This window comes from Artemia sp. Qi Xiang Cuo, chromosome 4, assembly GCF_049724085.1.
Source record: "Artemia sp. Qi Xiang Cuo chromosome 4, ASM4972408v1, whole genome shotgun sequence".
Taxonomy (NCBI): Eukaryota; Metazoa; Arthropoda; class Branchiopoda; order Anostraca; family Artemiidae; genus Artemia; species Artemia sp. Qi Xiang Cuo.
Window position 1 is genome coordinate 47,968,777 of NC_142797.1, and position 72,089 is coordinate 48,040,865.

Consider the following 72,089-nt stretch of genomic DNA (forward strand, 5'->3'; position numbering starts at 1 on the left):
AAACTACGGAATCTGGGCCTGCGCCTTCCGGTGGCTCCCCATTCACTGGCTAGAGGCCGCAGTTTTTTCCGCAAACTGTGCTCTAAAAACTTTCTTAGGGTTGGTTTATAGGTGTTGCAGCTAAACAATATTTTGCTTTTTGTCCTATTTCACCAAAGCGGACAAATGTTGGAGGTTTTTCATATTCTGATTGTCTCTTTGGACCCTCGCAAATTCACCATTTAATGCGAGTGTTTCTTCTTTCACTAAAATTATTCCTGGAATAACCTCTAGTTGGTCTTGACATCTCTATTTTAAAACGGCCAGACTCTCAACAGTTAAAAGATTTCTTTGGGGTGTGATTATAATTTCCTATGTTTTTAAATTCTACTCTGGAGTTAGATCTTTGTTCTCCCGGGGAAGTCTTGTCTCGTAAGTCAACCACCGCTGCTCCCAAAGACATGTCTTAAAAGTCTCTATATATTAAATCAATCGATTCAAATCTTTTTGCCAGCGCTAATAATTCATCATTATCATCTGTTGGTTTATCTTGTTCTAATACACTCCTTCCGATTGAAGGAAGCATACCACTTTTAAAAAAAACTAATGGTTATGTCGTCTGCTCCTATACCAGGAGAAATTTTTGAACAATCTAGTACCTTTCCTTTAATTCGGGAGTAGAATCGATGTACTAACTCAAAAGGCCCTTGTCTCTCGGATAAGAGTTCTTGTAGTTTTTGTGCAGCCGGTTTTTAATGACATTTCTTTCTGTATAAACTCTTAGGATGGGAAATGTTTTTAACCTTTAAAAGGTCTTGAGTCCCTTGAGCGAATTTGTTTATAAATTGCGTAAAAATTAGTTCAATATCTCAGTCCAAATTAACCCTAAAGGCTAGTAGTATGATCCAACACTCTTAAAGAGGATTAACCTATGGCACTAGTATTAAAAAGGACTCAAGCAAGCTACAGATGATACGGACATTGAAACTTGTAACAAAGAGAAAGAGAAAGAAGAAGAGAGGAAAAATTTCTAGAATGGTAAAAGCTGTCAGAATTTCTTTTCAAGTCAAACTATTTAAAAATTTTACTCAAATGAACACTGTTTCATACATTCCTGTCACTGCTTTTACAGCAAACAACCACCAAACAAACCAAACACACACCTTCTTGGAAGAGGAAGAGGACTAAATTAGACCAAATTGTATAAATCTATTTATTCTTCCTACTTAAACGAGAGTTGTAACGAACTTGAGTGCCACTGGCACCCGTTGTACCGAATTTTAGTACCGGTGACACTAGGTGTGCCGAACTTGAGTACCGCTGACACCAGATTTAAGATTGCCCAATGTTTGGGAATAGAAAAAGAGTCTGACTGTTGCTTTAAGCAGGCTCTGGGTAATCCAATCCCTGCAAACGTTCCTTCTGAACGTTTTAATTTCTATTTATACATCCTTTGCCCAGAGTTCATAAATGAATAATCAATTAATTGGTAGCAGGATAAACTGAGACGATTTAGGTTTGAACTCAAAATTCGGTGACAACTAGACTTTATTTTTAAATTCAATGAAAGAAGAGAAACGTTGTAATTATAATTATACTAAATCCTTGCAATGGCTCTCTTCAGAGTTGAATAGTCTTATATTTTCTGTGTGTCCATCGGTCCTGGAGGTTTCCTCTACTGTCCACGGGTTGTTCACCTAGAAAAGGATTATTTTTAAGTTTAGGGCTACTGACATTCTAATTGAATAAATTACACTTGGATATTTAGCTAAGGGTTGGATCTGTTGTGTTAGAATCTTAGGGCTTAACTATCAAATTAGATAAATTCTGCTAATTTGGTTAGAAATGAAAGCACGAAAATTGCGAGTTTTATTTGATTAGATAAGGTATTTCAAGAAGGTAAATTAAAAGCTTTTAAGGTTGGCAAAAACTCGGAATAACCACACTTGATTAGTCACAAATATATCAGTTTAACACGAAACAAGGTATTTTCTAAGTATTTATTGTAGAAGGGAGTTAGTGTTCCTTCAATCTCGACAGTGGCGGTGGTAGCTTATCGTAATTACAAAGTAAAACACTTGCTCTTTGTTTGATCCAAAAAAAGATTACCCTGTTTTCGTTCCTGAATCCCTATTTTAAGTTCTCTATTATTTTGTTCTTCTTTGCTCTCATTGGCCAGAGACCAGTTTAATGTAATCCTCATAATAGTTCTTTGTTCAAAAGATTAGTTTCCGCTTTTACTATATAAATCCTTTTCTTGTCATATGATACAAGTCGCGTAATGCTTCTTGCCATTGACCCCTTGAGTTTGAAACGGAGGTTCGGTATTTGCATTTTATGGCCCTTGATGGATCAAAGGTATTCTTATTCAAATGTAATGTTGTTTCCTTACTCAAAGAAAATTAATGCTTCGTTTCATTTATAATTACTCAAAAGTCATACTTTGCTATTTTTACAATTTAGTCAGGTTATGATGGCTTTCCCACATTCTCACACAGGTCAAAGTTTACATTAATGAAGTCTGTGCTACTAGTATCACGGATGTATGGGGAAATTGGATTAAGCCTCAACACTGATAAATGCGAATATTTAGTGTTTAATTCAAAATCTTCAGCAACGCCACTTGATTGCGGCGTATTTTCTGTAAAAAGTGTTGAATCTTTCCGATGGCTTGGGATCAATATTTGCAAATCGCTTACCTTATTTCGTTTCCGGGCATTGAGTGATATTAAAGAGAAGCTGAAACTGGGGTACGCCAAAATTGTCCCCAACAGGGGAAAACATAACAGAAAAGCATTGGCTAAATTGTACTCGAGCTTTGGTGACCATGCGGTTTTGTTCCCAGCTGGCCTTCACATCCTGTTTTGGCCAGGGGATATTAGCGATATTAGAATTATGTATTTCAGATATTGCAAGTTTTTATTGTATCTGCCTCGCAGATACAGTAATAGAAAGATGATGCGGATTTTTGGCGCTTCGGATATTGTAAATTGTTTTGTCAGAGAAACTAGCCGTCTTCAAGAGAACATTTATGCTACTTTGGGTGTTAACCACCCACTTACCCGGGTAGCCACAGCGCATTGAGTGTAATATTTATTTATTATGTTGTTGTTAAATGTATCTTTGTGGTTTTTTTTTTCTCTTTTCTTGTGTTACTCCACTTCATTTTCTGTATAGTTGTTCAAAAATAAATTATTATTAAATGGAACAAAAATCTAACAAGAATCTTGAGTTATTCACAAGGGTGATCCCTACCCTTTTTTATAATCTAATCAATTATAATTAGATCACGCATCTCTTAATTAAGCAGAATAGATCCAAGGGGCTACCTTGAACCATCCGCAAGGTTCAAACCTTTAATAAATCACCTGGGCAACCTTTCAAGGTATGAAATGTCACTCTAAATAAAGTTAGGGCCAAAGGGTCTCAGAGATTCAATTGATAACTTAGTTCAACACCGACATAGGACATTCTGAGTTTGAGAAAAAGTGACAAGAAAGTTTCACAAATTTACGATTTTATATGAATATTACATTCAAAGAAATTTAGACAGGCTAGTGGTTGCTATAATACTATTAAAGGGAAGTATACTTACTCATTTTTTAGCTCCATAGAAAAGACAACCCTGACTTGTCTCTGATCCGTATATTTTATTCAATTTGGTACTTAATTTAGATTCGCTTAGTGACTTTCCGTTCCGCTCTTTTAGCCAATTCCCAACTTTCTGTTATGAAGTAGTTTTTTTTTCAGTATTTCGGGCCTATATTCTAAAGTTTGAAGTGTCGTAACAACAAAACTGGTCTGGATCGGGTCTTCAACTATTTATGATGGGTTCAAAATGTCGTTTAATACTTAAACAAAAAAATTTCACCTCAAGATTTACAACTAGGTATACAAAGCGAAGGTATTTTAAAATTTAGCTAATTTGAAATAGTCGGTTTATCTCTGATCTATTGGAGCAAAGAGGATTCCAACTTTTACTGAAATTGAGTTACTAAATTTACACAAAAATAGCGCCTCCTTACAACCTCCCCCACTTAAGTTCTTAGTGTAATTTTTTTAAAGGGATAAAAGAAAAGAAATAAAAATTTATTAAACATCATATTAACTCAAATTCTCTTTGTGCTACATCTATATAGACGTAGCACATAAGACTTTTGGTCTCGATAATCTGTCCATACTTTTCTTATTTTTTGAATATCGATCCTACTAAAAGGAGTCCTATTATAGATATAAAGAGAGTAAAAACATTGAAAGTCAATGTTGAATATGTTGTTACATGTTTGTTTTTTACGTCTTGAAGGGAACACATATTTACCTCAGTTCATCCAGGCCAATGGTTGAACTAGACCTATTCTGAAAGTAAACAGAAAGTAAATATTCAATTTCATCTTCCTAATGTAGTAGAACTTGTTCGAAATTCGCAGCCAGACTCCTTATGATTTTATTTGGATATTTTTTAACCTAGGGTTTATTTCCCTGTCTTTTTAACGGTATCCGAAATCAAACCCCTACTCCTGTGTTGCCAAGCAGAGATCAATCGATTCTGCGATTACTTTAAGGTTATAATTGAGCATGGCTTTAGTAAAAAGAATATGTATTAATTGACCTTTACAAACAGCTGAATTTTATTTTTCTTATTTGTGCTAGCTCAACTTTTATTCGTAATTTTGGTTATTGACTATTCAAAGTGAATGTTTAAGGCAGATATTTTTTTTTTAATTAGAAGAGATGGAAGCTTAGGGGTTTTAGTCCTGTATGCTGAATCTGTCAAAAGTTAAAAAAAAAACTTCAGTATAACTTGGTCTTAGTATAAGCTTTTCAAACTACCCTTCAGAAGTTTTTTGCTTCTGTAATTCAAGCGTGGCGTTAAATCAAGGAAGATGGTTGCACAGTCATAAATCTTGCGTTATTGACAGTCATGACTGTACTATGGTGAGGATTTTAGAGACATCTTATGGGCAGTGCGTTTTAGTCTTATCAATGTTCCTTAGATGGTGCTATTACTATATTTTTACTAATGTAATATATTTTTAGTAATTGGTCGCCATTCGCACTAATTTGCAATTTTCCTGTGGTACCAATTGACCGAATATGTTAGGGATCACTAGGGAAAATATTTTATCTAAGAGTGTGGTAAAAAGCACTAATTTTATCTCTTCTCAAAAAGAGATCCGAACTTTTAACTGCATCCTCAACTTTGCAGTACATATTTTGAAAAACACAACATTTTTTTAACTCATTTAAGGTTTTGACAACTCCCATCTGGGCCCAAACAAAAAAAGACCCGAATGCGGGAAACGGATGACTCAATTAACTAGTTTTTTGGGAAAAGATCTTAAATTGACGTCTCTTTTCTCGTCAGAATAATCCATTGTATACAATAAGCCATTCAAGGGAAGTAAATGGAGATCTCCTAAGCTTTTCCTAAAAAAAAAAGATGTCCTTTCTTTCCCAAATTCAAAATTTCTTGTTCTGAGCCTTACCCAAAATGTCAAATCTCGGAAATTTTTCGGTGTCATGCGATTCATATTTTAAGAAGCCATTTCAGTAATGTCCTTGCTTCTTTTGTCTGAATTTTTGGTCTAGGAGACTCCAATACAGGTTCATGATCATGAATACTCTGTCAGCATATGCATATGCAACCTATACGCGCCGGAAACCAGCCCTTTTTCGCATCCCTATCTACACAACCCTGTTTTGCATCCTTCAGAAGTGGACGCAACCCTTTTTTACATCCTTAAGAGGGGCCCGATTAACTTCCCTCGAAAGTACGTGACTCCCTCTCATGACATGTTCGTGACTCCCATTCACACTAGGTCCACTCCTAGCGGTTAACCTAGTTCTACAAACTACGGAATCTGGGCCTGCGCCTTCCGGTGGCTCCCCATTCACTGGCTAGAGGCCGCAGTTTTTTCTGCAAACTGTGCTCTAAAAACTTTCTTAGGGTTGGTTTATAGGTGTTGCAGCTAAACAATATTTTGCTTTGTGTCCTGTTTCACCAAAGCGGACAAATGTTGGAGGTTTTTCATATTCTGATTGTCTCTTTGGACCCTCGCAAATTCACCATTTAATGCGAGTGTTTCTTCTTTCACTAAAATTATTCCTGGAATAACCTCTAGTTGGTCTTGACATCTCTATTTTAAAACGACCAGACTCTCAACAGTTAAAAGATTTCTTTGGGGTGTGATTATAATTTCCTCTGTTTTTAAATTCTACTCTGGAGTTAGATCTTTGTTCTCCCGGGGAAGTCTTGTCTCTTAAGTCAACCACCGCTGCTCCCAAAGACATGTCTTAAAAGTCTCTATATATTAAATCAATCGATTCAAATCGTTTTGCCAGCGCTAATAATTTATCATTATCATCTGTTGGTTTATCTTGTTCTAATACACTCCTTCCGATTGAAGGAAGCATACCACTTTAAAAAAAACTAACGGTTATGTCGTCTGCTCCTATACCAGGAGAAATTTTTGCACAATCTAGTACCTTTCCTTTAATTCGGGAGTAGAATCGATGTACTAACTCAAAAGGCCCTTGTCTCTCGGATAAGAGTTCTTGTAGTTTTTGTGCAGCCGGTTTTTAATGATAGTTCTTTCTGTATAAACTCTTAGGATGGGAAATGTTTTTAACCTTTAAAGGGTCTTGAGTCCCTTGAGCGAATTTGTTTATAAATTGCGTAAAAATTAGTTCAATATCTCAGTCTAAATTAACCCTAAAGGCTAGTAGTATGATCCAACACTCTTAAAGAGGATTAACCTATGGCACTAGTATTAAAAAGGACTCATGCAAGCTACAGATGATACGGACATTGAAACTTGTAAGAAAGAGAAAGAGAAAGAAGAAGAGAGGAAAAAGTTCTAGAATGGTAAAAGCTGTCAGAATTTCTTTTCAAGTCAAACTATTTAAAAAATTTTACTCAAATGAACACTGTTTCATACATTCCTGTCACTGCTTGTCCAGCAAACAACCACCAAACAAACCAAACACACACCTTCTTGGAAGAGGAAGAGGACTAAATTAGACCACATTGTATAAATCTATTTATTCTTCCCACTTAAACGAGATTTGTAACGAACTTGAGTGCCACTGGCACCCGTTGTACCGAATTTTAGTACCGGTGACACTAGGTGTGCCGAACTTGAGTACCGCTGACACCAGATTTAAGATTGCCCAATGTTTAGGAATAGAAACAGAGTCTGACTGTTGCTTTAAGCAGGCTTTGGGTAATCCAATCCCTGTAAACGTTCCTTCTGAACGTTTTAATTCCTATTTATACATCCTTTGCCCAGAGTTCATAAATGAATAATCAATTAATTGGTAGCGGGATAAACTGAGACGATTTAGTTTTGAACTCAAAATTCGGTGACAACTAGACTTTATTTTTAAATTCAATGAAAGAGGAGAAACGTTGTAATTATAATTATTGTAAATCCTTGCAATGGTTCTCTTCAGAGTTGAATAGTCTTATATTTTCTGTGTGTCCATCGTTCCTGGAGGTTTCCTCTATTGTCCACGCGTTGTTCACCAAGAAAAAGGATTATTTTTAAGTTTAGGGCTACTGAAATTCTAATTGAATAAATTACACTTGGATATTTAGCTAAGGGTTGGATCTGTTGTGTTAGAATCTTAGGGCTTAACTATCAAATTAGATAAATTCTGCTAATTTGGTTAGAAATGAAAGCACGAAAATTGCGAGTTTTATTTGATTAGATAAGGTATTTCAAGAAGGTAAATTAAAAGCTTTTAAGGTTGGCAAAAACTCGGAATAACCACACTTGATTAGACACAAATATATCAGTTTAACACGAAACAAGGTATTTTCTAAGTATTCCTTGTAGAAGGGAATTAGTGTTCCTTCAATCTCGAGTAAATCTTATACTTCAATAAGAAAGATCTTTGATTGTACTTCCCTCCACAAATTTTATGTTTCTGGGAAGAAACTCACTAGAGTTGTTAAATTTAATTAATCTTAAATTATTTATCCGTCAATAATGTTGGTTTTTAGACAGACATTAACTACAAAGGGAAATATAAAGACGAAACTATGAGACCCACAACCAAATGGAATAACAATCTAACAAGAATTTTGAGTTATTTACAAGGATGATCTTTGTCCTTTGTTATAATCTAATCAATTTTAATTAGATCCCGTATCATTTAATCAATCAGTTTGAAATGTGGCTCGAAATGTGGTAACAACATGTGACCCCGAAATGGGGTCTGGATTGGGTCTTCAACTATTTGTTATAGTTTTGAAATGTGATTCAATAGTTAAACAAAGAAATGTGACTTCAAGATTTACGACTAGGTATACAAAGCAGAGGTATTTCCAGATTTAACTAATTTGAAATAGTCGGTTTATTTTTTGTATATTGGAGCAAAGGGGATTCCAACTTTTACTTAAATTGAGTTACTAAATTTACACAAAAATAAGGCCTCCTTACACCTTCTCTTTGTTAAAATTTTTATATGGAGATGTTCCGGGGGCTTTTTTCCACGCATTTCGTTTTCTGGGAAACAATTTCAGAAGAAGGGGACATTTTTGGAGTGATCGAGAAACCGATTAGAGATTAAAGTCTTATTCCAATAAAAAAAATGCTAAGGAGAATTTTTCAGCGTGAATCGTCCACAAGCAATTTCAAAGAGAGGGGGGATTCTTAGCGAGGAAGGAACTCTCTGGAGGAAATTTGACGGGGGGGGGAATGCACTTTACGTTGAATAAAATTTCCACGAAGGATTTTTCCGTGAGAAGGAGGGGAACATTTCATAGAGGATGGGCCGGATTCACCGGCCTTATTTGAAAAACGAACAGAAATTATGCCATATATGAAGGGTTGCCCCCTCCTCAATACCTTATCTTTTACACTAAAGTTTTACTGTTTACTAAAATTGAAATGCAGGGACTGTTTAATTAGAATAGAAAGCTTTTTCAAAAGTGCTAACAGCTTTAGCGTAAAGAGCAAGGTATTGAGGAGGGAGACCTTTCGTATCTGGAATAAATCTGCCAAAAGTAATATGCAAATTGTGTTTTAATTTTTCATGCACGGTGAGCCAAAATCGAACCTGCATTAGTTAAAAAACGTTCAGAAATTAAATAAAAAACAAGTTTTTTTTTACTGAAATTAATTGGCGACATTAAAGCTTAAAACGAACAGCAATTATTTTGTATATGAAAGGGGATGTCCCCTCCCCAACGTCCCGCTCTTTATGCTAAAGTTTGAGTCTTTTTCACCGCTCTACTTTTTAAATCAATAAAGAGTTTAGCGTAGAGAGCGAGGCCTTGAGAAGCGTGTAGCCCTTTTCATATATGGAATAATTGCTTTTCGTTTTAAGTTTTAATGTCGCTCCTTACTTTCAGTTAAAACAAACTTGTTTTTATTTAATTTCTTAAAGACGATACTTTTGTCAACAATTGAAGAACCCTGTATGTTTCAATTGCATCTGTCTGGTTTATATGCAAAGTAACACAAGAGACGACAATTAACGAACAAGACAGTAGTGAAGAATTATGGTATACAAAGTAATTTTGGCAGGGATAGTCACTAGTGATAAATCACTATGAGTGACACCGTGATTGGTTGATTTTTGAGGATTTGGGAAACAATATATTTTTTGGGGTGACACATAGATTTTCGGAGAAATCCCCGTAAATTCGGGGATAGTAAAAGCCCTGCTTGATCTCTAATGAGGAAAATCGAAATACTTAACCACGCAAAAAAAAGAAAAGCTCCGACTTTGCGGTTGACGCAATAAAGAACTACCGCAAAATTAATTCAAAGTCAGCCGAACGCCACCACCTCTGCCAGCGGCGGCATGAAACTTCAGTGGTGGTCAACCGGGCCTCTCGTTGGTGGCATTCTGTCGATGCACCAGCGTGGTGCCGGGGTCTAGTCCTATTCCTTGTTTTCGAGGTGTTTTTTCGCAAGGTAACCTACTAGATAAAATAAAGAAAAAGAATGTTGTGTAATCAACTATGACTGCATGGGATCGCCTGGGACGCATTGGACTTGTTATTTCAATGATCCCAAGTAATCATTTTTAGAATTTTATGATTCTTTTCGAATCCAACCCCAGAAATGAAATTGTCAACTACTTAAAAACTTCAAATAAACAAAATGTCTATCATTAAAGTTTATTTTCGAACATAGATGGAAGAAGAACTAGAAAAAAGACTAGTCATTTATCGTAGAAGTTACATAATATACATAATAATACCCATTATGACAATGATAATGAAAAAGCTAACCTATATGCAACTCTTTTTGTTAATAAGCTAACATCAAATAATCAAAGCAAACTGTCCCCAATTCCTATGAACCCAAGTTACCAACCACGCCCAGGATCCGAGTACATAACTAATCCATTTTAAATCCAGGAATTGAATAATGCAATACATCATATTAGGACCAAAACTAGCGGCAGCTACGACAATATACACCCTACATGGATAAAGAATCTCACACCTTCATAACAACAAGAACTGCTAAATTGTTATAATGACGATTGGGCATCTTCTAGGTTCCCCAATATATGGAAATGTTCGTCCCTCATACCAATCCTAAAGAAAAATAAACCCAAAGATAACCCTGAGTCTTATAGCCCCATAATGATTACTCCTGTGATGGGAAAAATAATGGAAAAAATGATCTATCACAGACTCCTCTGGTTTGTTGAAAAAAATAATATGATCCCTCACACTCAAACTGGATTCAGGAAACACCACTCCTCAACAGATGCTTCCATTTTACTAACAAATGCAATAAATGAATCTTTCTCAAAAAATAATGTCCTAGTTGCGGCTTTCCTAGATTTTGAAGGGGCATATGACAATGTGAACCACCAAATCCTTTTAAAAAAACTCTGAAACCTTGGAGTACCCCCTAAGCTAGTATCTTTTATTAAATCCTTCGTAGAAGTGTGAAGTTTCATCGTTTGTGTTGGTTCAGCCTCTTCATCCCAAAAGACAATAACCAAAGGCCTACCTCAGGAAGCAGTCCTCAGTTGCCTCCTATTTGCCCTATATCTCTGGGACATGAGCCTACCCCACACGAATCTACAATATGCTGATGATCTGGTGCTATGGTCATCTGGCAACACCTTTCAGATAGCACAGTCAAATCTGCAAAAGTCACTTTTCCAGTTTGAAAAATTCTCGCAACATTCAGATTTCCCCATTGCACCCACCAAGTCAAAAATAATTCAATTTCACCGGAAGCGAAACCATGTTAATGCAAAACTAACTCTAAATAAAACAACTATTCCAGAAGATAGTCATATTAATTACCTAGGTCTCATGCTTGACCAAAAACTTAATTTCCGCCTCCAGATTTCAAACACAATAAAAAAATGCTATAGAAAAACAAATATACTAAAAAGACTTCTTTCCACACCCTGGGGCTGTAAGGAAAAAACCTTACTCCAGTTTTATAAATCACATATAAGACCCCATATTGACTATGGGCTCATCGTCTATGGTGCATGTGCAAAGACCCAGATGCAAAAAATTGAAACAACACAAAATGATATAATACGTCTCATATTTGGTCTTAGGAAACCCACAAGCACCAAGTTTCTGCTTATGGAGAGTGGATTAACAACAATAAGGGAGAGACGTAGGTTTCTCTTGACAAAACATCTTACAAAAATTGAATCAAATAGCTCACACACATTAGATAATTGGTTAAGAAATCTAGCCATGTATAGAGGCATTGCAGATGAGTATGCCAATATTCAGAAGAAGTTCCCCATACCAGCAAAGTCTATTGCACCCACTTTCCCGATCCCCCCCCCCATGGAATTGGTCAGGTCCCATATTAAATAATGAATTCTCAAAGTGGAATAAAGATTTAACCCCCAGTGCTTTTGTCCAGAAAAAATTTGCAGAACTTAATACATTTACCTATAAAAATCACTTCCTAATATTTGTTGATGGGTCAAAAATGAATGAGAAGGTTGCAAGTGGTGTTTTCCTTCCTCACCTGAAAATTGCAATGGGCGAGAGATTATATAATAATTTATCTATAATGTCTGTTTAGTTAAATGCCATAATCATGGCATTAGAACACATTAAGGAAAACCAACCTTTGATTGTAAATTCAAATAATATTATCATATATTCCGACTCTCTATTAAGCCTTGAGTTGCTAGCGTTGGTTCCTCAGCATAAGTTGGACATCGAAACTTATCATTGTCTTAGCATTATTGATAATTTTGCATCAAGTGGCATAAAAACTTACTTTCAGTACATTCCTAGCCACTTTGGCATAAGTGGTAATCATCAGCTTGATGATATAGCAAAAAATGCTATAAATATTGACCAGCCAAGTGAGAGACCAATCCCAATTAGAGATATTTACCGATGGAGTCTATCAGATATTAATTTTAATAAGCTTAATCCTATCCTTTCCCCCTTTCCCAATAAGTATCTTTCTAATATTTATCATAGAATTCGTTCTGGAACAAATGGACTAAATTTCCTTGCATTCTCATATAAGTTTTCTAATTCAAGTGGTTCAATTCCCCTGTCCCCTCTTTGCAGGTATTGTAATATGAATAATGAAACAATTGATCATTGCCTATTTGAATGTAATATGCTGACGTCTGCACAACATACCTTGCTTTGTAAACTGTTAAAATGCTTCAAACACCACAAAATCTCACTATCAGCCAAGAGCCTAGCCAACTATACCTGCACACAGAGCACATAAATCGATATCTATCATCTAATATTTGAACTCCTTGAGTTAAAAGATCTACTGAAAGATATCTGAGAATATCTTATAAATAAGAGACAACCAAGACAGTAGCTCTGTAGCCCACAGAGTGAAGCAAAAAGAAGAGGGCTAAATAGTACCAACTGAATAGCCCGCCTGTTGTGAATTAGAAGAAGAAGAAGAAGAAGTTTTAAATATTATGGAAAAGTTAGTAATGCTTTCTTAGTGTTTAAATTTAGTGCCTCAGAATTATCTTCCTTTGCTATATTAACCCTTGCTTCTTTAAGTCTTGGCACAGTTCTGGCTGAAATACATAAAAAATATCTAAGACAGCAGAAAGAAAGGCTGAGTATAAAACTGCTTATTCTTTCTATTTAGAATTTTCGGGTATGAATAAATCGGGTGAATTGACCAAGGATGAAATAATTAAAAGAGAAAATGAATTACGGAAAATATTGCTGCATTTTCCTCGTGATAAAAATTTAAAACAAGTGAAATTAAATGGTTATAAATAATGCACAAATCCTGTAAGTGTGTAACAATAAATAGAGAACCTTCTTACTTTCCACGCAATATTCTCCAAAACTTAAAAATACGAACTATCTTTTTCCTATAGCTATACATGCGATGCCATCTAACCAAATAACGCGTCATTATTTAAAGGTTTGATTTTAACAGCTTAAAATTCTTTTCAAATGAGTAATTAAGAAACCTGAGCTCTATTAAATAAGACAGACATAATTGCGTACAGTCTTATGACGCTTGTTTGGCTTTCTTCCCGGATATCTTTCATTAGATGAAAGAAATGAGGCAAGAAAGCCAAATGTTGTTTTATGCAATTTTCCGTTTGTTATGGGTTGTTTTTCTGTACTCCTTTTAGTTTTATAATTTTTCCTTTGATTACTGAATATTTTATTTTCTGTTATCTGTCTCGCAACATTCTTAAAAAATTTACCGGCCACTGCGCTTGAACCCTTTTTTTTCAACGCAACACCTTCAAGTAGGTGTTGTTTTCTTACACCACACTGCCGATCTATGAAAAAAAAACTTTCAACTGGGGATAGATCCATTTATTTAGACAGTGAAACAACAGATACAAAAGTCCAGATATTTAGATTTTCAATCACATATACAGCGACCGTCTTCAATAGAAATACTAAAATAAGAAAATTGAAACTAGCATCTTCTAATTGCCATAAAATTGAATGACCCATGTCTTCTAATTTCAAACCAAATCTAGAGTCCATAGTTGTTTACTGGGTTGTTCTCATTTCCCCATATATACGACGTATTTTCAATGCGACACCTTTCATTAGATGTTGTTTTTATAGACCTCTCTGACGTTCTATGATGAAAAAATAAACTTTCAAATGGGGATAAATCCATTTATTTAAACAGTGAAAAAACAGGTACAAAAGTCCAGATATTTCAATCACATATACAGCGACCGTCTTCAGTAGAAATACTAAAATAATAAAGTTGAAACTAGCATATTTATATACAACAAAATAAATAAATTTCTGGTCATTCACAAAATAGTGAACTTCTGGATTAGTCGCTAGATTATTTTCAGAGAAAGTTTGAAAGTTTATTGTTTCATCATAGAACGGCAGTGTGGTCTAAGAAAAAAACACCTTATTAAAGGTGTTGCGTCGAAAATACGTCGTATATATGGGGAAATGAGACCCACCCAGTAAACAACTATAGACTCAACATTTGGTTTGCAATTAAAAGACACGGAAGGCTTTGCCACTTTCATTGGAAATTTGTTTTACATTTGGGCAAGATTAAAGAAGAAAATTTACACCAAGAACTTTGAATGAACTTTTAAATGAACTCTCTCTCTCTCTTACACCATTTGGTTTGCACTTAGAAGACACGGAAGGCTTTTCCACCTTCATTGGAAATTTGTTTTACATTTGGGCAAGATTAATGAAGAAAATTTACATCAAGAACTTTGAATGAACTTTGTCAATGAACTCTCTCGAAAATAATCTAGTGAATAATCCAGAAGTTCATTATTTTGTGAATGACCCGAAAATTTATTTATTTTGTTGTATATAAACATGCTAGTTTCAATTTGATTATTTTAGTATTTCTACTGAAGACGGTCGCTGTATGTGTTATCAAAATATCTGGATTTGTTTACTTGTTTTTTCACTGTCTTATTAATCCCCATTTGAAAGTTTATTTTTTCATCATAGAGCGGCAGTGTGGTCTAAGAAAACAACACCCAATTAAAGATGTTGTGTTGAAAATACGTCGTATATATGGGGAAATGAGACCAACCCAGTTAACAACTATAGACTCAACATTTGGTTTGCAATCAGAAGACACGGAAGGCCTTGCCACCTTCATTGGAAATTTGTTTTACATTTGGGCAAGATTAAAGAAGAAATTTACAACAAGAACTTTGAATGAACTTTGTCAATGAATTCTCTCTGAAAATAATATATTGAATAATCCGAAAATTAATTATTTTGTGAATCATTTTTTCAATTTTATTATTTTATTATTTCTACTGAAGACGGTCGCTGTATATTTGATCAAAGTATATGGACTTTTGCACCTGGTTCTTCACTGTCTAAGTAAATGTATTTATCCCAATTTGACAGTTTTTTGCACTTGAACCCGGTCAGCGCGTTAACCAGTTGTGCCACGGAGGCATGTCTAGAGTTGTAAACTAATGGGATATTAATATATAAATTATTTTCGAATTGGAAATCTGTTCAATCAAATTGTTTACTAATAAATGGAGAAACTTTTAAGCGAAATGAAAATGGAAAATAAATATAATCGAACTATTAAGAAAGAAGATTTAGATATTGGAATGCAATACTTGATTAAAGGAATGATATGTTTTACAACTAAATATGGAAATAAACTCGTTATTATTATTGATTGTAATGGTAAAATGGTTCATTTATTTGCACCTAAGCATTTTTATTCTAAAGCAGCTGATCTTGAAAAGAAATTTAAAAAAATTACATAAAGGTTTGATTTTAAAGGCTATTGAAAGAAAAAATAAAGATAATATCAATTATTTAGATATTCATATTGAACTATCCACTAAATGTTAAATTATATTAAATTATTACATTTTATCAGTAATATAGTAACTAATTCTTATTTCATAAGAGCTGTTCTGATGTTAAAGCTCATGATGGGAAACTGTAAAAATATGGGGAATTTTCATTTAATATGGTGTGAATTCAATTGAAAAGAGGGTAAATTAATGGGGTGATCTAGGTGGTCCAGATTTGACAATTACTATACTACTTCTGTCGGTTACTATTTTAACAAATGTATCAGCTTCTTTCTTGATAATCTGTTTGGCTCCATCATTCGTGGTCCTGGGTTGTACTTGGGTTTCCTGGAATAATCTGCCCTTCAAGATAGCTCTATCCAACGTTAGGCTCCCACATTCAACATGTTTCGTTTTTCAACCCCAAAAAAGCTGATCTCTCAACATTTTAACCTGCTGATCACAACCACAGTTCTATGCAATTAGCTTAAGATTAGTAACATACTCTTCAATGGTTTAAACTCTTTCTGATTCCACTTTTATAGATGGTAGTGTTTGAAGACCAAATTTGAAGAAGGCTAGACACGTTGTTTGAATAGTTTCAGGTACTTAGTAGTACTGTTTTCACCTCCTTTTTGAATGGCACAGGTGAAAATGATGCCTCTGCCTTTTCTCCTACCTACATGAGGAGGTAGGAACACTTCACTGTATTAAATTTCTTATCAAAAGGGTCGATGAAAATGAGCTCCACATCCTTAGAAAACAGCGTCCATGTAAATTCCAATTTGGGCTCATTTCAGAAAATGAGTTTACAGTCTAAAAATGGTCTATTGTTCTCCTGACACCATGACCAGTTTTTTGTTTTTATTCTTCAATTAGGAAACCCAATTGCTATAAAAATAAATCAACAAGCAAAAGCAAGAGCAAAGAAATATATTTAACTTTATCCAATAATCAAGCAAGTAGCTAGCAGGAGTGGATATTTAACTAAGTTCCAACATTGCAGACACCATTAAAATTTCAGGACCTAAGAAGCCTCAATTGAGACAAGAAAAAAATTAAGGAAACAAACATGGCTCTATCGTTTCACAAAGTCCTTTTTATGATAACCAAACAAAGCCCTTTTTAAAGAATAAAGCATGAACGCAAATGGCGTTCTGGCTTTTAAAAGCTATGGGACAGTAACACTTTTCCTTTTTGTGGCAGTTTCTGTTCGTTTTAAAATTCACTTAATAGTTCTTTTCAATTCATTTTCGTTTTAGGTCTTATTAATTCACTGACAATAATTTTTCTTTTTTTCAAGTTTAAATTATTATATCACTTTTTTTTGTTTGTATTAAGTTTCAATATGGCTTTTTATTTATTTTTATTGTTTTAGTTTCCCAAATGTTTTTTTTCAAATTTGTAAACATAAGACTCTTAAAAGAATGACTTGAATTATTTATAGGATGATTTTCTGACATGACAGCTTGAATATAATCTGGCCTTTTCAGTTTGGCAGGACTGCATTTTGAACATACAAACCGTAATTTTTATTTATCTAATAAGCATAATATAAGCTGTGAACTAAAAATAGAAATATAAGTTGAAACTACCAAAGTTTTGTATCAATAACATTGATAATAGTAATTTATTTATAACCCCCTATACAGGAAGAAAGCACTGAAGTAAAAAAAAGAAAAACGAAAAGCACACAAGTTTAACAGTAACACACTAAATATGTAAGCGGACGAGGCGATGGTAAGGGCCTAGCACAAAAGGAGCATTTTTACTAAAATTGTGACTCAAACGATTGAAGACGGGAATAAAATCTGTTGCATGTACTTTCTAACAAGATTTTGTTTCGGGTAAGACCTAGGTATAAAAAGAAGAAATTTGTAATATCGGAAACAATCAATTCGCAAACGTTTAAAACCTTCACTATTGAGGATTGGGTGAAGACCAGTGTAAAACAAAATAGAATGGTCACAGAAACTCGAGAAAAGCTTTGCCAAGGCTTTCTGGCTGTAAAGGTCAAGATTCGCACCGACTTTAGAATAGCCAATCATTAATTTTATTTTAATATCCATAAAAGTCTGATGCCAAATAGAATTAATGGTACTACAAGCAGTTAAGACTAACCAACGAACATGAATCACACAGGGGATAAAAAAACTAGGCCAATTGTTTGTGCAAGAAAGATTTCTTATGCATGTAAAAATATGACAGAGACAAAATGGTACTAATATATTAATATTCTCAAACAGCAATGCTGGGTAAAATGTAAGTTTTCTGAATTGCTATAAAAGCAGAAAGAAAGAAGACTTCACTTAGTCTAATAATTAAGACAGTCAAACCTTACTTAAAACCTACAAGTCAAGCATTAATTGTTAATATCAAAATGTAGAATGGCGGGTCTTACAAATCGGAATAAAACTTAATAAGCAAACTGAAATTATAATTTTTAATTCTGATATTAAAAACAAACTGAAATTATAATACCAAATTCTAAATATTGACTTACCCCCTCCCCCTCCAAAAAAGAATTCATTTCAATATTTTTGAAATAAGACTTTTACTACCATAGCTTCTTTGCATATAAAAAACCCAAAAAGCCTTCAGTGAACCCCTAAGAAAAGTGCTAAAATGAGCCCTAGCCTAAACAGTATGGGAAACTATATAGTTTCCCATACTCTTTGCCCTAGCCTATAGTGTAACCTACGGCAATCGTTGATTTTACCATCTTTCAGTTTCCAACGCTACCTATAATGTCTTCGTTTAAGTATTTTGGAAGAAATTAGCACACAGAATTCAAAATATTTGACATAATGAAAAGATCCTCAAATAAACAATTGACCCAAGATAATTTTGATGAACCAGATAGTGAAGATGAGGTTTCAGTCTCAACACCCAATTTTGCCTCAGAAGAAACTTTGAAAAATAGAGTAATCAGATCAGGAAAAAGGCGATTGGTACAATCATCTATCGGAGGGGAAAGCCCAAGTTTGCCTTCATCTGATAAGGTAAAGCTCCCCATCTGTAGTTGGATAATAACTAATGCCAGAAAAGTATTTGATAAACTCCTAAACATTGGACTCCAGATTTCTAAATTTGATATAATTTATCAGAGACATTGCTGTAGGCCTAGTGTTGTCTATAGGCTAATAAAGTTTCATGAGGCTTCAATGCATTATTTATTTATCTATTTCCCAGAGCTGATTCATATGGAAGGGAAATTTTGGAGAGGGTCCCTTTGATTGGAAATTGGAAGTTCTAGTGTGCACTTTTCAAGAGGGAAAAGTACTTGGAGAGAAACCAGCCCCTTTTCTGCACTTTTGCTGCTGGCAAATTACTAGGTGGTACTATAATTTAGCTAAGATGAAAGTGAAAATGTCATTTGGTGCCTTTTTGGTCAATATATACAAAATCATATTATTGAGTTAGGACTAAAGTGAATACACCATTCAATGCCTTTTTTTATTCTGATTACAAATATAATAAGCATTTCTATCGGAAATGAATTTCAGCCCCCCCCTATATAGGCCAATTCAGGGTTAGGTTAGGTATAGCCTATATATGGGGGCATAAAAAAAGGCATCAAATAGTGTATTCACTTTAGTCCTATCTCAATAATATGATTTTGAATATATTGACCGCCTTTTCTTATGCTCTGTCATAATTCATTAGCCTAATTGGTTCTAGGGTTAATTGCATCTTGATCCCTTAAAGGGACTTCAAATGTATTTCATATTAATTATCAAAGAGCATGAAAAAAGTATCAAATCATGTCTTCACTTTCATCTTAGCTAAATCAGCCTAGCCTATATGGCCCAATGCAAAGTTACCATGAAATTTACCACCCCCCCCCCGAATGTGCAAATATATACATGAATTGTTGACAGCAAACTTTTGAATGACAAAATGTAGTGCTATTTTTGTTGATAGCATTTGAAAAACTTGAAATCATAGGAAAACAGTTTATATTTGAGTTGCCTAATAAATGAGGTTTAAATTGTTATAAATAAGTATTTTTGTAATATATTACTCTTGAACGACTTATTCGTAAACCAGTGATATGTTTTTAGCCAATTTTCAATAACTTAACTAGTGTTGATAACTTCTTTGTGTGGTTACAAAAATGAAATACCTTTGGGGCCCTTTTAAGGGCTCAAGATACAACTACCCCCAGAAGCAATTATTGTATTATGAAAGAGCCTGGCTCCCGTGTTTAGCCTATTCCTTTCTTTTTTCTTATGGACATTAATTCCATTCATATCTTACGGTGCTAATAAAAAGAGGCATCAAATGAGATTTTCACTTTCATCTTGGATAGTGCCACCTAGAAATTTACCTGGCTGCCCCCCTAAAAAGATCCAGTCAAAATTTTGAGATAGCCTTTTTGTTCAAAGGTCTAAAGGTCAGATAACTGTGCTTCCAGGGATGCTATGAACCCTGTAAATCAGTTGGACAAGGATTGTAGCCTCAGTTTTGCAAGTTGCCCAATGCTTATATGTCTATATATGGTTTTTTTCTCTGGAAGTATAGGAGTGTTTGATCCTGGGTTTCAAAAAAGGTTGAGGGTATTCAGGTGAAACCTCCAGGAAATGCTAAGGGAGTTGGTGAACAAAATCAAAATAATCTACCTAATGTTCATGCTGGTTATCAAAAGGGTATATCAGCAAGATCTCAGGAAGCACTAAGGGTATCAATTTTTAACTTTCTGGCCTTATTGAGGGTAATGTTGAAAACTCATTGAAGGGTAACCAGCCCCCCTCTTCTCTACCCTTCATATATGTTCCCTCTACCTTGATCAAAAATACAAAATATATATTTTGCTCAAAGTAGTCAAAACATACAATAACTTTGTCATTAGGGATGACAGCCCCTTGCTTAGGGAAGGTGAACATTCAGGAAATGTTGGGGATGGGATTTTGAATTAAATCAGGAAACACAATACACACTTTGTAGAATTCTTTGATTCAATAGTTTAATTTAGACCCAAGCACCTATGATAAAATAAGCACAAGCAAGCAATATAAGCAAAAGCATACACAAGCAATATATAAGCAAGCACAAGCAAATGTAATAGATAATGCTAAATCTCCCTTCTTCACACTTAACAAGGTCTATATATCAAGCCGTGTTATTGGCCTAATCACTCTGCCACTGTGGGTCCAAGGCAAGTTCACTGATGCAGAAGGGAGTGGTGTAACCTCTGCACATACACAGGGGTCTGCATGGCACTGGGAGGGAGGTCTGATGTTTGGTGATGAGTTTGGCAACAGTGGCGCCTCTTCTTTGTGTGACTCCTGATCAATTTCATGGGCTTCTTCTGTTGGATAAGAATCAATATGCAGATTTGCTACATGGGAGATGTCCAGATAGGCTGTATCATTGTTTTTGTTTTGAGTTGTTGGGTTGCCTGGTGATGTGGGGGTATGGAAACAGTGTTGAGAGATTGGGGATCTGTTTCTTTGCAGCCTAGATCCATCAGTGGTTTCAACTATGTAGCATCTAGGATTTTCATGTTGGGAAATGATTTTGGCTTTTGTCCAAGAGCTATTTGCCATTTTCTGGATAAATACTTTGTCACCCGTCTGGAGTTCCAGGAGTTTCTTTGCTGATTTGTCATAGTAAGATTTCTGCCTATTCTTTTCAATTAACCTGTGCTGCATGAAATCTTTTGTTGGGATGATTCTGGGTTTTAGCTGTTGGTATGTTGATGGTAGGATTGACCAGAGCTGGGGACTCATTAGAAGCTGGGCTGAAGAAGCATAACTGTCATTTGGCCTATTCCTATATTCCAAAAGAGCAATATGAGGGTTGGCTCCAGCTTCTTTTGCATAGTGAGTATATTGTTGCAGATTTGGACAGACTTTTCTACAAGCCCATTGGATCTTGGGTATATGGGGCTAGATGTTTTCAGGCTTATTCCCCAGGACTGAGCAAAATCTTTGAATTCCTGGGAGAACAGTTGTGGACCATTGTCAGAGGATATGAGCTGGTGAATCCCAAAACATGGAAAAATGGTTTTCATTTTTTCTGTAATGGTGGACAAAGTTTGGCTTGGCAATTTTTCAACTTAAAAAAACCTGCTATAATGATCACTGATTATGAGGTAGCATGCTCTGTTCCTCTTGAATAGGTCAATACCAAGGTGTTGCCATGGGATTAATGGTATCTGCCTGCTTCATAGTGGTTCCTTCTGGTTGTTGGCAGCAAACTTCAAACATATTTTGCAATTCTGGACAAACCTCTCTATATCTGCATTCATCTTTGGCCAGTATATGATCATTCTTGTACGCATTTTAGTTTTGTATATTCCCAGGTGAGCATGGTGAAGTTGGTGTAGAATGTTAGTTCTCAGCATGTGAGGTATGATGATCTGCTGGCATTTCAATAGCAGACCGTCATGGATGCTCAGTTTGTGCTGGATATTCCAGAAGGCCAAAACTTCCATTGGGCAAGACTGATGTTTTGAAGACCAGCTATCATGTACAAGCAGGGGCAAATCTCCAGCAATTTTATTGGGGGGGGGGCAAGAGGGATCTATATCTGGATAGTCAAAGGGCATGGGATGTATAATATTTTTTTTCTCCACATTATTGGGGGGGGGCAACTGCCCCCCCCCCGTGTCACCCCCCAACAACACCCCTGCAAACAAGGGATGCAGGTGTTGCTAGTTGGGTTTCTTGGCGTGTCTCATGCCACAGTTCCTCAAGTTTAGAGTCACTCACTGGCAAGGATTTCATCACTGTATGAACATAAACTTTGATGTCATTCTGTAATTGAGTGTCCATGTCAGGTAAGTGAAGAGGTGATAGTGCATCTGGTATTGGTATTTCTGCTCCAGGGCTGTATTGGACGTCTAAGTCATAGGGCTGAATCTGTATCATCATTTGCTGGAGCTGGGTGGGTGCATCATGGAGTGGGCATGTCAGGATAGTCTTTAGTGGGTAATGGTCAGTTGTAACAAAGACTTTGCAACCATAGATCTAGTGGTGGAAATATTTGCATTCAAAAACAATGGCATACAGCTCTTTCTCCATCTGTGAATAGTTCTGCTGTGTCTTGCTTAGTGCCCATGAAGCAAAACCAAAGATTTTACCTTTCAAGGATAGTTCAGCTCCCAGCCCATGTTTTGATGCATCTACCTTAAGGTCCAGTGTTTTGCAATCATGTTAAAAAAAAAGATAAGCTGTCCAATATAGACCTTTTTATTTCTTCCATTGATGATTTGTGGACATCTTCCCACTTGAATTCTGTGGCTTTTGTCAGGTCTCTCAATGGCTTGTTCTTTGAAGATAGATCAGGTATGTATTTTGATAGAAAATTCAACATTCTGAGTAATATCTGAAGCTCCTCTTTTGACTTGGGATTTGGCATATCCTTTATTGCTTTTATTTTTTCAGGATCAGGCTTTATTCCTTCTTTGCTGATGATATGTCTAAACTATCTGACCTGATCTTTTGCAAATTTGCATTTGTCTTTGTTGAATTGAATTCCGGTTTCTTTAGCTCTGTTGAGATCTGCTGCAACCCTTTTGTAATGCACTGTATGGGATCTTCTGTATACTAAGATGTCATCCACAAGTATTGTGATGCCTTTAAGACCTTCAAATGCTTCTTCCATTTTCCTCTGGAACTCATCTTGTGCCAACATAAGGCCAAAGGGATATCTCTTCCACCTTAGCGTCCAAATATTGTGATGAAAGTTATTAGGTATGAAGATCGACTAAAGAGTGGTAGTATCCAATAACCTGAGCAAGTGTGTAATTTTCTGAACACAACTGCTCCATCTATCTTGGCAACAGCATCCTCGAAGGTTGGGATAGGGTAGTGTGGACGTTTTATGGCCTTATTAAGGTCCACGGGGTTAATAGATAATCTGATAGTTCCATCCTTTTTCTAAACCATTACCTTGGCATTTACCCAATCTATTGGTTCACTAACCTTTTCAATGATGTCAAGGGATTTCAACCTATCTAGTTCGTTTTTAAGCTTCTCTTTCACTGCTAGTGGTACTTTTCTAGCTGGGTGTACAGTTGGGGTTGCATTGTCCTTTAAATGTATCTTGCATTCTGTTTCAACTTTCCCTATGCCCTTAAACACGTTAACTTTTTCAGCTTCTGGGGACTGTTCAATGTTCAGAACAAGCTTGATCAGGTTCAGGCCTTTGCTTGTCTTGAGGCCAATTATGGGTGTGGTATTTGATTTGACTATGTAGAATACATGTATAGATCCATTTTTGTAGCTGCATGACAGGCTGCATACCCCAAGCTAGGGTATGGCTGACCCACAGTAGCTGGTGAGTTGTTGAGTGACTTTGGTTAGCTTTGGCTTTTCTGACAGTTTACTTAAGTATTGAGATGGGAATAAGTTGACCTGAGCACCAGTGTCAACCTTGAATTTCATCTTCAGCTCCCTACTGACAGATATTTCTGCACAAACTTCATCACTGCTGGAGTCTTTTCCAATTGCATATAGAAATATCTCGGTTTCTTCCTGGTTTTGCAATTCACTAGTGAAACTAGGGCTCTCTGTTGAACCATTGCCAACAGCATTCACTGCCTTGCTTTTGCAGACTTTGGCAAAGTGGTTACTTTTTTTGCACTTTGAGCATGTTTTTCCTTTAGCAGGGCATATGCGTTGGAGAGAGTATGTGCCACCACAGAAGTAGCACTCTGCTTTCTTATGAGGCAGATAGTATTTGCCTTTTGAAATGGCATCCACTTCTTGCTTGATTTCTTTCTGTTCAAATATTTTGAGTTGCGCTTGGGTCAATTCATGTGCACGACAAATTGTGACAGCTTGGGTAAGTGTGAGACTGTCACCAATTCCCAAGTATTTCTCATGCAGTCTAGGATTTGTCACTCCGCATACTATTTTGTCTCTCACCATCTCACTTTCATCAGTATATCCACATGGTTTGACTAGAATTTTTAGTTCTGTTATGTATTCTCAACATTTTCAGTGTCTCGCTTTTGGAAAGATGTAGCATGAGAACATTTGGTTTTTCTTCAGAAAGGGGACCTTTGCATATCAGTGTTGCATGACTCTCAAACTTGGTCCATTTAGAAGCAAGATCATTGGTGTTCCAATTGATTGATGGTTCACTTATATCCATGACTTCTGACACCATGTAGAATTCTTTGATTCAATAGTTTAATTTAGATCCAAGCACCTATAATAAAATAAGCACATAATAAGCACAAGCAAGCAATATAAGCAAAAGCATACTCAAGCAATATATAAGCAAGCACAAGCAAGTATAATAGATAATGCTACACACTTCTTACTTATAGTGTTACTCAACTAATTTACACCTTGCATCAAGAGGGAACATTTTCAAACAAATGTATAAGAAATTCAAAATGATCAAAGTGTCAGTTTAAAAGCTTATAAATATATAATATTGTTTTGTTAAAAAAAAAACTGTGCTAAATTAAAAAATTCAGAATCTTATTCTGAATAGATCATTTCTCTTAGGGGAAAAGATAGAAGGAATTAGAAAAGTCAATTTTTAGCCTACTATTTTCCAACTATTACAAAAGTTAAAAAAGAAAGAAAAATACAGTGTCTAACATATTTTAATAGCTTTTTATTGCTCAGTTCTCAATTTTATTCAATTTCTTTTGCTGATGACATCAGTCTTTTCACTTAGTGCTTATCTGATCTTGATCTTTTCAATGAAGTTTTACTACTAATACTTCTACTAACAACTCACCACAGTAGTAAGTAACCTGAAGCCTACACAGCTACACATGCTCCTCCTCCATCTTAATCTATTCAATGCTTCCCTCTTTACACCCTCCCAGGAAGTTCCCTCTTCCCATAAATCTGTCTTTACAACATCCTCCTACCCAAACTTTGGATGAACTGCTTTCTATTTAGCCCTAGATAAGTGGTCAAAAAGGACAATCTTTGGCAATTTGTTGTCCTTCATCTGTAGAACTTGTCCTAGCCATCTCAATCTTTCTCTCATTATAGCCCTAGAAAGTAGGATTGAACCATACTTTTTATACAGCCTACTGTTTGAAATACAGTCAGTCAGCCAGATACCTAAAACAATCCATAGTCAATTTTTCCGGGAAACAACTAGCAAATCTTTGTCTGTATTTTGGAGCACCCATGTGTCAACCATATTTGACCACAGTCATCACGGTAGCTTCCAATCTTCTATTCTTGGTTCATCGACTTATCTTCCTATTCTTCCAAACTTTTTTCAACTGTGAAAAAAACGCTTAGAGTCTGGGCTATTCTACTTTTAACATTTTCACTGCTCCCACTATTTTTATTGATAATACTACCAAGGCAGGTGAAGTTGTCCACTTGATTGGTCTTTTCATTATTCAGCATCACCTTGTTATCTTCACTTATTCCTAGCCTTAGTGACTCACTCTCCTTAACATTAATTTTCAAACCTATTCTAGCACCCTGAATTGCCAAAACCTCTATAAGTTCATTCATTTTGTTCACACTTCCATCTAGGTTGCTTAAATCATCAGCATAATCCAACTCTAATCGGGATTGGTCTCCCACTTGGGTGGTCAATATTTATAGCATTTTTGCTATTTCATCAACCTGATGATTACCACTTATGCCAGAGTGGCTAGGAATATACTGAAAATAAGTTTTATGCCACTTGAAGCAAGATTATTTATAATACTAAGACAATGATAAGTGTCAATGTCCAACTTATACTGAGGAGCTGAGGCCAGCAACTCAAGGCTGGATAAAGAGTCGGAATATACAATAATGTTATTTGAATTTGCAAACGAAGGTTGGTTTTCCTTAAGGTGTTCTAATGCCATGAAATAGGCTTTTAACTCAGCAAACATTATAGAAACATTATTATATAATCTCGCTCCCATTACAATTTTTAGGTGAGGAAGGAAAGCACCACTTGCGACGTCCTCATTCATTTTGGGCTCATCAACAAATATTTGGAAATGGTTTTTATAAGTAATTGTATTCAGTTCAGCCAATTTTTTCTGGACAAAAGCAATGGGGGTTAAATGTTTAGTCCACTTTGAGAAATCAGTATTTATTATGGGACTTGACCAATTCCATGGAGGGGATTGAGGGAAAGTAGGTGCAATAGACTTTGCTGGTACAGGGAACTTCTTCTGAATGCTGGCATACTAATGTGCAATGCCTCTATACATGGCTGGATTTTTTTACCAATTATGTAGGGTGTGTTAGCTCTTGGATTCAACTTTTGTAAGATGTTTTGTCAAGAGAAAGCTACGTCTCTCCCTTATTGTTGTTAATCCACTCTCCATAAGCAGAAACTTGGTGCTTGTGGGTTTCCTAAGACCAAATCTGAGATGTATTATATCATTTTGTGTTGTTTCAATTTTTTGCATCTGGGTCTTTGCACATGTACCATTTACGATGAGCCCATAGTCAATATGGGGTCTTATATGTGATTTATAAAACTGGAGTAAGGTTTTCTCCTTACAGCCCCAGGGTGTGGAAAGAAGTCTTTTAGTATACTTGTTTTTCTATAGCATTTTTTTATTGTGTTTGAAATGTGGAGGTGGAAGTTAAGTTTTTGGTCAAGCATGAGACCTAGGTAATTAATATGATTATCTTCTGGAATAGTTGTTTTATTTAGAGTTAGTTTTGCATTAACATGGTTTCGATTATTGGATTATTTTTGACTTGGTAGGTGCAATGGGTAAATCTGAATGTTGAGAGAATTTTTCAAATTGGAAAAGTGACTTTTGCAGATTTGACTGTGCTATCTCAAAGGTGCTGCCAGATGACCATAGCACCAGATCGTCAGCATATTGTAGATTCGTGTGGGGTAGGTTCATGTCCCAGAGATATAGGGAAAACAGGAGGCAACTGAGGACTGCTCCCTGAGGTAGGCCTTTGGTTGTTCTCTTTTGGGGATGAAGAGGCTGAACCTACACAAACAATGACAATTCGCACTTCTATGAAAGATTTAATAAAAGATGCTAGCTTGGGGGGTAGTCCAAGGTTTGCAAGTTTGGTAAAAAGGATTTGGTGGTTCACATTGTCATATGCCCCTTCAGAATCTAGGAAAGCTGCAACTAGGACATTATTTTTTGAGAAAGATTCATTTATTGCATTTGTTAGCAAAATGAAAGCATCTGTTGAGGAGCAGTGTTTCCTGAATCCAGTTTGAGTGTGAGGGATCATATTGTTTTTTTCAGCAAACCAGAGGAGTCTGTGATAGATCATTTTCTGCATTATTTTCCCCATCACAGGAGTAATCATTTTGGGCCTATAGGACTCAGGGTTATCTTTGGGTTTATTTTTCTTTAGGATTGGTAGGAGGGACAAACATTTCTATATATTGGAGAACATAGAAGATGCCCAAGCGTGATTATAACAATTTAGCAGTTCTTGTTTGTATGAAGGGGTGAGATTCTTTATCCATGTAGGGTGTATATTGTCATACCTGCCGCTAGTTTTGGTCCTAATATGATGTATTGCATTATTCATTTCCTGTATTGAAAATGGACTACGTATGTACTCGGATCCTGGGCGTGGCTGGTAACTTGGGTTCATAGGAATTGGGGACATTTTGCTTCGAATATTTGATGTTAGCTTATTAACAAAAAGGGTTGCAAATAGCTTAGCTTTTTCATTATCATTGTCATAATGGGTATTATTATGTATAAGTTCATACAGGAGTGGGTTGGGGGAAATCTTTTTCCCACAGATGTGGCTTATGACTTTATGTATAATTGGCTCATGTGTTTCTCTGGAGAGATTATTTGCAAAATTACTCCAGTAATTATATTTAGCATCTTTTATGGTCCTTTTTAGATTAAATTCTGCTTGTAATTTTTTTAAATATGTAGTAGGTGATGTTTTTTTATGAATTTTGTCCTAGCTGCCTTTTTTATTCTCCATTTATTTTGGCACTCACTTGTCCACCATGCTCTAGGAATTTATTTAGGGAAGGTTTTCTTGGGTTTTGTCCTGGGGATAGCATGATTAGCTGTATTTACTAGTAAAGATGTCAATACTTCAGCAAGTGTGTCAACTTTTGTGTTTGAAATGTATGAATTTTGGGTGAAACTTGTGATTTCATCATTTAGCTTATTTTGGAACATAGACCAATTTGCTTTAGTGTTGATATATTTTGAGGTATGTGGTAGAGTTTCAGCAGGTTCATTTAGGGAGCACACTATAACAAAGTGTTCAGTACATAGACTATCAATTTTATTTATATAAATTTTATTCAAAATATTTAATGACACAATTTGTAGGTCAATTGTGGAGAATCTGCCCCTTTTGGGGTTGAAATAAGTATTCAGGTTTGGAGGGGTAGCATCAGCTAATTCATTATTATTTGAAGTCATATGCTCAATCAATTTACCAGCTTTATTTGCTGGTTTATTCCCCCACAAAGGGCTGTGGGCATTGAAACCTCCACAAATAATGATATTTTTTAACATATCAGAATTATTTATATAATTAAAGAAATCCATGGCATCTGTAGTTTGGCCACTAGGGTTATAAAAGCTTATTATGTAGGTTTTTATATTATTCAGCCAAACACTGATACTAATTGCATCTACATCATTAGTAAAATCTGGAAAATTGATGCCACAGAATTTTATATTATTTTTAACTAATAGAGCTACTCCACCTCCTTTTCTCTCTGATGATCTATCCTTTCTCAGGATAGTATATCCCAGAGACTTAATTTGTTGATATTGGGTTAAATGAGTTTCCTGGAGGCAAGCAATATTAATGGAATTATTATTCATAAAAGATATTTGTTCATTTAGCTTATTTTCTGTGAGTGATCTAATGTTCCACTGGAGTATTGATATGTGTTGTGTTGTTGATTTATTTTTCATATGACTGTGTATCAATGTTCAGCTTTGTTAACAGTAAAGCAAGATCTTTTTTTGCTTGAATGAGCATATCATCAGGGATGTAGATTTTTGCCAATTCTGCAATGATTTTTGTTTTCTGTAGTTGATGTATTTTCATGGCCTGAACTGCATTGCAGTTTAGAATTGATAAGCATATATTTGGGGATTGCATTTTTGGTTGTGCATCCTGTTTGTCAGTTAAGGGATTAATTTGTGGTAGTGTTTCTGGGTTTTTTTCTTTTTGGGCGGGGGGGGGCCAGGCTGACCTCATCTCACCGGACAAGGAGGCTTGTTGACTTGGTGATTCCTTCTGATAGGGATATGAGCTAGGGGGCTTAGAAGATGGTGTTTTATATGGGGTACTTGATGCATTGAAGGCGTTTGACTTGGGGGTTTGGGTTGGTTTTATTACGGGCTTTATTTGGTATTGTTGGGCAGCATTTGCTTCCATTGCTGCAAAGGGGTATGGGATGGCCTTCTCTGTTGCTATTTGGAGTGTTAGAGCTCTTTTCTTATATGCAGGGCATAGTGATTTATTTGTAGATTCATGTGGGTCTTTGCAATTGATACATGTAGGCTGAGTGTTGTTGCAAGTTGTCAACTCTTTAGGATGGTATGCTTTACAATTACTGCACTCTAGGAGAATTTCATTGCATTTGTTTGTTGTGTGTCCCAGTTTGAGACACTTCTGACACTGGATAGGCTTAGGTTTGTATTCCTTGTGTGGTTTGATTTGCCCAAATAGGAATAACTTTTCTGGGACATTAATTTTTTCCTTCAGTGTAAATAAGAAGGATCTACTTATTTTTAGGCCATTAGAGTTAGGTTTACAGATTTGGGTAACCGGGATTGTGTTGCCAGCCCTATCTGAGAGCCCTTCTTTTAACTCCTGAATGGATATTTATGGGGGAACATTATAAACTACTATTTTTGTTGAGGATTGTTTTGGGGTCCATTTAGTTGCATTAATTGGAGTATTCAGAAGGGATTTTAGGTTGATTATTGTGTTTGCTGATTTCTGATCTTGGACAGCTATTAGCAGATATCCATCACTGTGAATACTAAGGGAGAACATTGATTTTAGCAATTTGAAAATTGCAACTCTTATTGCAGTAATCTTTTTTATTTCAAAGGGGGTAGTAGGAGAAATTTTAAGGTAAATTCCTAAGTTTTGGGAGGGAGGATCTTGGGCAGGGAGGGGGGAAATGCTTTTGATTGGGTAGATTTTTTTCCTTTTTTTAGAGCTTCTAGAAAGGACCTCTTGAAACCCATTATCATCATTTATAGTGACATTAGCCCCTACACTGATCATTGTCCTATTCTCAGAATTGGAGCTATCATTTGAACTTTGAGATAGTGAGCTTGACCAGCCAAAATGGGTATCAGTTTCACTGGTATTTGGGGTGGGATCTGGGGGGACTTTTTTGGAGTACTTCTAATCATTGCCTATTGGAAAAAGCTTTAAACTAAAACAAGAAGGGATAATACAATGATATCAAACCGTCCGCAGTATACTACGGGGAGGAGAAACACCACAGTATAGCCCTGAGGATGATTTGAGCAGGATTGGTTCGGTACAGCTGCTGATTAATTGAGATAATATTTCCCAAGAAAATTTATTTTAAATTTCTGAAAATGTTGCTGCTGTTATTGTTTTTTTTTATCCTTTTAGTACTGCTGCTAATTCTTCCTCACAAACAGATCTTCCTTCACATCCAAGGTATCACAAACTTTTTCATTTTCCTTTGTATCTTTTCCTGCAACTCTATCCTGGTTTAGCAAATTCTCAAAATGTTCTGTCCATCTCTCTTAAACTCTCTCCTTACCACTAATTATGACCCCATTCTTATCTTTAACTGGGACAAGCCAAGATTGGCCACTCCCTCTCAATTATTAACATACCAGTACAATATTTTATAATTATGCCATCTAGCTGCATCTTCCAGATCCTCAGCAATTTTGTCCATGGCCTTCACTTCACACCTCCTTAGTTTGTATTTTAATGCTTTCCCTACTTTCTTTACATTTCTCTTATTTTCATATGATCTATCACTCAGATACTTCTTGTAAGATCCCCCTCTCTCTGTTAAAGATAAAGCCTTTTACTAATATTCCTAGCTCCATTCCTAATTTTCATCTCTAAGACACCATTAGCAACTTCACAAATTATTTTCCTAAAATTATTCCACCCATCTTCTACGTTGTCAGATTTTAAATTCTCCAGATTAGTATTAAACTTTTCCTAGAAAGTTTCTCTCAAATTCTCATCCTGGAGTCTACCAACGTCATAGCTTTCTAGGAGATAGCTACCCCTCCTAAATTTCAGCTTGAAATTAACCCTAGGCCCTACTAGATGGGGATTTTCACTTTTAACATAAAAAAAGCACTCCTATATACACTAGTATTTTGTACTGATCCTGCCAGTCTTTGGTTTACAATAATGTAATCAATAAGGTTAGCTATCTTACTATCATGTGAATACTGTGTTAACTTCTGGGCTATTTTATGACCAAACACCATATTGGTTATAACTAGACTGTTATACAAAATTGCAGCAGTCTGTAGCCATTCATGTTTTCTTTTCCTACACCAAATTTGCCTCGGCTTGGATACTATCTATTCCTATTACTACTGACCTCGGCATTAAAATCTCCTAATAAAAACACCATATTTCTACCTGGGTCCCTGTCTATTTGTTCCTGTAACTGTAAGCACAATTTACCATAATCACTACTACCTCCATCAGTTGGTTCTACAGGAGCATATACTACCATAACTGATACCCTGCACTGTTTAGTTATAAAATGAGCAATTAGTATTCTATTATTAATACCTTCCCAGCCTAAAAAGACTTAGCACCTTTCTTATTCATCATGAGCCCTACTACCTTTCTAAATACCTCATCCTTCCTGTCTGAGTAAATAAATTCTATATCACTTATTTTCATGCTTTCTAGCCTGGGGATATGAGTTTTTGAAATTTCATGCAAGTCCAGTTTGAATCATCTTAATTCATCAGTCAAAAAGTCAATACAGTAGTTATTTTTTAATGTTCTAAAGTTCCAAGTTGCAATTTTTGTATTCTTTAAGTCATTGAAGTTATTTTGGTCTCAGGAAAAGCAATGGTCCCAGATACCAGTGTGAGATGGCAACCACCCAAAACGCTTAAGCCAGCTTTGAACTGGACAGCAAGAAGTCTCTGGGACTTCTAGTATTAATGAAGACTTTGTCCTGGGCCCATCTTGGTCACAACATGGTTTTCAGCACTTGGTGATGCTCTTCTATTAACAAGAGTCAAACCCAGCCTATTAGCTCCCACTTGTTATATATTCGTGCTTACAAATATTATACTACTGCATGGAGGCAACCAAAAGTAGATGCATTAGCTAGGAAGAAGTTTTTCAGCCCGAAAAAGGTTGCCAAAACAGACCAAGCCCAGAAAAATTATCCCATAAATCCCATGCAAATGCTGTGTTGTTTACTAGGTTATAATTTCCTCAAGGGGTGCCACTCCTCAAATTTTACATACTCTTGAAAATGCTTAAAATTCGTTCAGTAAAAATCATTTGAGAACTGAAATTGTGATATTTAGTTGTTATCGTTTTTCCAGTTCTTTAAAGAATTTTTTTTGTAATTTTTTAAAGATAACTTCCAAAAGTATCTTTTTTTCTTCTTCTTTTTTTCTTTTCTTTTCTTTTTGATCCTCAGCTTATATATGGATGAAAATCAAAATATTAAATATGATACCCTTTTACCTAGTAACATTTTGCAAATAATTTCCCTATTTATATATCACCACGTGTTTATTGTTTGGTTATGTATTTGTTAAGTATTCTGTATATCCTTGTTCACTTAATTCTGCACATGATAAAGCTAGATTAGTTAACATCAAAAATAATCTGGTTTCAACTAAGCCTGGTTACAACTGTATGTTTTAATTTGTTTTTCTTTTATATTTCTTTGCTTGTGATAATCCCTCAAAGATTTGTTCTTTTATTTTAGGACTTCAGGGGTTGATAAACCAATGCCCTGGATACTTCATTTAATTTTGTAATTTCCAAGACTCCAAATAAGATCTGATTGTCACTTTGTTTACCTTTTAAAATGTGGAACAGTTTATGTTAAGTATAAGATTTTGTTATATCCTTGGTTCTTAGAAGGATGATTGATTAAAAATGAATATGCTGAATCTTACTTTAATATTGTTCTTTTTTTGGAGGGAGGGGGGGGGGCTGTAGGATAACTGTGTATCATAGATGATTAAAGACAGTATTTTCCCTCTTTCTATCCCTATGTTTACTGGCTATTTAGCCTCTTGCTATTAAAGCTTGATTTAGCCAATATCTGCTTATATTTCGATCTTTGCTTATATTTCCTCTTTTTTTATATTTAAATCCAAAATAAATTGTGCCTATAAATTAAGATAACTTTTGGAATGAGCGCTCATGCTAGAAATATTTATCTAAATTAACTTTTAATTATAATCTTTTTTTAATGTAAAAAGGATTTTTCAGACTCCAAAGAATATTTTTACTGGATTTCAAGGATTCAGAAGTACTAGTGCAGAATCAAAGCCAAGTTTCAATTTCCATTGCTCAACTCCAGCTCCAAAGTCAGTAGAACCTCAAACTATTACTGTTGATCCTGAGGCAGCATTTAGAGGAAAAGTCCGCCTATTAAACATTCAGTTTCTAAAATGGGCCAATGAACAAAATGAGAAAAACAATGGAGTAGCTGATTTAACTCCTTGTATGAAGAATTATGAAACTTACCTCAAGGAGTTGAAAGACAAGCTTGCTGAAGAGAAAGGTAATGATTTATTTTTGTTTTGTTGCATTTTCCTACTCTTTATTTTGTCTGTAGCTTTATGTTGTTCAAGGTTGTGCTGGTTAATGTGTGAAATCATTGATGATACTGGATATAACTCGTCTCTTAAGACAAGAGATCTGTGTTTTCCATGCGCGTATCATATTAGTCGTTTTATAAAAAAAATCTTGAGAGACAGGGGGAGGGGGCAGGGGTAATTGCAATGTGTTGCTAATAAAAAAAAATACCAGTTGCTTGTTTGTTCATTGCATATCTAAAGAATACGAGTGCCTGTGGAATATCCTTTCTCTTAACCCTTCTTAGACCTATTCTGTGAAGGTAAAATTTTTCATAAAGCCAGAGCTGCATGGTTTGACCTTTAAGATAAGAATACCAGCCTTTTGAATTTTAAATATTCTTTTAGCAAACAGGAATTTCTCAGGTAAATAGTTCAGTTTGGACTGAGTAGTAATCTTTGAAAAGAATTAAAACTTACAGATGATTAATTTGGAAAAAAACGTTCAAAAAAGAAAACAAAAAAAGAAGTGCTAAAACCTAAAAAGAACAGAAAAAAGTAATAAAATAAGTGAAACTAATATAAACAGAGATTACTTATTCATGCGGTAGCGTGCTGCTTTCTGGTTGTGTAAATTTTAGCTTTGGAGAAGATGAGTATCAGTTAGAAGTGTTTTGAAAACATTACGAAGCACAGACTTTTATTCTTAGCCACCCAATTTAAAAACTGTATATAGTAAGATGTTAAGGTGCCAGTGTCTCAATGCTACGTGAAAAAAAACGAAAAAAAAAACAAAGCTACGTGAAAGTAGAGAACAATATTAGAACCTAAATAATCAGTAGGCCTAATTAATCTACATAATAAAGGGGCTGATACTTAACGACATCTCACTCTCTTTGCTACAGTGACTGTTGTTTTTCATTGCTTCACGATTGGATCCTCTCTCTTGGAAGCAATGCAATGAAGGAATTGAAAAAGTGCGTCTTAGCGCGTTAGCGGATTTTAGCTATAGCATGGGTCAGTGGATTGAATGCTATTGGCCTTAGAAGTCTGGTGAAGATTATATATATATTTTTTCAACCAAAAAAGAAAACATTTATAAAGAAGGTATTAGATGAATATTAGGGATAGGCAAAACGCATTCTAATTGTAAATTATCATATTGCCCCCCCCCCCCTGGATATGGCCTTTCCATCGTCTCCTTGGAACAAGGGGATCGAAATTATGCAAAAGACCCGTTTTAAAATAAAGCTTTATAAATTAACTTCAATATAAGTGTCCCATGGGAATGTGGCACCTTCTTGAAGTCAGAAATGTGTACAGAATTTCATCTACATAGTGACAAGGTCCTGGAACCTGAGCTCCCTATCCCTCCCCCCCCCCCCTAAACAATTTCATAAGTACTAAAAATGTGCAAATATTACACCTGTTTCAAAGAAAGGAATGTTCATAATTGACCAGAAAACCTTGCTAAACCAAACAACTGGACAAGTAAATTTCATTGAGTTGTGTTTTGGCATTTGTCTGAATTGATGATTTCTTTGACTTCTATAGTTGCAGGCCCTTATGACTAGAGTGCATAAAGATGGGCCCTAGGGTCTGACTTCCTCCTCCTTCAGCCTTATAAGTATAGTAATATATGGTCTTTACCGTCTTTTCCTTGTTTAGTGAGTGTCTAGGGAGCATAATTAGAGGATCCAAACGAATTTCACCTCCTCACAACTTCATAAATACAGACATGTAGCACCCTAGTACACCCCTCCAACAACCTCCCCCCCCACCTATCCCTACGTTCACATAAGTGGACATGTTGTATCTCTTTTGACACAGGATCACTAAAGCATTGTTTAGGGAATGAAGTTTGATAATAATTAATTAAAAATCATTAACATTGCAAAGTGACTGCCTAAATCAAGACATACAAAGGTACGTGTTTTAAAAAAGGTACTCAAATTCCACCTAAGTTGTTGTCATTTCAGGGCTTCTGACCCTACATCTGGATACCCTATCTTTTTTACAAAAGGTGTTTGATTTCCACCAAAGCTAATATTTAAGTATTTCTTTTAGTATTAAGTATTTCTTTAGTATTAAGTAACTAGAAGTAATTAGCATTGTGAAGTGATTTTGCAATAGGCCCTAAATCAAGACATACAAAGTACGTGTTTAAAAAAATATGTTCAAATTCCATCACAGTTGTTGCTATTACAGGGCTTCTGACCCTACATCTTGATAGGCTATCTTTTTTACAAATGGTTTTGGACTTCCACCGAAGTTAATTTTAAAGAATTTCTGATCACGTTGATTACAAATGTGAGGCTAATAGAATAATATAGAAATCCAAAATCAAGTTAAATCCAAAATAGAAAAAATACTCAGCGTGATGGCAAATTTATGTAGCAATTTATAAAGGCCGGAACTGCCGACTTTATCGAGTGATGCAAAACGATGCAAATGACAAAATCCCACGAAGGGTGAAGCTGACTCTTATTCTACTATTACTACTTGACTTACTTGACTTAGGTCTCCTGCCGGGTGCTACTCGCCGTAGGGAGTGCCGTCTGCGTCCTCCGTCCACTTCGGTCCTTTGCAAGGGTTTGCGCTTCACTTGGTCTGATATTTGCCATCGCTAGGAAATCGGATACGCTGTCGGACCCTGATCGGCTTTGCAGGTAAGTGCGGGGCATTCGAAGTAGATGTCCAAACCACCGTAAGGTACGCTCGGCTGCTTGGATAGAAAACCAGGACAGCTCAATGAGATGTAGTAGCTTCTCGTTACTCACGAAGTCGGCCCACCGTAGAGCTTCTATCCTTCTCAGAATCTTCGACTGGAATCCATCGATGGCCATTAGGGTTGTGGCTGATGCTTGCCAAGTCTCAGCTCCATAAAGCATCACAGAACCGACGAGGGCGTTGAAAATTCGAAGTTTGGTTGAACGACTGATATTCGGTTTTTGCCAAAGGTGACGGTTCAACCTGACCATGAAAGAAGACGCCTTGGATAGCTTTGCTTGTAGCTCGGGGAGAAGGGAGCCATCTGAAGAAATCGTGGATCCCAGGCTGGTAAATTTTTGGACAACTTCTATGCTAGTTGTTGCGTCCAGACTGACTGGAGAAATGACAGCAGGAGAAGACGGGTCAATGGGCATGAGTTTCGTTTTGTTCAAGTCTATCTGCAGTACCATAATTTTGGCCTCTTCTCGTAAGATTTGAAGCGCTTCCAGCAACTGATCCAAGGAGTCCGCTAGGATGGCCAGGTCGTCAGCAAAATCAACATCTGAGATGACGTGATCTCCAAAATTGAGTTCAAAGTTGAGACGTGAAGTCGTCTTTGTCATAACATATTCTATGACGATATTGAAGAGCTCTGGGGCCAATGCACATCCTTGACGCACCCCTGTCGTGATTCGAAAAAATGGACTGCGCTGGCCATTGACTTGAAGACAGCTCTCTGTGTCATGGTGTAAAGCTTTGAAGAGTCTGCAGTATTTCTCGGGGAGGCCAGTCGATGCTAAAATCTTCGAAAGTGCCTCTCGGTTCACTGAGTCGAACGCCACACGGAAGTCAACGAAGGCAAAAAAAACCTTCTGGCGGAACTCCGTGACTTTTTCTATTATATTTCTAATCGTGAAAATCTGCTCGATGGTGGAACGGTCCGACATGAAACCAGCTTGTTCAGGTCGCCAAAACCCACGAACTATATTCTGACAACCATCCAGCAGGACCATTGAGAAAAGCTTTTCTGGGACTGACAGCGGAGTTATTCCACAGTAATTTGAACAGTCCTTTCTAGAGCCTTCCGTTTTCCATAAGGCGATGATGACAACTTTCCGCCAATCTTCAGGAATTATCTCAGTTTGCCAAATTGTGGATAACAGAGTGTAGAGAAATAGGAGCATTGTAGGACCAGCATATTTCAGCTGTTCAGAGCTCAAGCCACAGATACCAGCAGCTTTGTTATTCTTGAGCCTTTTAACTGCGTTTCCAATTTCTGAGGGGCTGAAATGCTCATATGGAGGAACATCTGCTTCGGGCCTTTGACCGGTAGATTGACTGGGACTATTATTTGGAGAGACAGAGGGGCTAGTATTATTTGAGAGTGAGCAGAAGTGGTCCTTCCACCTCAAGACAAGTGCCGTCATCAGAGACAAGTGTCCCATCCAGGGATAGGACAGGTCTTAATGTAGGAGTTTTATTTTCCGTGAGATCTCGGAGATGTTTGAAGAGACTACCCACGTCTTTCTTTTTTGCTGCTAATTCAATTTCATCAGCTTTCCTTGTAACAAACTAAGTTCGGTCCCGGTGAATGAGACGGTTTTGTACTCCATTAAGCCTCCAATAAGTGACCATATCCCCTAGGAGTCTTGCCCTCTGTTTTTGTTCTATAGCCTCCAGTGTTTCATTTGTTAGCCAAGATTTCTTTGGAAAACCTCTCATGCCATGCACCAATTGTGCTGCTTCGTTTGTCTGCGATTTAAAATACTTCCAGGCGTCTTCACTGCTACTAAGTGTGCTAAGGAGCTCGAAGTGATTTGATACCTCAATACTATAATTCAGACAAGTATTTGGCTCCTGGAGTTTTCCAATATCTGCGGTAACTGGCCTTCTTTCTGATCATTGTGCTTGAAGGTGCAGATGGACATCACCACACACAAGCCTGTGGTTTGCGTTCCCAAGCTCAGCTGATCTGTAAGTTCTGCAGATCTTCAGCGATGATTTCCAGCGTTTAGACATAATGGCGTAATCGATTATCTTCTTTGTGCAACCGTCATTACTATATCACGTGTACTGGTGGATGGTTTTGCGTTGATAGTAAGTGTTTACGATGGACTAGGTCATGGGATCGGAATAGTTCAAGTAGGCAAAGGCCATTGTCGTTAAGTGGGTCGGGAGAAACAGGGCCAATTGTGCTACGCCGAACGCCCGTATCATCACGCACTGTTGCGTTGAAGTCCCCAAGAAGTACAAGTATATTGGCAGGGGGAAACTGTCGTGAGACATCTGGTCATAGCAGATTAGAATTCTTCCTTGATTGTGTTGTCAGAATCGTTGGTCGGGGCATAGCGTACGACAGTAGTCATTTTACCATGTTTGTGTCCAAAGCGGGCCTTCATTAGTCTATCTGATACGGCTTCATGCAAGAGTAATGCCTTTCTTGCGAGACTGTTTAGCGCAAGGCCAAAACCATTCCTTCTCGTGCTCCCTCCAAACCAGAGCAACGAGTGATTGTTAACTAATTTCTCTTCTCTGCTTCCGATAAGATGGGGTTCTGTGAGACCAGCAATCGCCACTTTGTTCTTATGGAGCTCTATAGAGAGTAGGTTCTTTGATGTGGGTGCATTGAGAGTCAAAACATTCCAGGTGGCTATCCGAAGCCCACTTTTGTCCAGAAGATTTAGTCTGTCAGTCTTTCTGACGTGGTCAGCATGTCCGTTGACGCGCGATGGTCGAGATCTTAAAAGGAAGTCTTGATCCGAGGCTATTTTGTCAAGTAGCAATTTATTTCAGGTGGAGGGTTGCTGGCCCAACCGACCCTAGGCCTGGAATCTGATTAGAGCCAGGTTAAACCTAGATACTAAGATTCCTGGGGTGGGCTCCACCCGGCACAAGAGGTTGCGGCCACCCTGATCGGAGTGTTTCACTCCGATCAGGGCCAACACAGCTGCGTACACTCCTCCTCCATCCCAATCTATTCCAAGCCTCACTCTTTATACCTTTCCAAGAAGCTCCCATTTCCCATGTATCTTTCCGTACGACATTCCCCCACCCCGTTCCGGAACGACTGCTTTTCGTTTGGCCCTAGACATTTGGCTGACAAGGACTATCTTTGGCAATCTGTCATCTTTCATATGCAGAACGTGTCCTAGACATTTCCAACTTTCTTTTATTATAGACTTAAAAAGCAGGATTTCAAAGCACATTTTTCGTACAGCTTACCGTTAGAGATACGGTCAGTCAGTCGGTTATCGAAAACAATCCATGGGCAATTTCTCTGGATAAGAACTTCAACCCTCCTTATTAAGGGTTGAAGATTACGATAACCTTGCTCAGATTGATGGTAGCTTTTGTTCAATTTAGGCCCTTAAAAAAAAATGATGAAAATTAAACTGATTACCAGAAAATAATCTGAACAGAGAAGGTTTTCTGTAAAGCTTGAGCAGTACTTTTTTTTATTTTTGTAATAAAAAAAGTGTTTTTTTTCATTAAAGAGCAAATGGGAATCATTGGGGTATTTGAGGGGGACTGCAGCACAGAACTTATTTTTGATAATGTCTCTCCGTTTTAAGTTAAAATTCGTTGTATATAGTAATTTAAGTGTTATTTCTTCATCCACAATGATTTCTGTTTGTTTAAAGTTTCATAAAGTTTATCAGAGGCAACGCTATAGCGTTGCCTATAGTAAAGGCCATACGGCTCCAATGTTGTATTATTATTAATTATTATTATTTTTTTCCCAGAGGCACTTGATATGGAAGGGGTTGTCGAATAAACTTCAAAGGGGGCTCATTCGATTGGAAATTGAGAGTTCTAGTGCCATTTTTAAGAGTTAAAATGATCGGAGGGCAAGTAGCCCCCTCCCACGCCCTTCTTTTCCCAAATACATGCGATAAATATTTTGAGATAGCCATTTTGTTAAAAACAGTTCAAAGGTCATATAACAAAAACTCCGGTGTCAACGCAAGCCCCCAGGGCCCAGTGGCAAGTGTTGTAAGTTATATCTTGGGGGCATATTCAGCTCCTATGGAAAGGAAAATTATAATTACTTCTGAGATGGATCATCTGATCTGCAGGTGAGAGCTCTAGTTCATTGTCTAAGAGTCAAAAGAGATCGGAGGGTAACCCCGCCCCCCCCCCCCGCCATTTTTCCCGAATACATCTGATAAAAATTTTAAGATAGCCATTTTGTTAAAAATAGTTCAAAGATCATATAACAAAAACTCCAGTCTCGACCTGCATCCGATAAAAATTTTCAAAACTCAGATAACCAGAATTTTTAGTCAGATAACAAAAACTCAGGTGTTGACAAAGCCCCCTAGGGCCCCAGGGCAGGCGTGTAAGTTATGCCCTGGGGGCATATATAGTTCTTATGAAAGGGATGCTCGTATGAACTTCAGAGAGGGTTCATTTGATTGGAAATTGAAATTTCGAGTTCACTTTTTAAGAGTCAAAAGAGATACAAGGGCAACTAGCTCCCCCCCCCCCCCCCACGCCTTTTTTGCAAATTCATCCGATGAAAATTTTGAGATAGCCATTTTCTTAGAAACAGTTCAAAGGTTGGATAAGAAACACTTCGGTGTCGATACACCCCCCTAGGGCCTGGGGGCAGGCGTTTTAACTTATGCCCTGAGGAAATGTATGGTTCTTTTGATCGGGATGCTCGTATAAACTTCATAGAAGTCTCATTTGATTGGAAATTGAAAGTTCTAGTTCACTTTTCAAGTGTTTTAAGAGGTCGGAGGGCAAGAGCCCCCCCCCCTCCCCCATCCACGCTCTTTTTCCTCAAACCAGTTCGATAAGAACTTTGAGGTAGCCATTTAAAAAAAAATAATTTGAGGATCATATAACGAAAACTCCGGGGGTCGACACAACCTCCCAGGGTCTCAGAACTAGAAATTGAAAGTTCTAGTTCAGTTTTTGAGAGTCAAAAGAGATTGGAGGGCAACTAGCCCCCCCCCCCGTCCCCGTCCCCTTTCCCAAATGCATCCGATAAAAATTTTCAAAACTCAGATAACAAAATTTTTTTATCAGATAACAAAACTCAGGTGTTGACAAAGCCCCCCAGGGCCCAGAGGCAGGCGTTGTAAGTTATGCCCTGGGGGCATATATGGCTCTTATGGGAGGAATGCTCGTATAAACTTAAGAGAGGGCTCATTTGATTGGAAATTGAAAGTTCTAGTTAACTTTTTATAAGTCAAAAGAGATGGGAGGGTAACCAGCCCCCCCCCCACGCCATTTTTGCCAAATGCATCTGATAAAAATTGTAAGATAGCCGTTTTATTAAAAAATAGTTCAAAGATCATATAACAAAAACTCCAGTCTCGACCTGCATCCGATAAAAATTTTCAAAACTCAGATAACCAGAATTTTTAGTCAGATAACAAAAACTCAGGTGTTGACAAAGCCCCCTAGGGCCCCAGGGCAGGCGTTGTAAGTTATGCCCTGGGGGCATATATAGTTCTTAAGAAAGGGATGCTCGTATAAACTTCAGAGGGCTCCTTTGATTGGAAATTGAAATTTCGGGTTCACTTTTTAAGAGTCAAAAGAGATACAAGCGCAACTAGCCCCCCCCCCTTCCCCTCACGTCTTTTTTCCAAGTTCATCTGACGTAAATTTTGAGATAGCCATTTTGTTAGAAATAGCTCAAAGGTTGGATAAGAAACACTTCGGTGTCGATACAACCCCCTAGGGCCTGGGGGCAGGCGTTTTAACTTATGCCCTGAGGAAATGTATGGTTCTTATGATAGGGATGCTCGTATAAACTTCATAGAGGTCTCATTTGATTGGAAATTGAAAGTTCTAGTTCACTTTTCAAGAGTTTTTAGAGGTCGGAGGGCAAAAGCCCCCCCCCCCCTCTACGGTCTTTTTCCTCAAACCAGTTCGATAAGAACTTTGAGGTGGCCATTTAAATAAAAATAATAATTCGAGGATCATATAACGAAAACTCCGGGGGTCGACACAACCTCCCAGGATCTCAGAACTAGAAATTGAAAGTTCTAGTTCAGTTTTTTAGAGTCAAAAGAGATTGGAGGGCAACTAGCCCCCCCCCCGTCCCCGGCCCCTTTCCCAAATGCATCCGATAAAAATTTTCAAAACTCAGATAAAAATTTTTTTTAATCAGATAACAAAACTCAGGTGTTGACAAAGCCCCCCAGGGCCCCGGGGCAGGCGTTTTAAGTTATGCCCTGGGGGCATATATGGTTCTTATGAAAGGGATGCTAGTATAAACTTCAGAGTGTTCATTTGATTTGAAATTGAAATTTCGAGTTCACTTTTTAAGAGTCAAAAGCTTTTCGCTTTTTAATGGTCAAGAGATCGGGGGGCAACTAACCCCCCTCCCCATGCCCTTTTTTCCCCAGACCCATCCTCTACAAATTTAGAGATAGCCATTTTTTTTTAAATAAATTAAAAATTAGATAACAAAAACTCCGGTATCGACACGACCCCCCAGGGCCCGGGGGATAGGCGTTTAGGCGTTTTGATTGTTGTCCTGGGGGTCTATATGGTTCTTATGAAAGGGTTGCTTGTTTGAACTTCAGAGAGGGCTCATTTGATTGGAAATTGAAAGTTCTAGTTCACTTTTTTAGAGTCAAAAGATATACGAAGACAACTAACACCCCCCCCCCACCCACACGCACCCTTTTTCTCCACGAACCCATCCGATAAAAAATTTGAGGTAACCATTTCGTTAAAAATAGTTCAAAGGTCATATAAGACAAACTCCTTACGCAGCCCCCCAGGGCCCAGGGCAGGCGTTGTAAGTAATGCTCTGGGGGCATATATGGTTTGTATGGAAGGGATGCTCGCATAAACTTTGGAGAGGGCTCATTTGATTGGAAATTGAAAGTTCTCGTTCAGTTTTAAGATTCAAAAGAGATCGGAGGGTAATTATTCCCCCTCCCCTCCACGCCCTATTTTCCTCAAACCCATACGATAAGAATTTTGAGAGAGCCATTTTTTTAAATAGTCCAAAAATCATTTAACGAAAACTCCGGGGTCGACACAATCTTTCAGGACCCGGGGTAGGCGTTGTAAGTTATGCCTGGGGAGTATATATGGCTATTATAGAATGGATGCTCGTATAAACTTCAGAGAGGGCTCATGTGGTTGGAAATTGAAAATTCTAGTTCAGTTTATAAGAGTCGAAAGAGATCAGGTGTGCCATATCCCCCCGCGCCCCTTTTTAAGAGTAAAAAGAGATCCGAGCGCGACTAGCCCCCCCCCCCCCCACGCCTTTTTTTCCAAACACTGCCGTTGAAAATTTTGAGATAGCCGTTTTGTTAAAAATAGTTCAAAGATCAGATAAGAAAAACTCCTGTGTCGACGCATTCCCCCAGAGCCTGGGGGCAGGCGTATATGGTTCAAAGAAAAGTAAAGGCCATTTTAAACTTAAGATCAGCAGATACAAATAGCTGTTAAAAATTCAAACTCAAAACGACGAGAAATTACTATTAAAACCCAAAACGAACAGAAATTAAATAAACAATCATAGCAAAAACATACAACAAGTATTAATATAAATGAATAAATAGATCTTAAAGCGAGTAAAGCTTAAATTGAAAAAATAAATATTTTGCTATTGAAGTATAATTGAAACTCAAAACGAACAGAAACTAAATAAACAATCAATGCAAACAAACATACAATAGATATTAATGTAAATGAATAAATAAATCTTAAAAAGAGTGAAACTTAAATTGAATATGCAAATCAAGCTTGAAACGAACAAAATCACTACAAACAAGAGTTTGGGTATTGCCTCCTTCTCTCACTGTAAAAGTCTTAAAATCTATTGCGTCATTGGCGCTTTACTGAAAACTATATGTGTCTTGAACAGTCTTGGAAAGTATAAACAAAATCAAATTGAATGTTTGATGCATAATGATATTAATTGTTGAAAGATCCATCAATTCAAGATTTTATTTTACTGTAATTTTATTTTCAGTTTTACTTTCCTAGAAAATATTTGTAATATAATTCGTTTTCAGTGAAGCGCAAATGACGCAGTAACTTACTTACTTAATTGTACTTGTTGCGGGACGAGACGTGGACGCCTCACCAGGCATCTAGAAGACTACGTATGATTGACTCCCATTTGTCGCGATCGTGTGCCAGCTCTTCAGTAAAACGGAGCCAGCAGCTCTCCCACTTTCTGCCAAATTTTCGAAATCCGCCAATGGGGTCGAGGTCGTTTTTGGCAGTTGTCCACCAATTCTTAAATTGACCGCCAGGTCGCCTGCGCCAATCTGGCAACGGGGCAGCTAGAAGCACTTGCTTTATGATGCGGTCATTGGGTCTTTTAAGGACATGACCGAGCCAAAGCAGTCTTCTCTGTTTGACAATCATGGCGGCGGGTTCGATGTTACTGCAGCAGTGGCGCACGTCCACATTTGAGATTCGGTCGAAGTATCGAATCCTCAGGATTTTTTGTAGACAGCGGTGGTCAAAGACTTCCAAATCATGGAGATAAAGTAGGCTTTTGGTTTTTACAATTAAGGAAGGGAGCAGTATCCAAACTCTTGTTTGTCGTGAAACTGTATTCGTCTTGAACAATTTTAGAAAAAAAACAACAATAAATTAAACTGAATAGTTTATGTAAAATGACATTAATTTCTGAAAGCTCATCAGTTCAAAATTTTACTGTAATTTTAATATTTATTTTCAATATTAAGTACAAAAGAAGATATTTGTAATATAATTGGTTTTCAGTAAAGCGCCAATGACGCAGTAGGTTTTAGACTTTTACAGTGAGAGAAGGAGGCGATACCCAAACTCTTGTTTGTAGTGATTTTTGTTCGTTTTAAGCTTGATTTTCATATTCAATCTAAGCAATACTCGCTTTGAGATCTATTTAATCATTTATATTTTTACTTGTTGCATGTTTTTTTTTTGCTATGATTGTTTATTTAATTTCTGTTCCTTTTGGGTTTCAATTATTCTTTAATAGTAATTTCTGGTCGTTTTGAGTTGGAACTTTAACAGGTATTTGTATCTGCTGATCTCAAGTTTAAAATGGCCTTTACTTTTCTTTGAAAAAACTTATTTTTCGGAAAATTTTAATTCTTAAATTAATTTCTAAAAGGACTCGTAGATAAATATTTGTAGTAGTAGATATATACTTTCTGCATCTTACATTGATTTGATTCAGTTGATCAAGATCTTAACAAGGGATTTGATTAAGTTGATAGGCTTAATTTGCGGCAAAATCTGATTTTTATATCGACCCGCACCTTTTGTTAAGGTCGTGGATTATTCAAACCTCTTGAGTATTCAATTTGTTTTGTAACAGGAGAGTACACAAAGTCTGTTCTTAATTTAAATAAGTGGCTTGATTGATTTGCTTGAGGAAAAATGGGTGCCCTCAGTAAAACTTGGTGAAATAAAATTTTCACTTCTTTTGTTTTCTGATAATTGAGCAAATTTGTTACAAGTCACAGATATGCAGTGTCTTATGAATTTGGCATTTGAATTTTCGATAGAAATTCGTCTAATAAATTTGGCATTTGGATTTTCAAAGGAAATTTGTCTCATAAATTTGGTATTTGGATTTTCAAAGGAAATTTGTCTAATAAATTTGTCATTTGGATTTTCGAAGAGTACTTGATAAAGCGGAAGTTTCGATTTTTAACATTTGAAATTCTAAGGAAACACGATTTACGTTCACTTATGGCATTAACCAGCTTCAAATGCTGTCCACATTCTTGACAAGGTAAGATTGACACATCGTGTCAATCTTACCATCGTATAGGAAGCTTACCTTATATCTAAGGTACGTTTTTAAGGTTTTTGTATCAAATCCTGTGTTTTAAAGTTACGTAAATGTTAGTCATTTCTGATTTGCACTAGACTTTCTTTTAAATTCCTTCGAAGCGATGTTTTTTTTTTCCGCTTAATCAAGAGTGACGCATGGCAAAATGCATGGGAAATATATAATTTTGGCTATATATTTGCACATTGGGGGGGGGGGGGTAAAGTATGTTAGAAGTGCCTTCAAATTGTGTTAACTACAATTTTTCTAAAAATTATGAATTAAGAATTGTTTTCTTTATATGTTCCCCTCTCAATAGCTCCAATTCTAGGTTTTTACCGAATGTCATTCTTACCCACCGAAATGAATTTCCTGCACTAGTTCCTTTTATTACATAGGCCTACTAGTTAATTTGTAATTTGGCAAGTGATTATCAAAAACTTTAAAATATAATTTTCGAGTTGGTGTCACATTAAATGCAAATGGAGGTTACATAATGCACACTTACTCAGATTGTTCTCTGAGTAGGATGTTTGATGAATTAATAGTTGCTCAATTGTTGCTCAAATGTTGCTCAATTAATTGCCTAATAACTAACTAACAACTTGAGGTTTTTTTTTCTATTTTGAATCTTATCGTACCATTTAATATATAAACCATCTAATATATTTTATCTAAGATACATTATATGTTGATTTTATTTCTCAAAATCCCTGTCCCAAGAATACATTGTCAAACTTGCATTTATTGTATGAAGCACTCAATATAGTACAAATTATTGCTGACAATTTTAAGCAAAAGAGGAGATTAATTAGAACTAATCCTTTTAGCAATACTAACCTAAAGGTTGATCAGTATAAGAAACCAATCCAAAGAAATAAGGCAAATTGTCTCTCTTTTTTTCTTCCTTTTCTCAATTGAGCTCTTGATCTTATACTGACTACTAAAAATGTTTTCATTATGGGATCGAATTCCTACATTTTAGGATCAGATTCCCAGATTGCTGATTCCTAAATTTTGGGTGTAGTCTTGGGGGAAAACTGATTTTTGTGTGTGAATAGAGGGTGATTAGATAGAGCACAAACAGCAGTTTTTGGCTTAGCTGATGAGTCCTTCAATAAATCTCTAGTAGTATTATCATCAATTTTTACTGAAGCTGCTAAAAATCAAGCTTACTTGATTGATAGAAGAAATGTTGGTTGGGAAAATAATTTTTACAAGGGTATAAAATATCAAGCTATTTACGAAAAGGGCTGCCAGTAAAAACGAACCATTTTTGCTATTAAGAAAATCTACCATTCTTGATTTCAAATAATGTTAAAGTATGCTTCTACAGGGTAAAATTTTATATCACTGGCTACTGATATTACGACTGGTGAAACCTATGAGTTGCTTTGTCAATCACTGTTGTTTTTGTTTTATTGTTTAATGATGTTTCGGTTAAAATATAATTTTTTTTTCATATTAGAATTTAAATAGTATAATAAAAGTTACCGATATCGTGGCTAGTAAAGGACGGTTAACAGCCTTATAAATTAGTATCTTGTATTCTGCAGGCTACTTAGTGACTTTCCGGGTCCTCAAACTATATTTGGTGTTTTTTGTTTGTTTTTTTTTTGCGTCGGTTTCGTTTTTCAGTAAAGTGCTATTTTTGCATAGTACTACAAATATCATAAATTAAATTTATTTATGCTAGTTTTATAGGTGTATGCTGCGTTGACTGAGAGACAATAAATTTGTTTTGATATTTTCTTGTCTAGATTGTCTTTTAGATGATGAATTGAAGCCTACTTAAGATAAAATTTCTTCTATAGCTTATTTTTGACAATACCAGATTCATTATGCTACTTGGTATAGCTTCGTTGCACATCAGCTGCTACCGGTTTTCGTTTTCTTGTCCCTGTTTTATTATCCAGTTAAAAAATTTGGTTTCTACTAGACAGTACATATTCATATAAGATATTATTTAAGTATTTAAATTTTTTTTTATAGCTAAAATCAAGACCATAAGTACGACCGCGACAACAATTTCAGCAACTTCTGTGTCAATGACTACCTCAACGCCCCCAAATTCCTTCTCTTTTCAAGCACCCCCTTTTTCCACCAGTCAGTCAGTAACTGAGTCCACAACTGTGGCGCCAAAGCCGTTGTTCACTTTCTCAAATGAAGCTAAAAGTGATACAGTTTCAGCTCCTACTTTTAGCTTTGGAGGAAAACTTCCAGCTACAACCACAATGGATACAAAGTCTAATCTTTCGTTTACATTTGGAGGAGGTGCAAAATCTTCAACGGCAGCAAGTCCTCTGCGTAGTGGAACATCAAACTCTAGTTTTGGCGGAGGTGGGCTTCCGTCAACGACCGTCAATCCCTTGCTTTCTGGCAGTTCAACCTTTTCTTTTGGAGCCCCAAAACCAAGCACTACCAGCACTTTTTCATTTGGTTTGACCAGTAGTACTCCATCTTCTGCACCACCTACTGACACCCAAAGGTAAAGTTCTATTGAAAAACACAAATACGTTGCTGAAAAGGAAATGTTTAATTTTTTCAACGTTTATGCGTTTTTTGTTGATTTAGTTTTGTCTTCTTTTTTTTTACTTGATTACATAATAGTTTCCTTCTCCTATATTTTAGCAATTTTTTTTTTTAATTCAGTTACAAAATAGATACTAATTCAGCTACTTATATGTTAACAATCTAACCAAATAAATAGCATTCGTAATCGGATTATATTTTAAATGACAAAAAGGATTATTTATTGCGCAACCAAAGTATATTTCATAGGGAATGTAAGTGATTGTAATTCCTGACCTAGAGTCAGTGTGAGATTACATTTTTAGATTTTGAAATCTCACTAACTCAGTGACCTTGAAAACAATTCCTTGGACTACAAAGCTATAACTCCACTGTGACGTCACTACTTGCTCGATTGGATTGAGTTTATATTGGCGACGGTTTTTGGCATTGATTTGGAGTGGATTTTTATCTATTGAATATTATTACCGTAAGTGCAATTATGAAATAATGGACGACTCGGATATTATTTTGAATCCAATATTGAATTTTATTTCTCGATCGATGATCTATGGTATCGAAGTAGAGACAATAATTTCTAAGTCTACAAGCTTTTTCATTCATGAAACCGTTCTAAAAGCAAAGGAGGTCTTAGATCAGGTCGTAGAGGCCGGAACACGATTAATTAGATGCTGAAAAGACGATAAAAATATCCTTGACATTTGTAAGTGGTTATCTACGGCATTGAAAAAAAAACGTAAGATCCCAGAATTCGTGCTATGCTCACCGTGTGAAATCCCAACAATTGGTGATGCGATCGTTGCAACGTTAACCTGTCGCATGAATGAACTTTCCCGTAAAATTGACAGTTTGTCTGAGCAAAATAAGCAACATCTCGCACTACAGGCAACCTCTGCCTGGCCCTCTTCCGCTCAGTCGTCTCGCACCAAGGACCAATCCAATCCTCCTACCTATGCTGTTGTGTTAAAAAATTGCCTGTCCAATCTTTCATCTCCACTGTTAAGGAAAGATTTTATTGATAAAATATGTCCTGAAGCTGCAAATGATATTTCAGAGGTGAAACGTTCTTCATCAGAATGGAAAATTGTCGTAAAAAGTAAACCCGCTGCCTCCTTAATTGCTGACCAGATGAAAAAGTTCCAACCTGGCCTTTTAGCTTCTGTTAAATTTCCCGCCTTCATCGGTATAATAAAAGGCGTACCGACAGAAATGAATGAAAAAGATCTAGAGAAAATTATTCCAAAGTGTGTCAAAGCTTTGCAGTGTGGCAAGTCACGTGTCTACAAGATTTATTTTGAACAGCGGAGTGATCTCGATTCCTTTCTGAAAAATTCTGTGAAGGTGGGTTATGAAAGGTTAACTGTCCAGAATTTCATATTCATACCTAGACGGTGTTTCAGATGCCATCAACAAGGACATTTTGCTGCTGATTGTAAGAACGCAGAGCTGTTCTATCGCTGAGGCTTCACAAACCACTTCCGCCAGGGATAATCTGTGTGTTAGGAACGTATTTTGCATTACATGTAAAGAGTCTAATCACACTTGTTAGAGTATCAAATGACCTGGCAACTCTCAAAACGATAAACGGGCAGCTAAGTAGATTAATGAATATTCTTTTTCTCTCTGGTGGTCTTATAAAAAAATACCTATTCTTGAAAATATACTTCATAATCATGATATTCTGTGTTTGCAGGAACATTTCCTGACCAACCATAGCCTTAGTTTAATTGACATTAGAGCCACCTTCATAACTTTCGGTTCCAGCTAAACGTAGTGCTTCTAAAGGCTGAGCTTCCAGAGGTATTGCTACTTATGTTGCATCGAATCTTAATTCTTGTGTTTTCTTTTCTAGTGATAGTTTTTTAGCTGTTCGAGTAGGTGAGTGCGTAATAATAAATGTGTATTTACCCACATATTACAAAGATGAAGATTCGGAGAGAGATTTCGCTTTAGCAATTAGTAAACTTAGCTCTTGTCTTCGTGATGTCCTTAAACTGAAAATCCGGTGTTTGATCGTAGGTGATTTTAATTGTGATTTAATTTGCAGGTTGTCTTCAGCTTCTATCCGTGCTTCTTTACTATTAGGAATATTTGGTGATGATTTTAAAGTTCAACAGAAATCTGTTCAGTTTACTTACATTCATTCTTCCTCTTGCACATCTAACCTCGACCATGTCGTGTTATATAACCTTGATATACCTTGTGTTGAGGCAGTTTCCAAATTTCAAGTTTCAGATCACCTTCCTATTGCTTCTAGTTTTAAACGAGAAGCTTCCCAGATTCCAGTGTTACAGGCTTATACTGTTCACCGGCACAAGTGGTATACTTCTCGCGATTGGAATAAAATTGACATATCCCAGTTCATTGAAAGTTCAGATAGTATCCTAAACAAGATCCGGGTTCCATTTCATCTTCTGCAAAAGTCTTCTAATAAAGACATTAATGAGGTTAGATTAACTCTTGATATCTACTCCGCAGAAATCTGCCATGCACTTTTGTGTGCTGAAAAAAGGGCAGTTCCTCTTAAAAAAATACGTGTCGGTACCCAAGTTCCAAGTTCAATGAACTGAGAAAATTGTAAAAAAAAATGTTTTGCTAAGGAACTTGCCCTTCATCGATCTAAAATGCAGACACTTTATTCCGAGAAGGTCAAGAATTCACCTGATCTACTGTGGAAGCTATTACCTCGTACTATCTCCTCCAATTTGCCAGACCCGAATGACATTCCTTTGTCCGAATGGATATCCCATTTTTCAAATGAGTTTTCTGATCCTGTTTTAGAGTCACAATTTTGTGACGAGCTCTGCAAATTCAGTGATGAATCTCCTGACCTTGATTTTGTTGTTACTTGTGACGCTGTTATAAAAGCCATATCCCAACTTAAAAAGAAAGGGTCTTGTGGGATAGATAAGGTTAACACTCTACACATCATTAATGGAAGTTATCTATTGGTGCGTCACCTCAGCCTTCTCATGCAAATGATATTTGATACAGGTATTGTTCCATCATCGTTCTGCATTGGTGATCAGACTCCGATTCCCAAAAAAGGGAAATCTGAGGTGCAATGTTCCTCTTTCCGTCCCATCACCGTCTCTACTAAGATATGCCAACTTTTCGAGCTTCTTTTTCTTGATGAGTTAAGACAGAAATGTTACGTTCCCCCATTTCAGTTTGGTTTTCATGCTAAGCTTGGCTGTTATCATGCTCTTACAGCAGTTTTTACTGCCCTTGCCGACGCTGAATCTTCGGGAGAAAGTATGATCCTCGCCGGTCATGCCGTTAAACATGCATTCGATTCCTTAGTTAATTCGTCCATGCTTCTTCATATCGCAAGGCAAAGCGTAAACCCATCAGTTGTCCAAGTTCTCAGGGACTTATATAAGAATCCAAGAGTGCGTTTAAAACTCCCATCCCGTTTTCCCTTGCAGTCGGCTCTCCATCAATCCCAATGCAATTGCATTAATTCTCGTGTGAGGCGAAACTCTTCGATTGCCTCAAATGTGCTTTTGATTCCTATATACCCCATCACTTTTAAGAAAAGAACTAGACAGTTGGGAGTCATTTTCCCAGACTTGTTCAGTGCTCGATCTCTGGGTGCTCAGGCAAAGTATTTCTATGCGTGTAGACTTGTAAAAACCAATCTGTCTCTGGATCTTCATGTTAATACAATCTTGAATCTCAGGCAAACAATTACGTGCAGTAAACAACCTTTCAAATCTCCCAAAAATGAATATGCAAAATCAGTCGGTCTTTTAATCCTGAGAAATCCGAAGTAATCCTTTTCAGTTGGCGAAATCACTCTACTTCTCTTATAAATATGGACGGTTCTCTTGTTAAACCCTCAGACCATATTACATACCTGGGCCTTCCAATTGGCACATCTATAGGCCACACTCGTCGTTTGCTGATTTCTCACGTTGAGCGTAAAATTAGCATTTCTTACGTTGTAATCGTAAAAAGCAAACTACGTTTCAACCGTTATATTCTAGCATCCATTTACAACGCCACAGCCCTTCCACATATGCTTTACATTGTTCATTTCTGGAGATTTTTTACAGTTATAGATAAAAAGTACCTACGATCAATCTTCTTCAGATTTGCTAAATATCTTCTACATTTGCCCACTTGGACAAGAAACCGTAAAATTATTCATTTGTATAAGCTATCTGACCCTAATTTTAGCCTTAATAAGTCTCTATCCCGTTTTCAAAGTAAGTTTAATCATCCAGGGTCACCAATTTGTTCACAATAGTTTTTTTGTATTAATGTAATATTTTTTTTTTCTCTATTTTTTTTTTTTTTTTGTCATTTTAGGGGTTATTCCGTATATGTACCTTTTTTTTGACGGGTATTAAATGAATAATATTAATAATAATAATAATATTAGTATTAACAAATCTCTCTCTCGTTTCAAAAGAAACTTTTATCATCCTTTCGTTAGCATCATTGTTCGTATTAATGTAATTAAGAGTTTTTTTTTGTCATGTATTTGAATTTTCAATGTGTGTTTGTGTCCTTCTTTTTCTTCTTTTTTTTCTTTCTTTAGTGATTACTCCGTCTACTGTACCTTTTTTTGACGGGCAATAAATGAATAATAATAATAATAAGTCAATTTTTTTTTCTTTTCTCGTATCAGGCATTCGGGGTAACAACATATAACTTATTGGAGCTGTTTTGCTGATCCTAAAAGTGTAATAGTATTCTTTCCATCATGAACAATTTTTTCGTTGAATTTATTTTAAGTATCTTCTTCCCTGAAATTAATAAGTTTAGTTTCAAAAATAAAGTATATATCTTATCATTCTCATTTCCCTTTTAAATTATCTTTGTAATTCAGCTTTCTACATAGATTTTCATTTATCCAGTCCATGGGAGTGCCAACTTTCAAAAATCACGTACACCAGGTTGTTGCTGGGACTGTGCCACGCTTGGTGGAACTGTGCGGCACACGTGGCGCTTCGAGAGGTAAACCAGGTGGCGGAAAGTGCAAGACCCCTCTATTCAGTCAGAATTATTCTATGAGAATTATTCTTCTTGTTCATTGACACCATATGTTACTTTCTAGCTGCCACTTATATTTTAAACCCAAGAAAAGAAAAAATAGATAATCCAAATTTTTCTCAACTTGTTTATTTGTTTTTGACAATTCATACCTGAATTTTTGTCTTTTTTTGTGGGCTAGTACTACAATACTAGTGGCTTCAGAACGACCATCCTGTTCATATCTTATTCTAAATCAATATTAACTCGCATTCTGGTCTTTATTCTTATTTTATGCTTTCTCTAAAAGACCGATTGAAATCAAAATTACAAGGAAATTTCAATATATCCTGAAATAGAGCAAAAACAATGCAACCCTACAGTCTTGCCCCCTCCCCCTCCTCTCAGAAAATAGAAATAAACGAAGAAAACGAAATCGGACTGAGGATCCATATTTTCTGCATTCTTGCTTCGAGAAAGCGGAGTTACGTTTCTGGCTCTTATGAAGAATAGGAGCAAGAATCATCGAGACTGGATGGAAACTATGAGCATAAGGTTTAAAATAAAATCCAAGTAAACTCCAAGAAATTAAGCGAAAGCAGAATGTCCAAACTGATTTCAGTTTAAGAGAGGGGTCAGGGTTTGGCTAGTGATTAAGAGATTTTTAAAGAATTATGGTCTGAAAATTTTGAGGTGATGCTAAGCCAAAATAAAGTTGTAAGAATGTATGTGGAAATAATATAGAAAATAGTATTGATTTATGGCATTTAATTTGATTTAATTTCTGCTCAGGTTCATTCACTATAGTCACTCATCCAAAGTATAAATCACATTGTCTACCATTTGAATAGTTTCAAGTTGGATACGTGCAGTAATATAGTCGGTATTCGTTTTTACGCCGCTGGGAACCTCTAACTGTATGCTTTTTTATTTACCTGCGATTACAAACAAAATACACTGTCATTCCCCTTTATAGTTTAGTAATATCCAACTGCACTTGCAGAGGCTAAATGACCTTGAGTCGCCCATACTTCTTGTAGCTCGTATACAATTCATGTTTTTTGCCCCAAATGAATTGGCCTATCCATGTTTTATCAAAAACTTTTTCTTCGAGAGTTTAAATGAGAAAAAATCGATGTTTGGCTAAATAGTAAGGCCTCAAATACAGTACTTAGAATTAGGCCGATTGGTATTTAAACACTTGGTACTGAAATTTTTTGTCTCAATCATGGTTGGTAAAAAAAAAAGGGGTTGGTCTCAAGGATTTTTTTTATTTTTTTTTATAACGAAGATACAAAACGGTATATTTCAAAATCTAAGGGGGTGGGGACTTCTATCATTTTATCAGCGAAAACACCAAAAAAGGTATTTCTCTAAATCTGGAGGGCAAATGCCCCTCTGCAATAGGTGCCCCTAGTTGGCCTTCCTTCTTTCTTGTGGAGTACTCATAAATTGTACATATGTCACTTGTGGATATAAATCCATTAGATATATAGTTTCTTGCATTTTAATTTACCTTCAAAAAAGATATTAGAATCGCCCTTCCGTTTTAAAATGGCCGCACTCATCATTTTGTGTTTATCTATTACAGTACCGTACCCACGGCAGATGTAACCGCTGGTCAGGAAGAAGATGAAGAAGAAAAGGCCCAAACTTTTGAGAAGAAAGATGTCAAAGAAAGTGATGCGTTCTTTGAAACAAGGTATGAGATCTGAGAATCAATTTTTTTTATATTTTTAGTCATAATTTTACTCAAATTTTTGTAGACAGCGTGAAGATAATTGGTAAACGGTAGCACAGGTTAGTTCGACTCAAATAAGCATACAATTTACATTAAATTAACTGATCCAACATAATCAACTGATATCGAAGAAAAATTTCAGAAACAGAAAAAAAATATCATGAGAAATAAACAAAATATATACATTGCAAAAGAATGGCAAAATTTTCAGTAAAATTTCTTGTGTGCATAGACATTATCAACAAGTGCTACAGTCTGATTACAGTGTTATATATGTCTCTATTGAGATTCATTTCTGCGTTTGATCCCATCCAAAAAGTGACAAATATATTTTTTTTTCTAATTTCCCCTTTACCAAAATTTTGAAAAAACAGTTTTGAAGTTATTTATTATAATGCCTCTTTTAAAAAGCCTCCCATGGCACAATTGCTAGTTGGCTGCTTATTTTGAATAAACGATCAACTTTTATTCTATAAACTAATGTGTAATTAATTATTCAGGTCAAAGCTATTCTATCTTGATGGAAATGAATTCAAAAGCAGAGGAATTGGCAATTTGTTCTTGAAGAATGTAGACGACAAAGTTCAATTGATTGTTAGAGCTGATAACGCTCTTGGAAACCTCCTACTCAATATTTTTGCTGTCAACACAAATCCTCAATTAGAGAAAAGTAAGCATTTCTTTTTTAAGTATCAATTCTTTACCTATTAGCGACGCTAGACAATTTATCATCGCAGTATTTCCATTCGTCGTAAGTTCCTAAAGAGAATGACCCAAATAGATATTGCTCTCTTTGAACTAAACCCTTACTGTACCTGCCAAATAGCGAGTTTTTGAGAACATAGAAGTTTGAGTGCTCTTGTATTTATGAGAGAAGCGGTCAATTTTTGAGCGTGTTCCAGGGATTTATTATCGTTACAACGTTGTTACTATTTGCGTTCCACGGCCGCAATATTATAAAAATTTGGCTACTCCTTCTTATTATTTTCGTTCCACGGGAGTTCTTATCGTTACGATTTACTTATTATGCTCGCCAGCATCATAAGTCGTGATAACTATTTATCCAGATAGAAAAAGTTTATTTATTTAGATAGAAAAAAATCGGCTCTTTTTCTCCTCATGCTTTAAACTCTCGTCATTGCCCATTGTTTGTTTGTAGATTTTGAAGTGCTTCGTTTGATTCAAATATTTCGCCGATAGCTATTGCTCTACTATTTTTCCGTTCCACGAACGTTATTACTATCGAATGGCTCCTCCCCTTAGCAGGGTTTATCATAATAACAAGTAATAACTTCTGTGGAATGAACCCTTTCTCTCAGCTGCCTCATGGTAAAATGCACCAATAAAAATTCAAATCATAAAATCCTATTTTACTTTTTAAAACGCACAACGAACAGTGTTGCTAACAAACAAACTTGTACGAATAGACAAATCGGACAGTTTTGCTTTCACGAGACGATCACTTTCTTCAATAGTGCTGGAAATTGTGTCACCCTAATTGTGTCTCTTGAATAAGACATAACACCAGTATTATACTTATAACTCGACAGTTGGCATTCCCATCTCCTAAAACATGACCAATAACTGGCGTAAAAGATATGATATTGACAGACCTTAGTTTAGGTTTGGAATTTCATAAGTAGTTTTGATGTTTTGCGATATATTTTGAAGTGAATTGTAATCGCCGGAATAACATTCAATATGCTTTTTAAAAATTATTTTCTGTCCCCTATGCAGCTTTTTGGTTAAAACTGTTTTACAGGTTTTATTAGTGAACCAAAATGAAGACATATACAAAAATAGAACAGGACAGGAAACAAAATGAAGTCATTATTGAATGAAGTCATAAAATGAAGTCCTCTATATTAATTTTTAAGTGAAGAACAGTTTGGTTTTAGATAGGTGAGAGGATGCGTTTTCAAGCATAGGCTTATAAACAAGTACTTAAATTATCAGACCTTTAAATTAATCCTTAGTTTTATACATTTTGAAAGATGACAGATAGAAAGCCAAGACAGATAGTTCAAGTAATTGAGAGGCAAATGTTTAAATGGCTGGGGCTGCACGGGTAAATGGCGGGAGTATGTATGACTCTTTTATAGGACACATACTTGTCAGGTTGGTTTTCGAACCTGGTACCCCCTGGATACGGCCTTGCCCAAGTTAGAAAAAAATCCTTTGTAAGATGTAGTGCATATCTTAAAAAAAACTAAGCAAGAGTCAGCACCTGCAGATGAATTTATTTTGGAAGAGATTACAATTTAAAAAAACAGGAAAAGTGTTCGAAGAAGTAGGAAATCATGGGGTTAATATCCCCCCCCCCTCTCCGTGGCGTATGTACTTAGAAGCATATATTTAACCTTTTGTCGTTTATGGCAAAAACTGTCATCATTTTAGTCTTGCATATTTGCAAAGGCTCAAAACTTCTTACTTTTCAGTTCATCTAAAGACTTATTGCACTAAATTGACTTATCAAGAGGCTTCTCTATAAAAATGAAATTCTTTTGATGGTTTCTCTCTCTCTCTCCCTCTCTCTCTCTCTTTTCTCTCTCTCTCTTTTTCTCTCTCTCTCTCTTCTCTCTCTCTCTCTCTCTCTCTTCCTCTCTTCTTCTACTTATAACGTCTTTAGATTTATGACTATTGAAAATCCTATAGGTAAATGACCTCAGTTATTACCTTTCTCCTTTCTCTTTGGCTTTCCTCCTTTTAAGTTTAGACGATAATAAATTCAACTAAATATTTATATTCTAGACAAGAAAAGTGTGAGCTTGTGGTGCATTCCAAACCCTTCAATCAGTGAGAAGGCACAAGATAAGCTCAAGCCTACGAAATTTTTGTTCAGCTTCAAGGATCAAGACATTGCTACAAAATTTTTACATAACATTGAAAAAAGTTAGCGTTTTTTTATAGGTAAATGTGTGTTTCTTGCCCTTCCAATTATGTATTTTGTATGAATAGAATTAAAATAAATTGAGCAGTTGACAAGATAGATATCAAACGCGTAATTTGGTATGATATTCTGTTGATAAAAAGGCCTAAAGCCCATTGCAGTTAGATAAGTTAAATCTTTATTAATACAAATACTTATGATAAAATTTCCCCCTAGCTAGTAAATAAAGCAATAACAACAATTGGTAAATAAACACATAATAAACTTTTTTTAGTCTATATATACCAAATCAAGGGTTTGAAGTTTTGCTGGTGTGTACACTTTATCGTTTATACGGAAAATGAGCTAAACTAGTAAAGCTCGAAACGTGAAAATTAATGAAAAATAGTTTTCGAACAATCAGAATGGACATAACCGGAAAATACAAACTAAAAAAGAAAAAAAAAACTGGGAATGGGACGTCATGACAACAAGCGTTCTAAGAAAAAATTATTCTTAAAGTATTTTAAACTTGAAACCACACTATTTCACATGAATAATGTATTCAGTAATAAACTGAAAAATCGATCATTGTTTTCGCATTACATTTATTTAGAGCAAACAGGTTTTTTTTTTCAGGGAGACATTATTAAAAATGGAAAACTAAATCACTTTATAATGACAAAAAAACTGGTGGATAACATGGGCGCCCATAAGGGGGGGCACTCGCCCCCCCCCCCCTGGCTGAATGATGCTGCCTTATTTTTATATTTTTGTTCTTTTATTTCTTTTATATAGCATTAAAAGTGCTAATTCGCTACGCTTTGCCCCCCCCCCCTGGAATTCAGCTTATGGGCGCCCATGGTGGATAATATAAGAAAAACAAACTACGATTTAACCAAAAAATACTTTCGTGCCCAAAATTGTCAAATGCTATTCATATTGTAAGTTTTAGCACGAACGGTATCGTCAAAATATTGAAGTTACTGTTTTCATAGGCAGCGCAATAGCGCTGCCTAAGTAAAGAACGAGGTTGGCACAATGTATTTTTTTTTTTTTTTTTTTTTTTTTTTTTTTAGAACAAGGCACTTCGTGTCGAAAGTGTTGTCGTAAAAACTTTGAAAAGGGGTCATTCGATTGGAAATTGGAAGGGCTTATGTCCTCTTTAATAGCCAAAAGTGATTGGAAAATAACTAACACCCCTTCCACGCCCACCATTTTCCCAAACACATCCAATCAAAATTTTGAGATAGCCATTTTGTTCAACGTAGTTGAAAGATCTGGAGATTATGTTTTGGAAGAGGACACTCCCCCAGAGCCCTCAGGGCAAAGGGTTGTAAGTTATGACCTGGGGGCATATAAGGTTTTTATAGAAAGCTTTGTCGTAAAAACTTCAAATAGGGCTCATTCGATTGGAAATTGAAAGTGTTAGTACCTTTTTAATAGTTGAAAGTGATGGGAGGGCAACTAACCCCCCTCTCACGCCCAACCTTTACCCAAACACATCCAATCAAAATTTTGAGATATATATTTTGTTCAACGTAGTTGAAAGTTCTGGAAATTAGGTCTTTCAGGATGACAACCCCCCCCCCCCACAGACCTCAGGGCAAGGGTTCTAGGTTATGCCCTGGGGTATATAAGGTTTTTATAGAAAGTGCTGTCGTAAAAACTTCAACAAGGGCTCACTCGATTGGAAATTGAAAGGGCTAGTGCCCTTTTTAATAGTTGAGAATGATTGGAGGGCAACTAACCCCCTTCCTTGCCCACCATTTCCCCAAACACATGCAATAAAAATTTTGGGATATCCAGTTTGTTTAATTTAGTTGAAAGTTCTGGAAATTAGGTCTTTGAGGATGATAACCCCCTCAAGGCCCTCAGGGTAAGGGCTGTAAGTTTTGCCCTGGGGGCATACATGGTTTTTATAGAAAGCGTTGTTGTAGAAACTTCAAAAAGGGATCATTCGATTGGAAATTGAAAGAGATAGTGCCCTTCTTAACAGTCGGAAGTGATTGGAGAGCAACTAACCCCTCTCTCACACCCACCATTTCCCCAAACACATCCAATCAAAATTTTGAGATAGCCATTTTGTTCAACGTAGCTGAAAATTTTGGAAATTATATCTTTGAGGATGACAACCCCCCATATCCCTCAGGGCAAGAGTTGTGCGTTATGCCCTTGGGGCATTTAAGGTTTTTATAGATAGCGTTGTCGTAGAAACTTCAAAAAGGGCTCATTCAATTGTAAATTGAGAGGGCTAGTGTCCTTTTTAATAGTCAAAAGTGATTGGAGGGTAACTAGCCCCTCTCTCATGCCCACCATTTCCCCAAACACATCCACTCCAAATTTTGAGACAGCCATTTTGTTCAACGTAGCTGAAAGTTCTGGAAATAATGTCTTTGAGGATGACAAACCCATTAGAACCCCATTTTTATAGAAAGTGTTGTCGTAGAAGCTTCAAAAAGAGCTCATTCAATTGGGAATTGAGAGGGCTAGTGCCCTTATTAATAGTCAAAAGCGACCAAAAAAAGAGGCTCAGTCTTTTTCCATAAAAAAGACTATATAAGTATAAAACCAACAGAAATTAATTAAAAAAACTTTTCGACAAAATAAGTTTTTTCAAAAAAACTAAAGAACTCCATTAAACCAGAAATGAAAATTTTTTGTTTTTTTACTTTGCTAAAAAAATTCTTCTAAATGTTTTCATTTTTATAACTATAAGAAATCGAAAATTAATTAAGGTTTTAAGGAATAAAAATCAGCATATGTATATTAAACTGACAATGCACATTTCTTTCAGTAAATTACAAATTATATTCTGGCTTTTAGAAAGCAAGGGGCTTAGAACCCTACTCATATTAATTTCTGCTCGTTTTGAGTTTGACTCTGTTATTTATTTTAGTTTCTGTTTGTTTTGGGTTTCATTTATTTATTGATACTGATTTGTGGTAGATGTATGCTTGGTAGATTATTTGGTTCTATTTTTGTTCATTTTTGGTTTAATGGAGTTCTTTACTTTAAAAAAAAAAAACTTGTTTCGTCGAAAAAGTTTTTTTTTAATTAATTATAATGAAATACCAAGTCTTGAATCGAGGTACGTCTATGCTATATTGTTGTTTTTAATTCTATGGTCGCTGGTAGTGGTCAAAGAGGATAGGAAATTGAAGAGAAATATAGGCTCTTTGGCGCTTTAGCTTAAAACTATTTAGAGCTAGAACTACGGGGGCCTCAAACAGCCCGCTCAGCAAGTCTAGTTGCCACTAGTGCCACAGAGAGTACAGTGTTACTCAATTGAATTAAAAATCCTTATAACACTAGCACAACAATCCGTTTAGCGTGCAAACTAAAATTAGAAAAGGTTTCACTGGAAGAAAAGGTTGAGTCAAACTCTTTGAGTTTGACTGGAAAATAATTAAATGGTATCGGTTGTTCCCATTTTTTTCTATTTTTGCAAACCTACTTGAGTTTTCATTCTTGTTAGTTTTCCAGTCGCAGAAAGTAGTTTTATATTCTAGGGTAATATACCCCCTTCCTAAAATGGCTAAAAACGTTAAAATACAGTGACAGTTATGAAAGTATGTGAAAGTTGTACAATTTTATATGGTAACATTCAATATATTTTTTAGCCTTATGACCAGGCATTTTTCAGGAATTAGAGATTTCTCTGGAAAGATTTGGTGATTTTTTTCAAGGTATCGAACAAAGACTGGATTTAACTCACAAAGATACAACATCCGTTGTCATGCAATATCAACCGAACTGGTAATCGATTGTTGCTCATTTTTCCACGAATATACTTGTTACCCATGCATATTTATGTGAAGCGAAAGCCCTGCAACAGCAGTGGAGAATATTGTCGTTATCCTTGAAATAAGAAATTTTATATATGAAATTTATAGGTTAACGCCATCTACTTCCATCAATAATTGTATATAGGATTCTTCTATTATATCATATCCTCCTTAAGTATTTATAGCATTTTGATTGAAATGTCTTCTTCGTCTCCATACTTGTATCAATGCATCTATAACAGAGCAATGTGAACAGTAACTAATAATTACCTTATCCGAGCAGTAGAATCATTTCGTGAAATATAGAGGGGGAGGGAGCGCAAATCCTATTTTTAAAAACTTAGGGGGGGGGGGGTAATTTTTTGAATGAGATACCAAAAAAATATTGTAACCGCACCTGCTGTTAAAGAACATAAGTGATAATAAAAAGTGATTAAGTTCTAAAGTTACTTTAACCTATCTGCTTCTCCTTAATTTACCATTTTAAGCTTAAGTCTTATTAACCCCCAATCACTTTAAGGCTTACAACAGGTATTTTTTGACTCGTTGCAGTTCACAGCAAATATTTCTCTCGGCTGATAAAGATTTAAGAAAAGCCACACTGCATGCGATAAGATCTAATAAATATATCTTTGAGGATGACTTGATCCATTACAGTCTTATCGGCGAAGAGCTGCGAACACCTAGAATTTATTTTTTTATTAAGAGCAGGGATGCCAAAAAGTTAATTATTTTTTTAAATTTGAAACAGAGACGAAAGAAAACCTGCTACCTTCAGCTACCGAATGAAGCAACTCTTTATTTTTTCAATTCACCACAATAATTGTATTTCAACAATAGAAAACAAACCCTGCTATGTTGCTCATTTAACAAACATCACAAATAAAACTCAGTTATCAACGACTGTTACATTTTATATTTTACTTAAATTAATGAACTAGCAAAAAAACAGGATTATGTGCGCTGACCAAATTAGAAAGAGAAACGAAGGAGTTTCTCTGGTACTGAACAAAAAAGTAAAATGTAAACATTTTGTTAAGGATGAAAAAATTGGATATAGTCCTTGCCCTCTAGGCTAAAACTAGTTAACAAAACTATCTTTTAAAGCTATAGGCTATTTATTTCTTGTGCTCTTTAGTTTGGCTCACCGAAAAAAAAAAATAATTTTCACCGAAAAAAAATTCAGCTAATATTTATAACTGGATCGTCCCAGGGCACTGTGGATGGGGGTCGCCCACTTTGATAAAATTTTTCAGCCACTAATTAATATTGCTCAGGGCACCACCAATCCTAGGCATGACTCTGAGCAACTTCATTTGGTAACCGGAGGTATACCTCCATCAATCCCTATCTTGTACATTTGAGACATACCTCCAGTCTTTCGGGAGGATAAAGGAGGAAGTCTTAAAGACTAAGGAATCTGAAAGAGTTCATTTTGGTATATTCGCCAAGTTCTGTCGAAAGATAAGGATATCTTAAAAAACAAGTATATACGGAGAGAATTTGTCTTAGCGCACTTGAGTTTGTTAAAAGTTTAAATAAAGAGTGTGACGCATTGGCAGGTTTGGTAGTAAGCAAACCATGCACATACCACTTGAGATCGTTAATGATGGACTAGAGAAGAAATGAATAGATTCCAGGAAGTTCAGAGTAAAGATGTTTGATTTATAGGTACCATAGACGTTTTTTTTTCATTGACTTTCCTCGTTATTGAAAAGGATTCGAAAGTTTTCGTTGCAACTGAAAAACTGTTCAGTTTAGCTATCTTCCATCTCAAAATCATAGTTTTACTCTCGAGAAAAATTGCTGAGAGTAAAGACCCGATATTGAAAATTCTATATGGATTGACGCTTAATACAACCTGTAAATAATCTAAATATTCAACGGAACAGTGATTATCCAATCATTATCAGTCTTCTACCCAGGTGATCGCTGGAAGCATCTTAAGTGTATAAAAGGTAGAAAACAACATTTTCTATTATAAAAAATTTTGGGCCTTATCGACCCAAAAGTGCCCTATCCTGGGAAAAACTCATCCTCCTTGGCAAATCTTCCCCTGGCTATAAATTGTGAAAAAAAAAACCTAGCCGTTGTAAATGAAAAAAATTAAAGCTACGAGAAATTGTGAATTTGGACGCTGAAAACAACCGCTGTAGCCTTATCAAAACTTTTACATATAACTCTTAAGATAGCCAGGGTTGTTCCTCGAAACTCAGTGACAAACTTGGAGAAATTAAAAAAAAACATAATCTCTCTGTTTCTTTCAAAACTGAACAAAAAGTTGAACATTTTTCAACTCGGGAAAGGATAAAACTGACCCTATACTGGGTAGTGGTGTCTATAGAGCCCGTGTTCATGTGGGACATTTTATATTGGTAGGATCCATCAACAACTGGAGGAACGATTGTATGAGCAGAAAACTTTCAATAGATAAGTCCCTAAAACTTGAAAATAAAAATGACAACTTTGATCCTGCTTTAACCCTCCATATTTTCGAAAATCCTGAACATTTGGTTCTTTTTGAGGAGGTAACTTTAATATCTACTGTAAATAGCCTACTGCAATCTTTTAAAGAGGCATTTGAGATCAAAAATATATAAACAGAAATTTCCTTAAGCCCAATTTATAACAACTTAATATGAAAAGACTCAATCAATATATTCGCCCAGTTTAATTTAAAACAACCTGTCCGCATATCTAATGAAAATCGAAGTTGCAGACATGCAAAGTCTATTGCGAGGCAAAAAATGTTTGTCCAGTCCAATTGAGGATTTATTTCTGGCTTTTTTGTTTTTTTATTCGGTATCTTTTCTCCTCATGTTAGGTTCTCTTCGAAAGGTTAGATTGATTTTCTTATGAACACTGAGGACAACTTGACGTCCCTTGTCGAAAAATTTGCTTGTTTTTCGTCTTAATATTTTGCGACTGGCTGACAAAATCCACGTTTTCTCACCTATTTGATTTTATTTTTCATTTATTATATCCTTTCCTTTCTTGGTTTCATATGTTATGTATAGCCAGTGTGGTCTTATAATAATTTACTTAATACTTGCATGCGTATAGTTTTTTCGTTTAATTGAAACTCCCCCTAAACGTTTCAACTTAATGCCCTTAGTATCATTAGTTACAGTAACCGTAGAAGCGGTATTAAAAGTATACACATAGTGTCTTCTGGCTTGTTCAAAATTCATCACAACTTACCCTGAAAGATCTAACTTAATGATATAAGCCGTTATTGTGCTATTGTTTTTTCACCCTTTTGACAATCTACATGATCATAGTTCGTTTCGATTTAGTTCAACATCTGCCAAAATATGCCTTGAAAGCTTCACCTCAATACCCTTAGCTTGTGTAGTAGCAATAGTTGTAGTAGCAGTAGTAGCATTAGTAGCAGCACGCACAAAGCACCTTTGTTTTGTTTTTTTTAACATCCCCTTCAACACACGATGAAATTTTCAACTTAATACCATCAATCGGGCCCTGAAGCATTGATGACACGTTCTCTTGACACACACACAAAACTGTTCCTAATATATTGCTGATATGCCCTTTTGACAACCTACTTACGGATGATAGGTTGTTATCCGTACAACAAAGATTTTCAGAAATATTCGCAGAAAATTTCACCTTCACACCCTTAGGTATAGTTGTAACTATACCCTTACACCCTTAGGCTAGTAGTATTAGTAGTAGTGTGCACATACTGCCTTTTGGTCAATTGATCTTCCCCTTCAAACTTTAGCTGAGAGTTCTAACTTAATACACAAATGAATTGTTAAGATACATTATTTTGACAATCTAAATCCGCATAGTGTTACTTCGACAGGTTAGATTGATTTTCTTATGAACACTGAGGACGACTTGACGTCCCTTGTCGAAATATTTGCTTATTTTTCGTCTTAATATTTTGCGACTGGCTGACAAAATCCACGTTTTCTCACCTATTTGATTATTATTATTATTATATATTATTATTATATAATAATACACCTATTATTAGTTGTAGCAGTAGTAGTAGTAGTAGTATTAATAGCGGTAGTAGCCATGGGAGCCCATTTGATGAATTTTATAGGGGGCTAACCTGGTCTAATCGGTACTCCCAATGCTGTATAATAGAAATGTCAAAACGAAAATATAAGAATATAAGGCAGCATCATTCATGTCCAGTAGTTACAACAGTAGGAGTAGAGTTAACAGTAGTCTTAGAATTATTAGCAGCAGTAGTAGTAGCAGTAATGTTAATAGTAGCAGCAGTTGAAGGAGTAGAAGTAATAGTATTGTGATGCAAATATTGTATTTTGCAAATATTGTCTATACCATCAACCGGGCCCTGAAGCATTGCTGATACGTTCTCTTGACAACCTATGTGGGCGGGCATATTGTGTTTCGATTAATGTCAATACAGTTTCAATATTGTCGTAAATTTTCGCCTTAATACCCATAGGTTTATTAGCAGTAGTAGTAGCACCAGTAGTTACAACAGTAGGAGTAGAGTTAACAGTAGTAGTCTTAGAATTATTAGCAGCAGTAGTAGTAGCAGTAATGTTAATAGTAGCAGCAGTTCTAGGAGTAGAAGTAATAGTATTTTGATGCAAATATTGTCTTTGAGTTAATTCAACACCCCCCACAACAAGCCTTGTAATTTTAAACTTCACACACAAACCTGTTCCTAATATATTGCTTATATGTCCTTTTGACAACCTACATAGGGATGGTAGGTTGTTATCCGTGCAACAAAAATTTTCAGAAATAATGTCAGAAAATTTCACCTTCCATCCCTTAGGTATAGTTGTAATAGTAGTCACAGCAGTAGTATTAGTATTCAATTAATGCAATTAACCATTGCCATGACATTGTCAATATGCTCTTTTGATAACCAATATATTCATATACTTCTTTAAATTTTCATCTTAATGCTCTTAACCCTACAAGTAGTTGCGATAGAAGTAGGAGTTGGAGCCAATGTAATAGTAGAACCAGTAAATGTTGCAGTGCTAGGAGTATTAGTAGTAGTGTGCACATACTGCCTCTTGGTCAATTGATCTTCCCCTTTAAACTTTAAGCTGAGAGTTCTAACTTAATACACAAATTAACTGTTAAGATAGGTTATTTTGACATTCTAAATTGGCATAGCGTCCTTTTGATAGTGCAAATTTACCATTAATACTCTCTCAAATTTCACCTTCGTAAATTTAGCCTTAATAGTATTATCACAGTAGTCTTTGGGGTATTTGTAGTATTTGCAGTGTTAGTGTTGCATTAGTAGTAGTAGTAGTAGTAGCAGTATTAATAGCGGTAGTAGCCATGGGAGCCCATATGATGAATTTTATAGGGGGGCTAACCTGGTCTAATCGGTACTCCCAATGCTGTATAATAGAAATGTCAAAACGAAAATATAAGAGCACAAGGCAGCATCATTCAGACAGGTGGGGGGCTGGGACCCCCCCTCTGCACCCCTCCCCCCACCATATGGGTGCCCATGGTAGTAGCTTGTGCATTTTGGCTTTTGGTCAAATAAACATCCCGCTCATGATGACATTGAAATTTCCTCTTGATACGATAAGCCGTTCCAAAAATATTGTTGATGCGCCCGTATCAGCAATCTGTAAACACACAGTATGTTTTGATTTAGTTCGACTTTCCCCTTAAAGTTTCCTCAGATATTTTTTCAATGTCCTCAGCCTTAGTAGTACTCGCTACCAAAGTAGCAGTTTTAGTGATAGTAGTAATAGTAGTTACGGTAGCAGTAGAAGAAGAAGCAGTTTTAGTAGTAGAAGCGTGCAAATATGACCGTTTTGGTCAATTGATCATCTCCCTTATCATTTCTTGAAAGTTCCAAACTAACATACTCCATTCTTTCTTCTTGAGCTATACCATTTTGACAACCCATATTCACATAACATGTTTTGATTTAGTTCAACACTCCCCTCAAAATTCCCTGAAAAACTCATTTTAATGCCTCTCGTATTCTGGGAAAGTAGAAGTCAAACATGTATGCCTTTTCTGAATAACTTATACTATACGTAAAAAATGATCAAATTGCCGAACTTACAGCCCTTCCCTGAGGCCTCGCGGGGGGGGGGGCATCCCCAAACGAATAATAACTAAACCTTTCAAAATTGCTGAAAAAATTGATGTCTCAAAACTTTGTTAGGATGTTTGTTTTGGGAAATACTGGGCATGGGGGGGGAGATCTAATCTCAAATCAATTTGATTTTTAAAGAGGGCACTATAACTTCCAATTTCACAGACATAATTTCCAGACCCTTAGACTACGATGAACAAAATTGCTATCTCTAAGTTTTGATTGGAGGTGTTTGAGAAAATGAGGGGGGAGGGGGGCTACTCTCAAATCACTTTTGACTCTTAAAAAAAGGCTATAATTTCCATTTTCAAATCAAAGGACCACCCTTTGAAGTTTATACGACCGCCCTTTCCATAAAAACTTTATATGCCCTTAAGGCATAAATTGCAACCCTATCCCCAGGGTGCTGGGGGGTTGTGTCAACCCTAGGGGGATTGTTATATGTTCTTTGGACTATTTTGAACACAATTTCTATCTCACAATTTCAATCAGATGTGCTTGGTGAAGAGAGGGGTTGTCGACAGGGTTGCCACCAGAGCAAAAAAATTCATAACTTCCAAACTCTTACAAACAGAACTTTTGACTGGAAAGTCTCTTTCCAATGCAAGGTTCCTTTACTTTGCTATTAAGAGTGGCACTTAGAGGGGTGGGGGTTTCTTGCCAGTATATTTCGAAAAATATATTTTCATGTAATCTTATTAAAGATATCCCCTCTCCAAAGTTCATTTTGGAATTTTTCGTTGAAGTGTAAGACTTGCAGTATTTTTCTAGTGTTGTGTCCTGGTTTACCTTGTCACTGTTACATTCTGTTGATTTTTTCAAAATTTATATTGGAATTTTTGGTTGAAATCTAAGACTTGGGATATTTTTGTAGTGTTGTGTCGTGGTTGCGCCACGATAAGTGAACCTAAATGAACCTAAATATTTGTATGTCTCTCCCACTAGGCCCTTGTGTTTGAGTTGGTGTGATGCCATCTATAACTAAAGGTAATACGGGTGCAGCAGATTTGGTAGTGAAAATCTGTCAGTATATTTACTCTTTTTAAATGCGAATGATGCTATTTGACTGCAGGTACTCGGGTTGTCTATGGTAACCTAATCTAAATGAATCTAACTTAAAGGAAGTTGACTTAATGTAACCTAACCTAGTGATGATAGATTTGGAATATTTTTGTAGCGTTATGTTGTGGTTTACCTTATCACTATTACATTCTATTGATGTCACAAAGTTCATTTTGGAATTTGTCTTTCTTGAAATGTAAGACTTGGAATATTTTTGTAGTGCTGAGTCGTGGTTTATGTTGTCACTGTTACATTCTATTGATGTTTTCATATTTATTTTGGTATTTTATCGTTGTGATGTAAGACTTGGAATATTTTGTAGTGTCATGCCGTGATTTACGTTGTCACTGTTACATTCTGTTGATGTTTCAAAGTTCATTTTTGAATTTTTTCTTGAAATCTATGACTTAGGATATTTTTGTGGTGTTGTGTCGTGGTTTACCTTGTCACTGTTACATTCTGTGTCGTGGTTTACCTTGTCACTGTTATACTCTGTGTTGTGGTTTACCTTGTCACTGTTACATTTTGTTGATGTTTCCAAGTTCATTTTGGAATTTGTTTGTTGTAATGTAAGACTTGGAATATTTTGCACTATTGTGTCGTGGCTTACCTTGTCACTGTTGCATTCTGTTGATGTTCCAAATTTCATTTTGAAATTTATTCGTTGAATTGTAAGACTTGGAATATTTTTGTAGTGTTGTTTTGTGGCTTACATTGTCACTGTTACATTCTGTTGATGTTTCAAAGTTCATTTTGGAATTTATTCTTTGAAATATAAGAATTGGAATATTTTTGTAGTGTCGTGTCATGGTTTACCTTGTCACTTTTATATTCTGTTGATGTTTAAAAGTTTATTTTGGAATTTTTTCGTTGAAATGTGAGACATAGAATATTTTCGTATTGTCATGTCGTGATATACCCTGCCGTTGTTACATTCTATTGATGTTTCAAAGTTCATTTTGGAATTTTTTCGTTGAAATGTAACACTTGAAATATTTTCGTTGTGTTTTTTCGTGATTTACCTTGTCACTGTTACATTATGTAGATGTTTTCAAGTTCATTTTGGAAGTTTTTCGTTGAAATATAAGACTTGGAATATTTTTGTAGTGTTGTGTTGTGGTTTACCTTGTCATTGTTACATTCTGTTGATATTTTCAAGTTCATTTTGGAATTCTGTCATTGTAATGTAAGACTTGGAATATTTTTGTAGTGTTGTTTCGTTGTTTACCTTATCACTGTTACATTCTGTTGATGTTTAAAATTTCATTTTGGAATTTTTTTCGTTGAAATGTAAGACATGGAATATTTTTGTAGCGTTGTTTCGTGGTTTACCTTATCACTGTTACAGTCAGTTGATGTTTCAGAGTTCATTTTGGATTTTTTTTTGTTGAAATTAAAGACTTTGAATATTTTTGTAGCATTATTTCGTGGTTTACCTTATCACTGGTACATTCTATTGATGTTTCAAAGTTTATTTTGGAATTTTTCCCTTGAAATGTAAGACTCAAAATATTTTTTTAGTTTTGTGTTATGTTTTACCTAGTCAATATTACATTCTATTGATATTTTAAAGTTCATTTTGGAATTTGTTCGTTGAAATGTATGACTTGGAATATTTGTGTAGTGTTGTGTTCTGGTTGACCTTGTCACTGTTACATTCTGTTGATGTTTCCAAGTTCATTTTGGAATTTTTTGCCGTAATGTAAGACTTGGAATATTTTTGTAGTGTTGTGTCTTGGTTCACCTTGTCACTGTTATATTCTGAAGACGTTTCAACGTTCATTGTGGAATTTATTCCAAAATTTATTTCAATTTATTACCTTGTCACTGTTGCATTATGTTGATGTTTCAAAGTTTATTTTGAAATTTAGTCATTGAATTGTAAGACTTGTAATATTTTTTAGTGTTGTTTTGTGGTTTACCTTGTCACTGTTATAGTCCATTGATGTTTAACAGTTTATTTTGGAGTTCTTTCGTTGAAATGTAAGACCTGGAATATTTATGTAGTGTTTTGTCGTGGTTTATCTTGTCACTGTTATATTCTGAAGACGTTTTAAAGTTAATTTTCGAACTTATTCTTTGAAATGTAAGACTTGGAATATTTTTTGTAGTGTTGTGTCGGGGTTTACCTTGTCACTATTACATTCTGTTGATGTTTAAAAGTTCGTTTTGGAATTTTTTCGTTGAA

General features: G+C 36.0%; 1 protein-coding gene across 1 annotated transcript; it reads left to right on the top strand.

Annotated features, from left to right (window-relative positions):
* Positions 1-18,500: 18,500 nt before the first annotated feature.
* On the top strand, positions 18,501-59,088 carry LOC148953176 (nuclear pore complex protein Nup50-like). Its single transcript, XM_089087562.1, has 6 exons — positions 18,501-18,719; positions 34,074-34,368; positions 48,837-49,332; positions 55,948-56,058; positions 56,598-56,767; positions 58,849-59,088. The coding sequence occupies exons 1-6, from the start codon at positions 18,525-18,527 to the stop codon at positions 58,992-58,994; spliced, it is 1,413 nt and encodes a 470-aa protein (XP_088943688.1). The 5' UTR covers positions 18,501-18,524; the 3' UTR covers positions 58,995-59,088.
* The last annotated feature ends 13,001 nt before the right edge of the window (positions 59,089-72,089 follow it).

Bases quoted from the DNA above. Each gene is read 5' to 3' on its own strand.
- LOC148953176 (XM_089087562.1), top strand. From the start codon at position 18,525: ATGAAAAGATCCTCAAATAAACAATTGACCCAAGATAATTTTGATGAA. The intron at 56,059-56,597 runs GTATGAGATCTG...TTAATTATTCAG, and splicing joins GATGCGTTCTTTGAAACAAG to GTCAAAGCTATTCTATCTTG. The intron at 56,768-58,848 runs GTAAGCATTTCT...TTTATATTCTAG, and splicing joins AAATCCTCAATTAGAGAAAA to ACAAGAAAAGTGTGAGCTTG.